The following is a 69,450-nucleotide window of genomic DNA, read 5'->3' as shown; positions in this document are numbered from 1 at the left end:
GGGATTGGGGGAAAAATGGGGGGAAATGGGGAAAAAAAATGGGGGAAAATGGAGGAAAAATAGGGGAAAAATTGGGGAAAATTGAAAAAAAAAATTGGGGAAAAATTGGGGAAAAATTGGGAAAAAATGGGGAAAAATTGAGAAAAAATGGGGAAAAAAACGGGGGAAAATTGGAGAAAAATTGGGAAAAAATGGGGAAAAATTGGAGGAAAATTGGGGGAAATTGAGAAAAAATTGGGAAAAAATGGAAAAAAATTGGGGGAAAATTGGGGAAAAAAAGGGGAAAAATGGAGGAAAAATAGGGGAAAAATTTGGGGAAAATTGAAAAAAAATTGGGGAAAAATTTGGGGAAAAATTGGGGAAAAATTGGGGGAAAATTGGGGGAAATTTTGGGGAAAAAACTGGGGGAAAATTGGGGGAAAAATGAGGAAAAAATTGGGGAAAAATTTGGGAAAAAATGGGGAAAAAATTGGGGAAAAATTGGGGAAAAATGGGGAAAAAATGGGTGAAAAATTGGGGTAAAATTGGGGAAAAATTGGAGAAAAAATTGGGGGAAAATTGGGAAAAAATGGGTGAAAATTGGGGAAAAAATGGGTGAAAAATTGGGGTAAAATTGGGGAAAAATTGGGTGAAAATCGGGGAAAATTGGAGAAAAAATTGGGGGAAAATTGGGAAAAAAATGGGTGAAAATTGAGGAAAAAATTGGGAAAAAATTGGGAAAAAATTGGGTGAAAAAATGGGAAAAAATGGGGGAAAAAATGGGGAAAAATTGAGAAAAAATGGGGAAAAAATGGGAAAAAATTTGGGGAAAAATGGGGGAAAAATGGGGGAAAAATGGGGAAAAAATGGGGAAAATTTGGGGAAAAATTTGGGGAAAATTGAAAAAAAATTGGGGAAAAATTGGGGAAAAATTGGGGGAAAATAGGGAAAATTTTGAAAAAAAATTGGGTGAAAATTGGGGAAATTTGAGGGGAAATTTGGGGGAAATGGGGAAAAATGAGGAAAAAATTGGGAAAAAATTGGGAAAAAATTGGGTGAAAATTGGAAAAAAATTAGGGAAAAATTGGGGGAAAAATGGGAAAAAATTGACAAAAAATGGGTAAAAAATGAGAAAAAATTTGGGGAAAAATGGGGAAAAATGGGATAAAAATATAATTTATTAAAAATGTTTAAAAAAACCCTTTTTTTCCCCAAATTTTTCGTCCCCAGTTGCCCTTTGAGCACGACTGTGGCCCCGACAACATTTGCCACGACCAGCTCAACGTCAGAATGAACTTTTCAGGGTAAGAAATGAAAATTTTTTTGGGATTTTTTGGGGATTTTTTTGGGATTTTTTTGGGGATTTTTTGAGGAATTTTTTGAGGATTTTTTGGGGATTTTTTGGGGATTTTTTGGGGGATTTTTTGGGATTTTTTTGGGGATTTTTTAGGGATTTTTTGGGATTTTTGGGGGGATTTTTTGAGGATTATTTGGGGGATTTTTTGGGGGATTTTTAAAGGGATTTTTAAAGGGATTTTGGGGGGATTTTTTAAGGATTTTTTTGGGATTTTTTTGAGGATTTTTTGGGGGGATTTTTTGGGGGGATTTTTTAAGGATTTTTTTGGGATTTTTTTGAGGATTTTTTGCAGAATTTTTGGGGAATTTGGACTTTTTATTTTGGAGGATTTTGGTGGGAATTTTTGGTGATTTTTGCTGGATTTTTTTTTTTTTTTGTTTTTATTTTTACAGTAAAATTTTGATGGATTTTTTAAAAAAAATTTTCCATTTTTGACTTTTTTTTTTTTTTAATTTTGGGGGGATTTTTTTTTTTAAAGTTTAGGGGATTTTTTTGGTCCATTTTTTAAAATTTTTTCCCCATTTTTTCAGGATTTTTTTTTTCAATTTTGGGCATTTTTTGGGTAATTTTTTTTTTTAATTTTTCCCCATTAATTTCTCATTTTCCCCCAGGCTGGGGGTGCTGCTGGTGGGCGCCGGGGACTCGCTCTCGGTGACTCTGGAGGTGACAAACGAGGGGGAAAGTTCCTTCGGGGCCGCCCTGAGCCTGCGGCACCCGGCCCCGCTCAGCTACAGGAAGGTCGAGCTTTTACAGGTAAAAATATCACTAAAAAATACCTAAAAAATAAAAAAAAAGTGGTCAAAATTAACCTTAAAATGGAAAAAAAAATTCATAAAAAAATTGCAAAAAAATTCCCCAAAATTCCCCCTGAAATTAAAAAAAAAAATCAACAAAAAATCCCCCAAAATTAAAAAAAAAATCGCAAGAAAATCCCAAAAAAATTCCCCAAAAAATCCCCCTAAAATTAAAAAAAAAAAATCATTAAAAAATCCACAAAAAATCCCCCCAAAAAATCCAAAAAAAAAATCTTCAAAAATGCCAAAAAAAAAATCCCAAAAACTTCCCCCAAAAATCCCCCAAAATTAAAAAAAAATCATCAAAAAATCCCCCCAAAAATCCACAAAAAAAAAATCCACAAAAAAATAAGAAAAAATCCCCAAAAAATCCCTAAAAATCCCCAAAAAATCCCCATAAAATCCCCCAAAAAATCCCCAAAAAATCCCTCAAAAAATCCTCAAAAAATCCCCAAAAAATCCCCAAAAAATCCTCAAAAAATCCCCAAAAAATCCCCAAAAAATCCTCAAAAAATCCCCATAAAATCCCCATAAAATCCCCCAAAAATCCCATTTTTTTCCCCCTCGAGGCCTCTCGTCGCTCGGGGTCCTTTCGGTGCCACTCGGAGCCTCCCGAGGACGGGACTCGTCGGACCCTTTGCCTGGTGCAGCCCCCGGTGCTCCGGGCGGGGTCAAAGGTCAGTGAGGTCATCGGTGACGTCATCTGTGACATCATCAGCGGCTGTGTGACGTCATCGCGGAAAAAAACGGTTCCAAAATGGCCCAAAATGGGCCGAAAATGACCCAAAATCTCTCAAAATTTATGCAAAAAGTGGCCCCAAAATGAACCAAGATGGACCCAAAATTCATCCAAAAATGGCCCCAAAAATGGGTCAAAATTGGTAAAAAAAGTCCCAAAATTTGACCCAAATTTGACAAAAAAAAAAGCCCAAAAATGGCCCAAAAAATGGCCCAAAATGGACCCAAAAATGGACAAAAAATTGGTCCAAAATGACCTAAAAAAGAGCCCAAAAATAGATGGAAAATGGCCCAAAAATGGCCCAAAAATGGACTCAAAAATGGACCAAAAATGGGCCAAAAATGGCCAAAAAATGGCCCCAAAAATGGACGAAAATTGACCCAAAAATGGCCCCAAAATTGAACCAAAAATGGACCAAAAATGGGCAAAAAATGGAGCCAAAAATGGACGAAAAATGGCCCAAAATGGCCCAAAATTGGCCCAAAAATGGCCAAAAAATTGGTCCAAAATGACCCAAAAATGGACCTAAAAATTGTCCCAAAAATGTCTTAAAAGTGGCTCAAAATGGGCTGAAAATGAGCCAAAATTGACCCAAAAAATTGACCCCAAAATGGCTCAAAAATGATTTAAAAATGGCCCCAAAATGGACCCAAAAACGGACAAAAAATTGGTCCAAAATGGCCCAAAAAATGGTCAAAAATTGGCCCAAAAATGGCCCAAAAATGGCCCCAAAATTGAGCCAAAAATGGACCAAAAATGGGCAAAAAATGGAGCCAAAAATGGACGAAAAATGGCCCAAAAAATGACCCAAAAATGGAACAAAAATAGATGAAAAATGGACCAAAAATGGCCCAAAATTGACCTAAAAATTGACCCCAAAATGTCTTAAAAGTAGCTCAAAATGGGCTGAAAATGAGCCAAAAATGGACCCAAAAATGGACCAAAAATGGCCCCAAAATGGACCCAAAAATGGACCAAAAATGGGCCAAAAAAAGACGAAAAATGGACTAAAAAAAGGACCCAAAAATGACTAAAAAAATGGCCCAAAATGGTCAAAAAATGGACCCAAAATTGACTCAAAAATTGACCCAAAAATGACCCAAAATTGGCCCCAAATTGTCCCAAATTTGACCAAAAAATGTCTCAATATTGTTCCCAAATTGACCCAAAAATGTCCCAAATTTGACCCAAAAAATGTCCCCTGTGTGACGTCATCAGTGTCACCTGTGTGACGTCATCGCTCTCACCTGTGTGACGTCACGCCCCCACCTGTCCCCAGGTGATTTTCCAGGTGACTCTGGACGTTCCCCCGGACGCCGAACTCGGGGACAAACTGGAGGTGACGGCGACGATGAGCAGGTGAGTCATGGACAGGTGAGATGGGACAGGTGAGACCTGGACAGGTGAGGGCACACAGGTGAGATACCTGGGGACACACCTGGGGACACACCTGGGACACACCTGGGACACACCTGGGCTGGGAGGGGAGTCTCACCTGTCCATGTCTCACCTGTCCATGTCTCACCTGTCGATCTCACCTGTGTCTCACATGTCCCATCTCACCTGTGATCTCACCTGTCCATAACTCACCTGTCTCACCTGTGTCTCACCTGTCTGATCTCACCTGTGTCTCACCTGTCGCAGTGACAACGGTGGTTCAGGTGGGCAGAGCCAGAGCCTCTCCATCCCCGTCAGGTACCAGGTGTTCCTCGTGCTGGCCAGGTGAGTGTCACACCCCGGTGACGTCATCGGTGTTACCTGTGTCATACGTGTTACCTGGGTGATGTCATTGGTGTTACCTGTGCCTCACCTGTGTGACCTCACCTGTCCCTCACCTGTCCATGTCTCACCTGTCCCACCTGTGTGACCTCACCTGTGTCTCCCCTATGTGACCTCACCTGTCTCACCTGTCCCACCTCACCTGTTGGTCTCACCTGTCTCACCTTTCCCATCTCATGTGTCTCATCTCACCTTTCTGACCTCACCTGTCCCTGTCTCACCTGGGCTCACCTGTGTCACCTCACCTGTCCATGTCTCACCTGTCTGGTCTCACCTGCGTCTCACCTGTTCTCACCTGTCCCCCTGTCTGATCTCACCCGTCCATGTCTCACCTGTCCATAACTCACCTGTGTGACCTCACCTGCCCCATCTCACCTGTCCATGTCTCCCCTGTCTGATCTCACCTGTGTCTCACCTGTGTCTCACCTGTGTGACCTCACCTGTCCATTTCTCACCTGTCCATGTCTCACCTGTCCATGTCTCACCTGTCTGATCTCACCTGTCTGTATCTCACCTGTCCATAACTCACCTGTGTCTCACCTGTCTGTCCTCACCTGTCCCCATCTCACCTGTCCCTCACCTGTGTCTCACCTGTCTCACCTGTGTGACGTTACCTGTGTCTCACCTGTCCATAACTCACCTGTCCATGTCTCACCTGTGTCTCACCTGTCCCACCTCACCTGTCCATAACTCACCTGTCTGTTCTCACCTGTCCCTCACCTGTCCAGAACTCACCTGTCCATGTCTCACCTGTCCGTTCTCACCTGTCCCATCTCACCTGTCCATAACTCACCTGTCTGTTCTCACCTGTCCCTCACCTGTCCAGAACTCACCTGTCCATGTCTCACCTGTGTCTCACCTGTCCATAACTCACCTGTCCGTTCTCACCTGTCCATCCTCACCTGTCCATAACTCACCTGTCCATCCTCACCTGTCCCAGCGGTCCGGACTCCACCCGTTACCTGAACGTCTCCACCCGGGGGGCCCTTCCCCCCCCCGCCCCCGTCACCCACCACTACCAGGTGAGTCACCTGGGGGGAGGGGCGGGGCCGCACCTGTGTGACGTCATCGCTGTGACCTCACCTGTGTCTCACCTGTCCCAGGTGAAGGTGCTGGGCCAGAGGGGCCTCCCGGCCAACGTCACCTTTTGGGTCCCGACTCACCTGGGCCGGGAGCGGCTCTGGGAGCACCTGGAGGTCACACCTGGGCAGGTGAGGGACGCGCCCCCCAAAAATACCCCAAAAATGGGCCAAAAATGGACCCAAAAATTGGATGAAAAATGGTCCAAAATTGACCCAAAATGGTCCAAAAAATGGCCCCAAAATGGCCCCAAAATCCCCAAAATTAATCCCAAAAAATGGTCCAAAAATGGGAAAAAATGGACTTAAAAAATGGACCAAAAATGGCCCCAAAAATGGCCCAAATATGGCAAAAAATGAACCCGAAAAATGGATGAAAAATGGTCAAAAATGGACCCAAAAAATGGACGAAAAGTGGACCAAAAATGGACCAAAATTGTCAGAATTGACCCCAAAAAATGGCACAAAAATGGGAAAAAATGGACCAAAAATGGTCAAAAAATGGACCCAAAATGGTCCCAAAAATGGCCCCAAAATGCCCCAAATTTTCCCCAAAATGCCCCAAATCCCCCCAAACCCCAAAATTGCCCAAAATTGACCCAAAAATGTCCCAAAATCCCAAAATCTCCCCCAAAATCTCCCAAAATCCTCCAAATTTTCCCCAAAAATGCCCCAAAATTGACCCAAAAAAGTCCCAAAATGCCCCAAATTTTTACCCAAAATGTCCCAAAATTGACCCCAAAAAAGTCCCAAAATGTCCCAAAAATGTCCCAAAATTGACCCAAAAATGTCCCCAAAATCAACCCAAAATGGCCTCAAAATGTCCCAAATTTTCCCCAAAATTGGCTAAAAAAAGTCACAAAAATGCCCCAAAAATGCCCCAAAATTGACCCAAAAAATCCCCAAAATGCCCCAAATTCCCCCAAAAGCCCCAAAATCCCCAAATTTTCCCCAAAAAGCCCCAAAATTCTGATTTTTCTCCCCCAAATCCCCCCAGGGCGGGTCCCGGTGCCGGGAGGGCCCCGAAGGCCTCGAGGGGAACCCGGAAGTGCCCCCGGAGCGCCCCCGCCTGGTGAGTGACGGAATTGCAAGAAATTCACCCAAATTTGGGGAAATTCAGCCCCAAAATTGGCGAAATTGGGCCCCAAAAAATGGGGAAATTCAGTGAAAAAATCGGGAAAAAATCCCCAAAAAATTCCGCCCAAAAATGGGAAATTTGGTCCCAAAAATTGGGAAAAATTCCTCCCAAAATTTGGGAAAATTCTGCCCCAAAATTGAGAAAATTCAGTGAAAAAAATTGGAAAAAATTCCCAAAAAATTCCAACCCAAAATTGGGAAAAATTCGCCCCCAAAATTGGGGAAATTCAGCCCCAAAATTGGCGAAATTGGGCCCAAAAATTGGGAAAATTTACCTCAAAGTTTGGAAAAAATTTGGGAAAAATTCCCCAAAAAATTCCGCCCAAAAATGGAAAAATTCTCCCCCAAAATTTGGGATAATTCAGCCCAAGAATTGGGAAAAATTCGGTCCAAAAACTGGGGAAATTCAACCAAAAAATTGGGAAAAATTCAGTGAAAAAAAAAGGGGAAAAATCCCCCGAAAATTCCACCCCAAATGGGAAAATTTGGCCCAAAAATTGAGGAAATTCGGCCTAAAATTTGGGAAAAATTCATTCAAAAATTTGGGAATTTTTTCCTGAAATTGGGGAAAAAAATTGCGCAAAAACTGGGGAAAAATTCGCCCCAAAATTGGGGAAATTTTCCCCAAAATTTGGGAAATAATTCCCAGAAAATTCCACCTAAAATTGGGAAAATTCTGCCCCAAAAATTGGGGAAAATTCGCCCCAAAATTTGGGAAAATTGCCGAAAAAATTCCATCCAAAAATAGGGAAATTCTACCACAAAATTGGGGAAATTCAGCCCAAAAATGGGAAAAATTGGTCCCAAAATTGGGGGATTAAAAATTGCGAAAAATTGGGGAAAGTTCCCCAAAAATTCTGCCCAAAAATGGGAATTTTTTGCCCCCAAAATTGGGAAAAATTCTCCAAAAAAATCCACCCAAAAATGGGAAAATTTCGCCTCAAAATTTCGGAAAATTTTGCCCCAAAATTTCCCCAAAATTTGGGAAAAATTCCCCAAAATTCCCCAAAGTCCCCAAAACCCCAAAAAACCCCAAAAATTCCTAAAAATTCCCCAAAAAATTTTAACTTTTCCCCCCCAAATCCCCCCCAGGTGTGTCCCGGCCTCACCTGTCGGGAGTTCACCTGTCCCCTCCCCCACCTGGAGCCGCCCCAGGTTTGGGACTTCCGGGTTGGGGGGAAACTCAAACTTGATTGGCTGAGACAGGTAAAGGGGCGGGGCCAGGCTGGGATTGGCCAATCAGGGGGCGTGGCCAAGGGAAATGGGGTTTAATGGGGAGGGGGCGTGGCCTGGGTTGGGGGGGAGGCTCAAAGGTGATTGGCTGAGACAGGTAAAGGGGCGTGGCCAAGGGAAATGGGGTTTAATGGGGAGTGGGCGGGGTCAAAGGGAGGCTGGGATTTGATTGGCTGAGACAGGTAAAGGGGCGTGGCTAAAGGGAAATGGGGTTTAATGGGGAGGGGGCGTGGCCAAAGGGGGATGTGGGTTAATGAGGGGGCGTGGCCAATGAGGGGGAAACAAATAAGGGGCGTGGTCATTAAACAGGGGGTGTGGCCATTAAAAACGGGCGTGGCCACTTTAAATTTGTCAGATGAATGGGCGTGGCCATTAAAAGGGGGCGTGGCCACATTCAACGGGTGTGGTCATAAAAGGGGGGCGTGGCCACATTAAATTTAACATATGAAGAGGTGTGGCCATTGAAAAGGGCGTGGTCACATTAAATTGGTTTTATTAAAGGGGCGTGGCCATTAAAAAGGGGCGTGGCCACATTAAATGAGTCTCATTAAAAGAGGTGTGGCCATTAAAGGGGGCGTGGCCACATTAAATGAGTCCAATGAAAGGGGAGTGGCCATTTTAAAGGGGTGTGGCCATTAAAAGGGGCGTGGCCACATTAAATGGGTCATTAAGAGAGGCGTGGTCATTAAAAGGGGCGTGGCCAAACAAATCTTAACTTATAATGGGCGTAGCCAAATAAAAGAAGAGTAGATCCCACCCCCAAAGGGGCGTGGCCAAAGCGAGATGGGCGTGTCCTGACCCGGTCCCGCCCCCTTTTTGCAGCAGCCAATCCCGAAGCTCCACCTGGTGACGTCGGCCCGGGTGACCTTTGACCTCCGGCGCTTCCTCAACACCTGGGGGGGCACCGAGCTGCAGGTGGGGGCGGGGCCAGAGTCTGGGGGGTTTAATAAAAATTTGGGGGTTTTTAAATAAAAATTTGGGGATTTTTTTCCTCAAATTTGGGTTTTTTAATAAAAATTTGGGAGTTTATAAAAAAATTTGGGGTTTTTAAATAAAAATTTTGGGGTTTTTAGTCAAATTTTGGGGTTTTTTTACTAAAATTTGGGATTTTTCACACAAATTTTGGGGTTGTTGAGTCAAATTTTGGGGGTTTTTCACCCAAATTTTGGGGTTTTAAGTCAAATTTGGGAGTTTATAACAAAATTTTGAGGTTTTTTATAAAAATTGGGGGGTTTTTAATAAAAATTTGGGGTTTTTTAATAAAAATTTGGGGTTTTTTAAAAAATTGGGGTTTTTTTTAATAAAAATTTGGGATTTTTTACTCAAGTTTGGGGGAATTTTACTCAAATTTTGGGTTTTTAATCTGAATTTTGGGGGTTTTTAGTAAAATTTTTGGGGTTTTTACTCAAATTTTGGATTTTTTCTGACAAGTTTGGGGTTTTTAATAAAAATTTGGGGATTTTTACACAAATTTTGGGGTTTTTTAAACAGAATTTTGGATTTTTTCAGCCAATTTTTGGGATTTTTGTCACATTTTTGTGGGTTTTTACTCAAATTTTGGAATTTTTCACCCAAATTTTGGGGTTGTTGAGTCAAATTTTGGGGTTTTACTGAAATTTTGGGGTTTTTTACACAAATTTGGGGGTTTTAATCTGAATTTTAGGATTTTTTTAATAAAATTTTTGGGGTTTTGACACAAATTTTTGTATTTTTTCAGACAAATTTTGGTTTTTTTACCCAAATTTTGGGGTTTTAACTGAAATTTGGGATTTTTCATTCAAATTTTGGGGTTTTTGTTACATTTTTGTGGGTTTTTTTTAGTCAAATTTTGGGTTTTTAATCTGAATTTTGGGGGGTTTTTTTTAGCCAAAATTTGGATTTTTTCAGACAAATTTTGGGGTTTTTTTACTAAAATTTCAGGGGGTTTATTTAAATTCGGGGTTTTTACTCAAATTTTGGGATTTTCACCCAAATTTGGGCGTTTTCACAAAAAAATTTTGGGTTTTTTACTCAAATTTTGGGGTTTTTCACCCGAATTTTTTGGGTTTTCACCCAAATTTTTTGATTTTTCACCCAATTTTTTTTGTTTTTCGCCCAAATTTTTAGATTTTTCACCCAAAATTTAAATTTTTTTCTCCCTTTTCCAGGTGCAGACGGAGCTGGAGCGGGTGGAGACCCCCAACCCCCTCCCCTGGATTTTGGGGGCGTCGCTGGGGGGGCTCGTCCTGCTGGCCCTGCTGGCCCTGGGGCTCTACAAGGTCACCCAAAATTGCCCAAAAATCACCCAAAAATGGCCCAAAAAATCACAAAAAAATCCCGAAAAAATACCGAAAAATATTCACAAAAAAATCACAAAAAAATCATTAAAAATACCCCCAAAAATCTCAAAAAAATCCACAAAAAAATCCCGAAAAAATCCTGAAAAAATCACCGAAAAATACAGAAAAAAATTAGGAAAAAAAAAAAAAATCTACCAAAAAATCCCCCCAAAATTACAAAAAAAAAATCATCAAAAAAATCACCAAAAAATCCCCCCAAAAGTCTGAAAAAATCACAATTAAATTACAAAAAAATCACAATAAAACCACAAAAAAAAAAATCACCAAAAATCACAAATAAATCACAAAAAAATCAGAAAAAAAATCACGAAAAAATCACAAAAAAAAATTCCCCAAAAAAGCACTAAAAAATCCACAAAAAATGCCCCCAAATCCTAAAAAAAAAACCTCAAAAATTCTCCAAAAAATCCCCCCCAAAAAATCTCAAAAAATCCCACAAAAATCCCCCAAAAAATCCCCCAAAAAATCCCCCAGAAAATCCCCAAAAAAATCCTTAAAAATTCCAAAAAATCCCCCAAAAAATCCTCAAAAAAATCCCCAAAAAATCCTCAAAAAATCCCAAAAAATCCCCAAAAAATCCCCAAAAATCCTCCAAAAAATCCCCCCAAAAATCCCCAAAAATTTCCCAAAAATTATTTTTAAAATTTATTTTATTTTTTTAATTTTATTTTTCATTTCCAGGTGGGATTTTTCAAACGTCGCTACAAGGAAATGATGGAGGAGCCTCAGGAGGAGCCGCAGGGGGAGGAAAAACCCCCCAAAACAACCCAAAATTAATTCAATTTTAATTCAAATTAATTAAAATTCAATTAAAATTCAATTAAAAATAATTCCGAAATAATTCACAATTAATTCAAAATTAATTCCAAACCAACTCAACAATCCAAATGTGTCAATAAATAAAAATCTTATTTTATAAAAATAAATTCAGCATCAAAAAATCAGCAGAGTCAGAGTCGATTTTGGGGGATTTTTTGGGGATTTTGTGGGGATTTTTTGGGATTTTTTGGGATTTTTGGGGATTTTTTTGGGGATTTTTGGGAGATTTTTTGGGGATTTTTGGGGATTTTTTTAGGGATTTTTGGGAGATTTTTTGGGGATTTTTTGGGGATTTTTAGGGATATTTTGGGGAATTTTTTTGGGATTTTTTGAGGATTTTTTGGGGATTTTTTGGAGGATTTTTGAGGATTTTTGGGGGATTTTTTTGGAATTTTTTGGGGATTTTTTTGGGATTTTTTGGAGATTTTTTTGGGGATTTTTTGGGGGGATTTTTTGGGGATTTTTTTGGGGATTTTTTTGGGGATTTTTTGGGGGGATTTTTTGGGGATTTTTTTGGGATTTTTTGAGGGATTTTTTGGGGATTTTTAAAGGGAATTTTGGGGGGATTTTTTGGGGATTTTTTGGAGGATTTTTGGGGATTTTTTGGAGGATTTTTGGGGGGAAATTTTGAGGATTTTTTGGGGATTTTTTTGCTTTTTTTTGTAATTTTTTTTTGACTTTTTGGAAAATTTTGGAGGATTTCGGGTGGATTTTTTTCGGGATTTTTTTTTTTAATTTTTTGAGAATTCTTTGATAATATTTTTCGGATTTTTTTGCTATTTTTTCTCTCAATTTCACCCCAAAAAACCCAATTTTTCCCCCAAAAATCCCCCAAATTCCCCCCAACCCCCTTGATGGGCGTGGCCACCCCAAACCCCTCCCATATATGGTCAAAGAGGCGTGGCCTGGGCTCTGTGGGCGTGGCCTAAGGGGGTGGGCGTGGCCTCGGTCAAAATAAACCCCAAAAATTGTTTCCGGAACTTTCGGGGATCCCCAAAAAAACCCAAAAAAATCCCCAAAAATCCAAAAAAAATCCCAAAATCCGCGGCCCGGGCGAGGCCACGCCCCTTTCATGTCGCGACAGGTCCCGACAGGGCTCGGGCTCCTCCTGCTGCTGCTGCTCCGTGAGTTGGGGGGTTTGGGGGGGTTTTTTGGGGATTTTGGGGAGATTTTTTGGGGGATTTTTTGGGGAATTTGGGGGGATTTTTTTGGGATTTTTTGGGCGATTTTTTTGGGATTTCTGGGGGATTTTTTGAGGATTTTTTGGGTTTTTTGGGGGGATTTTTTTGGGGTTCTTTTGGGATTTTGGGGGGATTTTAAAGGGATTTTTTGAGGATTTTTCGGGGAGTTTTAATAGGATTTTTAGGGGTTTTTTGGGGATTTTTTTGGGGATTTTTTGGGGATGTTTTTGGGGGATTTTTTGAGGATTTTTTGGGGGATTTTTAGGGGATTTTTTGGGGATATTTTAGGATTTTTAAGGGGATTTTTATGGGATTTTTTGGGGTTTTTTGAGGATTTTTTGGGGGATTTTTTGGGGGATTTTTTGGGGGGATTTTTTGGGGATTTTTTGGGATTTTTTGGGGATTTTTAGGGGATTTTTGGGGGGATTTTTTGAGGATTTTTTGGGGGTTTTTAAAGGGAATTTGGGGAGGGTTTTGGGGAGGATTTTTTGAGGAGTTTTGGTGGATTTTTGGGGGATTTTTAGGGGATTTTTGGGGGGTTTTGGGGGGGATTTTTAGGAGGTTTTAAAGGGAAATTTTGGGGATTTTTTAGCGATTTTTTTTTTTATTTTTTGGGGATTTTTTGGGGAATTTTTTCGGGATTTTTTGCGGATTTTTGGGGGGGTTTTGGGGGGATTTTGAGGATTTTTTGGGGATTTTTCTCTCCCGGCGTTGGGGGCGGGGCGGGACCGGTCGAACCGGCCCCAAAAAAACCCCAAAAATGAGCCCCAGGCCGTGGGGGAGGGGCGGGGCCGGGCCCCAAAAACAGCCCAAAATTTATCCCTAAAAATCCCAAAAAAATCCCCAAAAAAATCCCAAAAAATCCCCAAAAAATCCCCAAAAAATTCTCAAAAAAATCCCCCCAAAATCCCAAAAAATCCCCAAAAATTCCCCCAAAAATCCCCAAAAAATCCTCAAAAAAATCCCAAAAATTCTCCAAAAATTCCTCCAAAAATTCTCAAAAAATTCTCAAAAAATCCCCCAAAAAATCCCCAAAAAAATCCCCAAAAATTCCCCCAAAAATCCCCAAAAAATCCTCAAAAATCCCCAAAAAATCCTCAAAAAATCCCTCAAAAAATCCCCAAAAAAATCCCCCAAAAATTCCCCCAAAAATCCCCAAAAAATCCTCAAAAATCCCCAAAAAATCCTCAAAAAATCCCTCAAAAAATCCCCAAAAAATCCCCAAATTTATCCCAAAATTTATCCCAAAAATCCTGATTTTTTTTTATCCCCCAAAATCCCCAATTTTTACCCCAAAACTCCCAAAATTTATTCCCCAAAAAATCCCCCCAAAAAACCAAAAAAAATCCCCAAATTTATCTCAAAAATCCTTATTTTTTTATCCTCAAAAATTCCGATTTTCACCCCCAGAAATCCCCAATTTTTACTCCAAAAATCCAAAATTTATCCTCAAAAAATCCCCCATTTTTACCCCCAAAAAATCCCCAAAATTACCCCCCAAAAATCCCTTTTTTAACCCCCCAAAATCCCCAAAATTTATCCAAAAAATCCCCATTTTTTACCCCAAAATTCTGATTTTTTTCCCCACCAGGAGCCGGGATCGGGACCTCGGACCAGGCCGAATGTGAGTGGAGAAAAAACACCAAAAAATGGGTAAAAAACACCAAAAAAAATGGGAAAAAACCCACCCAAAAATTGGAAAAAAAATTTGGTAAAAATGACCCAAAAATTGGATTAAAAATGGGAAAAATTGGATTAAAAAAGGGGGCCGAAAATGCAACAAAAAAGAAAAACAAACCCAAAAAGGGAAGAAAAAAACCCAAAATTTGGGTGGGAACCCAAAATTGGGAACAAAAAACCTCAAAATTGGGTAAAAAAAGCCAAAAATTGGGCAAAAAACCCAAAAAAAGGGAACTTGACCCCCAAAATTGGGCAAAAAAAAGCCAAAATTGAGCAAAAAATCAAAAAACAGGAACTTGGGGGCCCAAAATTGAGCAAAAAGGCCCAAAAATGGGAACTGGGGGCCCCAAAACCCCAAAAAATCCCCAAAATTCACCCAAAAAATCCCCATAAAAATCAGAAAAAAAATCAGAAAAAATCTGAAAAAAATCCTCAAAAAATTCCCCAAAAAATCTCAAAAAAACCCCCAAAAAACCAGAAAAAAAAAAATCTGAAAAAAGTCCTCAAAGAATCTCTAAAAAATCCCCCAAAAATCCTGAAAAAAAATCTAAAAAAATTGTGAAAAAAATCCCAAAAAAATCCCAAAAAATCCCAAAAAATCTGGGAAAAAAATCTCAAAAAAATTCCCCCTAAAAATTCTAAAAAAAATCACAAAAAAATCCCCCAAAAAATCCGAAAAAACTCCCCAAAAATCCCCCCAAAAATCTCAAAAAAATCCCAAAAAAATCCTCAAAAAATCCCCTCAAAATTTCCCCAAAAAATCCCCAAAAAATGCAAAAAAAAATCTGAAAGAAATCTGAAAAAATCCTCAAAAAATCCCCAAAAAATCCTAAAAAAATCCCCAAAAAAATCCCACAAAAAATCCTTAAAAAACCCCCCAAAAATCCTCAAAGAATCCTGAAAAAAATCTGAAAAAAATCCCCAAAAAATCTGAAAAAAAAATCTGAAAAAATCCTCAAAAAATCCCCAAAAATCCCCAAAAAGTCCTCAAAAAATCCCAAAAAATCCCTCAAAAAATCCCCCCCCCAAAAAAAAAAAAAATCCCCAAAAATCTAAAAAAAATCCCCCCAAAAATCCCCCAAAATGGCCTAAAAAATCCCCAAAAAATCTACCAAAATCCCAAAAAAATTCGCAAAAAAACCCTAAAAATATCTGATAAAAATCTGAAAAAATTCCCAAAAAATCCTTTAAAAATCCCCCCAAAATCCCCAAAAAGCCGAAAAAAATCAGAAAAAAAAATCAGAAAAAAAATCAGAAAAAAAATTTTTAAAAACCCCCAAAAAAATCCGAAAAAAAAAACGGAAAAAATCACAAGAAAAAAGGAGAAAAAAAAATCACAAAAAAATGCCAAAAAAATCAGAAAAAAAAATCTGAAAAAAATCAGAAAAAAAAAAAAAAAAAGAAAAAAATATGAAAAAAATATGAAAAAAATATGAAAAAAATATGAAAAAATTTGAAAAAAATATGAAAAAATTTGAAAAAAAAATGAAAAAAATTTGAAAAAAAAAAATCAGAAAAAAATCTGGAAAAAATGAGAAAAAAATATTTTAAAAGTCTGAAAAATCCCAAACTGCCCATTGTCTCTTTAAAAAAAAATCCCCCCAAAAATCCCCCCAAAAATCCCCAAAAAATCCCCAAAAAATCCCGAAAAAATCTGAAAAAAAATCCCCAAAAAATCTCAAAAAAATCCCAAAAAAATCCCCATAAAATCCCCAAAAATCCCCAAAAAATCCCCAAAAAAATTCCCAAAAAAATCCCCAAAATATCCCCAAAAAATCCCAAAAAATCCCCAAAAAAATCCCCAAAATATCCCCAAAAAGTCCTCAAAAAAATCCCCAAAAAAATCAGAAAAAATTCCGAAAAAAATCAGAAAAAAAAATCCGAAAAAAAATCAGAAAAAAAAATCAGAAAAAAAATATGAAAAAATATGAAAAAAAAATTGAAAAAAATATGAAAAAATATGAAAAAAATCCCGAACTGACCATTGTCTCTTGCAGGGTCGCAGTGCGGTCACTCGCGTGTCCGGTCCCGCGTGGTCGGGGGCTCGGACGCTCGGCCGGGCCGGTGGCCGTGGGCGGTCAGTCTGCAGCTCCGGGGTCACCACCGCTGTGGGGGGGCGCTGGTCACTCCGGCCTGGGTGCTGACCGCTGCCCACTGCTTCAAAGGGTCAGTGTAGGGGTCATCGGGGTCACTGGGGTCACTCTGGGGTCACTGGTCACTCCGGCCTGGGTGCTGACCGCTGCACACTGCTTCAAAGGGTCAGTGATGGTCACTCTGGGGTCAGTCATTGGTCACTCTGGGGTCACTCTGGGGTCACTGGTCACTCTGGGGTCACTGGTCACTCTGGGGTCACTGGTCACTCTGGCCTGGGTGCTGACCGCTGCACACTGCTTCAGGGGGTCAGTGATGGTCACTCTGGGGTCAGTCATTGGTCACTCTGGGGTCAGTGGGGTCACTGGGGTCACTGACCGCTGCCCACTGCTTCAAAGGGTCAGTGTAGGGGTCATTGGTCACTCTGGGGTCACTCTGGGGTCACTCTGGGGTCACTGGTCACTGTGGCCTGGGTGCTGACCGCTGCACACTGCTTCAAAGGGTCAGTGATGGTCAGTCATTGGTCACTCAGGGGTCACTCTGGGGTCACTGGGGTCACTGACCGCTGCCCACTGCTTCAGAGGGTCAGTATTGGTCACTCTGGGGTCACTCTGGGGTCACTGGGGTCACTGGTCACTCCGGCCTGGGTGCTGACCGCTGCCCACTGCTTCAGGGGGTCAGTGATGGTCACTCTGGGGTCACTCTGGGGTCACTCTGGGGTCACTGGGGTCACTCTGGGGTCACTGGTCACTCCGGCCTGGGTGCTGACCGCTGCCCACTGCTTCAAAGGGTCAGTGATGGTCACTCTGGGGTCACTGGGGTCACTCTGGGGTCACTCTGGGGTCACTGGGGTCACTCTGGGGTCACTGGGGTCACTCTGGGGTCACTGGGGTCACTGGGGTCATTCTGGGGTCACTGGTCACTCTGGCCTGGGTGCTGACCGCTGCCCACTGCTTCAAAGGGTCAGTGATGGTCACTCTGGGGTCACTCTGGGGTCACTCTGGGGTCACTCTGGGGTCACTGGGGTCACTCTGGGGTCACTCTGGGGTCACTGGGGTCACTGGGGTCACTGGTCACTGCGGCCTGGGTGCTGACCGCTGCCCATTGCTTCAAAGGGTCAGTAATGGTCACTCAGGGGTCACTCTGGGGTCATTGGGGTCACTCTGGGGTCACTGGGGTCACTGGGGTCACTCTGGGGTCACTGGGGTCACTCTGGGGTCACTGGGGTCACTGGGGTCACTCTGGGGTCACTGGGGTCACTCTGGGGTCACTCTGGGGTCACTCTGGGGTCACTGGGGTCACTGGGGTCACTGTGGCCTGGGTGCTGACCACTGCACACTGCTTCAGGGGGTCAGTGGCCGGAGTCCTGGGGTCACTTTGGGGTCATTTTTTTGGATTTTGGGTCATTGGGGGATTTGGGGATTTTTTGGGGGTTTTTTTTGGATTTTTTGGGGGATTTTTTGGGATTTTTTTGGGATTTTTGGGGGGATTTGGGATTTTTTGGGGATTTTTGGGGGGATTTGGGATTTTTTGGGGATTTTTGGGGGGATTTTGGGATTTTGGGTTAAATTCGGGATAATTTGGGGTAAATTTTTGATATTTTGGGTAAATTTGGGATAATTTTTTTTATATTTTGGGGTAATTTTTTAATTAAAAATTTAAATTTTGTGTATTTCGTGTCCCCCCAGCCCCGGCGCCCCCCAGGCCCCGCTGTCGGCCTGGACGGCCGTGATCGGCCGGACCCGGCTGGACACTGACCACGGGAGTGACCGCGGCCCGAGTGACCACCCGGAGAGTGACCGCGGCCACAGTGACCCCCTGAGTGACCACCCGAGTGACCACTCACCCACTGACCACACTGAGAGTGACCGCGGCCCGAGTGACCACCCGGAGAGTGACCACGGCCACAGTGACCACCTGAGTGACCACCCGAGTGACCACGGCCCGAGTGACCACCCGGAGAGTGACCGCGGCCACAGTGACCCCTTGAGTGACCACAGGGATGGACACAGGAGTGACCACAGGAGTGACCACCTGAGTGACCACACGAGTGACCACCAGGATGGACACAGGACTGGACACAAGGATGACCACAGGGATGACCAGCAGAGTGGACACAGGGACGGATATTGGAGTGGACACAGGGATGGACACAGGAGTGACCACCCGAGTGACCACTCGAGTGACCACAGGGATGGACACCAGAGTGGACACGGGAGGGGGTGTGTGATCAGAGAGCCCGATGACCCCCCGGATGACCCCCAGAGTGACCACCAGGCCACTGACCACAACAATGACCGTGGCCGGGAGAGTGACCACAGGACTGGACATGAGAGTGACCACCTGGATGACCCCTCGGATGACCCCCACCCCACTGACCACCCCGCTGACCGTGGCCAGACTCTGTCTCTGGCCGAGCTGATCGTCCACGAGCGTTTCCGGGGTGTCCGGGGGGGTCACGACCTGGCCTTGGTTCGGCTCCGGCCTCCGGCCGCTCTCGGGCCGCGCGTGGGCCCCGTGTGCCTGCCCCTCCCCCCCCTGGCCCCGCCCTTCGGCCGCAGGTGTTGGGTCAGCGGCTGGGGGGACGTGGCCGAGAACGGTGAGTGACCACTGCGAAAATCTCAGAATTTGAACCAAAACGTCAAAAATTCGACCCAAAATTTGCCCCCAAAATCTCAGGGGGTCAAAATTCCCAAAATCCCGGAAATTCGCCCCAAAAAATCACAAAATTCGACACAAAAATCTCAAATTTTGACCCAAAAATTGGAAAATTTCACCCAAAAAATTGGAAAATTTCACCCAAAATTTGGAAATTTTGCATCCAAAAAATGTGAAAATTCGACGTAAAAATAGGAAAATTTAATCCAAAATCTCAGGGAGCTCAAAGACCCCAAAAATCGGAAAATTTGAACCAAAAATGTGAAATTTTGACCCAAAAATCGGAAAATTCGCACCAAAAAGATGAAAATTTGACCCAAAAATCAGGAAATTGGAACCAAAAATGTGAAATTTTGACCCAAAAATTGGAAATTTTGCACCAAAAATACCAAAATTCAACCCAAAATGTGAAGGACCCAAAAAACCACGGAAATCGGAACATTTGAACAAAAAATGTGAATTTTCGACCCAAAATTCAGAAATTTTGCATCAAAAATGTGAAATTTTGACCCAAAATACCAAAATTTACCCCAAAATGTGAAGGACCCAAGAAAACCCGAAATTGGCCCAAAAATCGGAAAATTCGCACCAAAAAAAATGAAAATTTGACCCAAAAAATGTGAAAATTTGACCTAAAAAAATCAAAATTTGACCCAAAAATATCAAAATTTACCCCAAAATTTAACCCAAAATGTGAAGGACCCAAAAAACCCCCGAAATTCGCCCCAAAACCCTGAAAATTTCACCCAAAAAATCTGAAAATTTGACACAAAAATCGGAAAATTCGCGTCAAAAAATGCGAAAGTTTGACCCAAAAAATGTCAAAATTTGACCCAAAAAAAAAATTCCAAAATTTAATCCAAAATGTGGATGACCCAAAAAAACGACAAAAATTGGAAAATTTGACCCTAAAATTTGAAAATTTGAACTAAAAAAATGAAAATTTGACCCAAAAATCAGAAATTTTGACCCAAAAAATTCAAAATTTAATCCAAAATGTGGATGACCCTAAAAACCCCAAAATTCGCCCAAAAAATCCCAAATTTTGACCCAAAAATCAGGAAATTGGAACCAAAAATTTGAAATTTTGCACCAAAAATACCAAAATTCGACCCAAAATGTGAAGGACCCAAAAACCCAGAAAAATCGGAAAATTTGACCCCAAAAATTACCAAAATTTTACCCAAAAAAATCCAGAATTTGACCCAAAATCTCAAGGAGCCCAAAAATCTGAAAATTCGACCCAAAAATCAGAATTTTTGACCCAAAAATCAGGAAATTTGAACCAAAAATTTGAAATTTTGCCCAAAAAATTCAAAATTTAATCCTAAATGTGGATGACCCAAAAAATCCCTAAATTTGCCCCAAAAATCCGAAATTTTGACCCAAAAATGGGAAATTTTGCACCAAAAATACCAAAATTCGACCCAAAATGTGAAGAACCCCAAAAAAAAAACCGGAAATTTGCCCCAAAAATCTGAAAATTTCACCCAAAAATTGGAAATTTATCCATTTTTGGGTGGTTTTTACCCATTTCTTGATGGATTTTACCCATTTTTGGGGTCCCTGATCCCAATTTTGGGATTTTTTCTCCCATTTTTGGGGTCCTTGATCCAAATTTCGGGTCTTTCATCCCAAATTTTCGGGATTTTTATCCCGGTTTTGGGTCCTCAATCCAAATTTTGGGGTCCCTGATCCAAAATTTGGGGGGTTTTTACCCATTTTTGAACCTTTTTTACCCAAACTTGGGTCATTTTTACCCATTTTTTTGCTCCTTCACCCCATTTTTGGGGTCCCCGATGTGGTTTTTGGGTCTCTCAATTGGGTTTTTTGGGGGATTTTCTCCCATTTTTGGGTCTCTCAATCCATTTTTGGTCTCCCTGACCCCATTTTTGGGCTGATTTTACCCATTTTTAGGTGAATTTTACCCAAATTTCGACCGTTTTTCCCCATTTTTTTTGCTGATTTTCCCATTTTTTAAATTTTAAATTATTTTTTTGTGTCTCTCCCATCAGGTTTTCCCCTCCAGGAGGTTTCCCTGACCCTCCACACCCCAATTTGGGTTTTTTTTTACCCATTTTTGGGATTTTTCTCCCAATTTTGGGATTTTTTTCTCCCATTTTTTGGGATTTTTTTTCCCAATTTGGGGCTTTTTCTCCCATTTTTGGATTTTCTGGTCCCAATTTTTGGGTTTTTTTTCACTATTTTTGGGGTTTCTCAGTCCAATTTTTGTGTCCCTGATCCGAATTTTGGGGGTTTTTCTCCTATTTTTGGGGTTTTTCCACCAATTTTGGGGTTTCTCAGTCCCATTTTTGGCTCCTTGGCCCCGTTTTTGGGGTCCCTGATCCCAATTTTTGGGTCTTTCACCCATTTTTTGAGTCCCTGACCCCATTTGGGGTCAAATTTCACCCATTTTTTGGCCGATTTTCCCCAAATTTTGACCGTTTTTCCCCATTTTTTTTGCTGATTTTCCCAATTTTTAATTTTAATTTATTTTTTTTGTGTCTCCAGTGTCTCTCCCATCAGGTTTCCCCCTCCAGGAGGTTTCCCTGACCCTTCTCTCGCCCCCCACCTGTAACTGTCTCTATTCTCACCTGGGACGGCGCGACCTGGCGCGGCCGGCGCGGCCCGGGATGGTCTGTGCGGGGGGAGAGCAGGGGAAGGGGCCCTGCCAGGTGAGAAAAATGGGGAAAAAATAAAATTTTGGGAGTTTTGGGGGGTTTGGGAATTTTTTGGGATTTTTTGGGATTTTTTTTGGATTTTTTAGGGGGTAAAATGTGATTTTTAAGGCGATTTTTGGGCAAAAAATGTGAATTTTAAGGCGTTTTTTTGGAAAAAATGGGATTTAAAGGGTTAAAAATGTGGGGATTTTTTGGGGGATTTTTGGGGATTTTTGGGGATTTTTTTTGGGGATTTTATGGGGTGAAATGGGATTTAAAGGGTTAAATATGTGGAATTTTTGGAGGGATTTTTTTTGGAATTTTTGGGGATTTTTTGAGGATTTTTTGGGGATTTTTGTGGATTTTTAAAGGATTTTTTGGAGGATTTTTTGAGGATTTTTGGTGGATTTTTTTTGAGATTTTTTTGGGGGATTTTTGTGAGGATTTCTTTGGGATTTTTTGGGGATTTTTTTGGATTTTTTGGGGTAAATGGGGATTTTAGGGGTCCCGGCCCGGGATGGTCTGTGCGGGGGGAGAGCAGGGGAAGGGGCCCTGCCAGGTGAGAAAAATGGAAAAAAATTAGTATTTTGGGCAAATCGAGAATTTTGGGAATTTTTTGGGATTTTTTGGGGGGTTTTTAGGGGGTAAAATGTGAATTTTAGGGCGATTTTTGGGCAAAAAAATGTGAATTTTAAAGGGATTTAAAGGGTTAAAATGTGAATTTTGGGGGATTTTTTGGGGAAGATCTTTGAGGATTTTTTGGGGATTTTTGGGGTTTATTTTGGGGGATTTTTTGGGGGATTTTTTTTTGGATTTTTTTAAGAATTTGGGAGGGATTTTTTGTGGGATTTTTTGGGGGATTTTTTGAGGATTTTTGGGGATTTTTTGGGGGGATTTTTTGGGGATTTTTTGGGATTTTTTGGGGGGGATTTTTGGGGATTTTTTATGGGATTTTTTTGGGATTTTTGGGGGATTTTGGGGGTCCCGGCCCGGGATGGTCTGTGCGGGGGGAGAACAGGGGAAAGGGCCCTGCCAGGTGAGAAAAATCAACATTTTGGGATATTTGGGGGGTTTGGGGATTTTTTGGGATTTTTTGGGGGGTTTTTAGGGGGTAAAATGTGAATTTTAGGGCGATTTTTGGGCAAAAAAAGTGAATTTTAAAGGGATTTAAAGGGTTAAAATGTGAATTTTGGGGGATTTTTTGAGCGTTTTTGGGGGGATTTTAAAGGGTTAAAAATGTGGATTTTGGGGGAGATTTTTTGAGGATTTTTTTAGGATTTTTGGGGGATTTTTTTGGGGATTTTTTTTTAGGATTTTTTTTGGGGATTTTTTTGGAGTTGTTTTGTTGATTTTTTTGTTGATTTTTGGGGGATTTTTTAGGGATTTTTTGGGGATTTTTTTGGGATTTTTTTGGGATTTTTTGTGGATTTTTTGGGGGATTTTTGGTGGATTTTTTGAGGATTTTTTGGGGATTTTTTGGGGATTTTTTTGGGATTTTTTGGGGATTTTTTGGGGAGATTTTTTGAGAATTTTTTTGGCGATTTTTTTCGTGGATTTTTGGGTGGATTTTTTTGGGATTTTTGGGGGCTTTTTTGAAGATTCTTTTTAATTTTATTTTTGGGATTTTTTGAGGATTTTTTTGGGGATTTTTTTTGATTTTTGGGGGGGATTTTTTTTTTTTTTGTTTATTTTTTCTATTTTGGAGGATTTGGGGAGGGGATTTTTTGGGTATTTTGGGTGAATTTTTTTTCCTGGATTTTTTTCTGTTTATTTGAATTTTTTTCAATTTTTGGTTTTTTTTTTTTTTTTTTTCTTTTTGATACAAAAATTAATTAATTTCTATTTTTCCCCCCAGGCGGATTCAGGAGGAGCCGTGACGTGCCTGGTGGGCCCCGGGGGGGGTCGCTGGGTGCACTTTGGGGTTCTCAGTTTCTCCCTGGGCTGTGGCCGCCCCCAAGGCCCCGCCCTGGCCGGGGGCACCGGGGGGTCCCACTCCCGGTGGCTGCAGAGGAAACTCCCCCCGGAGGCCTTTTGGGGACCCCCCGGGGACCCCCCGAGACCCGAGGAGGAATATGGCATTTGTTATGGTAAGAAAAAAAAAAAAAAATATTCCTGGAATTCTGCAAAAAAATCCGATTTTTTTCCAAAAAATTTTGAATTTTTTCCAAAAAAAAAAAAAAAAAAATCTGATTTTTTTTTTCCAAAATAAAAGGTCCCCAAAAAAAAAAAAATCGCCAAAAAAAAAAAAAAAAAAAAAAAATCCGCCCGAAAAGTCGTTTTAAAAAATCGCACAAAAAAAAAAAAAAAAAAAAAAAAAAAGGATTTTTTTTTTTTTTTCTCCGAAAAAAAAAAAAATGGCCCGAAAAATCACCAAAAAAAGGTCCAAAAATAATAAAAAATATTCTGAAAAAAATTCTGAAAAAATTTTGGGGGGAATTTTTGGGAAAACTCTGAGGAGATTTTTAGGGAATGTTGGGGGAATTTGGGGGGATTTTGGGAGAAATTTTGGGGATTTGTTTGGGGGAATTTGGGGAAAATTCAGGGAGAAATTTGGGGAATTTTGGGGAAATTCGGGAAGATTTTAGGTGGAATTTTGGGTGAAATTTGGTGGAATTTGGGTGGAAATTTTGCGGGGAATTTTAGGGAATTTTGGGGAAAATTTGGGAGAATTTTGGGGGAAATTTAAGGGAAAATTGGGGTTTTTGGGGGGAAATTTTGTGGAAAGTTTGGGAGGAATTTGGAGAAATTTTGAGGAAATTTTTGGGAATTTTTGCGGGAAGTTTTGGGGAATTTTTGGGGAAAATTTTGGTGGAAATTTGAGGGGATTTTTAGGGAATTTTGGGGAATTTTTTTCTCCAAATCCCCCCCAATGTTTCTAACCCCGCCCCTCCCCCCCCAGGCTGCGGCACCGCGGGGGGGCCGCCCCTCCCCCCGCCCCTCCCCCCCCCCCAGTGGCCCTGGGCCCTCCGGATCTCCCGGGGGGGGAGGGGCTGCGGGGGGGCCCTGCTGGGGGGGGGCTGGGCCCTCACGGCCGCCTCCTGCTTCATCGGGTGAGTCTCTAATTACCCATTATTAGCCTTATTAATGAATTATTAGCGTTATTAATGAATTGTTAGCAAGTTATTAGCGTTATTAGAAAGCTATTAGCGAATTATTAGCGTTATTGGTGAGTTGTTAGTGAATTATTAGCGTTAATAATGAATTATTAATAAATTATTAGTGAATTATTCATATTATTAGTGGATTATTAGTGAATTATTAGTGCTATTAATGAATTATTAGCGAATTATTAGCGTTATTAGTCAATTATTAGCAAATTATTTGTGTTATTAGTGAATTATTAGCGAATTATTAGCGTTATTAGTGAGTTATTAGCGAATTATTAGCGTTATTAGTCAATTATTAGGGAATTATTAGCAAATTATTAGCGTTATTAGTGACTTCTTAGAAAATTATTAGCATTAATAATGAATTATTAGCGAATTATTAGCGTTATTAATGAATTATTAGTGAATTATTCCTGAATTATTAGCCTTATTAGTGAATTATTAGCAAATTATTCACATTATTAGTGAGTTATTCGTGAGTTATTAGTGAATTATTAGCAATTAATAATGAAATGAATCCCCCAAATTAACCTGAAATTAACCCAGAATTAACCCCAAATTAACCCCAAATAAACTCTGTAATTAGTGGGAATTAATTATATTAGTGGTAATTAATGGGTATTAGCGGTAATTAATAGTGATTATTAGCGATTAATATGGAAATTAATCCAAAATGAACCCCAAATTCCCACAAAATTAACACAAACTAACCCACAATTAACCCTGAGCTCTGTAATTAATGGTAATTAATGATTATTAGCGTTAATTAGTGATTATTAGCGGCTATTAATGGCAATTATTAGTGATTAATTCTGAAATTTTCCCACAATTCACCCCGAATTCTCTCCCAGGGCTCAGGACCCCGAGGAGTGGGAGGTGGAGCTTTGGGGAGGCCACGCCCCTTTCCCTGGCCACGCCCCCTCCTATAACCGCTCCGATCCCATTGGCCACGCCCCTTTCCCTGGCCACGCCCCCTCCCATAATACCTCAAATTCCATTGGCCGCTCCCCTTCCTATAACAGCTCCCATTCCCTTGGCCACGCCCCCTCCTCTAATGAATCCAATTCCCTTGGCCACGCCCCTTCCTCTAATGAGTCTCATTCCATTGGCCACGCCCCTTCCCCTGGCCACGCCCCCTCCTATAACAGCTCCCATTCCTTTGGCCACGCCCCCTCCATTAACCCCAGCTCCTCCCCTGGCCCCGCCCCCTCCGCTGGCCACGCCCCTTCCCTTGGCCCCGCCCCCTCTATTGACCCCACACTCTCCCCTGGCCCCGCCCCTTCCCTTGGCCCCGCCCCCTCCATTGACCACACAGTCTCCCCTGGCCCCGCCCCCTTTGTCGGGTCCCGCCTCCACCTGCACGGCGCCTTCGCGGGGGGGGAGGGGCCGGACCTGGCGCTGCTGAAGCTCCGCCCCTCCCCCACCTGGGGGCCTCACCTGAGGCCGCTGTGCCTCCCCCACCTGGGGACACACCTGGGCACACCTGGGAGCTCCTGCTGGACCCTGGTGACAGGTGAGGGACACCTGGGGACAGGTGAGATACACCTGGGGGGGCGGGGACACACCTGGGGACACCTGAGGACACACCTGGGGACACACCTGGGACACACCTGGGACACACCTGGGACACACCTGGGACACACCTGGGGACACACCTGGGGACAGGTGAGATACACCTGGGGGGGTGGGGACACACCTGGGGACACCTGGGGACACACCTGGGACACACCTGGGACACACCTGGGGACACACCTGGGACACACCTGGGGACACCTGGGGACACACCTGGGACACACCTGGGACACACCTGGGGACACACCTGGGGACACACCTGGGGACACCTGGGGACACACCTGGGACACACCTGGGACACACCTGGGACACACCTGGGGACACACCTGGGGACACACCTGGGGACACACCTGGGGACACCTGGGGACACACCTGGGACACACCTGGGGACACACCTGGGGACACACCTGGGACACACCTGGAGACACACCTGGGACACACCTGGGACACACCTGGGGACACACCTGGGACACACCTGGGGACACCTGGGACACACCTGGGGACACACCTGGGTCACACCTGGGGACACCTGGGACACACCTGGGGACACACCTGGGACACACCTGGGGACACACCTGGGGACACCTGGGACACACCTGGGACACACCTGGGGACACACCTGGGACACACCTGGGGACACCTGGGACACACCTGGGGACACACCTGGGACACACCTGGGGACACCTGGGACACACCTGGGGACACACCTGGGACACACCTGGGGACACACCTGGGGACACACCTGGGACACACCTGGGGACACACCTGGGACACACCTGGGGACACCTGGGACACACCTGGGGACACACCTGGGACACACCTGGGACACACCTGGGTCACACCTGGGGACACACCTGAGCTCACCTTGACCCCTCCCTGACCCCTCCCTGCCCTCACCTGGTGACCTTTGACCCCCCAGGCCCCGGCCAGGTGAGCTCGGTCCAGGTGAGGCTCCGGCCCTGCCCCGAAAACCCCGAAAACGGCCCCAAAAATTTGTGTGTCCAGAGTGAAAATGAGAGTGAAAGGGAACACCTGCGACAGGTGAGACAGCGGGGATTTCGGGGGATTTTTTGGGGATTTTTTGGGGGATTTTTTGGGATTTTTTGGGGATTTTTTGGGGAATTTTTAGTGGATTTTTTGGGGGATTTTTTAGGGATTTTGGGGGAATTTTTTTAGGGATTTTTTGGGGGATTTTTTGGAGATTTTTTTGGGATTTTTGGGGGGAATTTTGGGGGAATTTTTGGGAAATTTGTGGTAATTTTTGGGGCAATTTGGGACCATTTTTTTGGCATTTTTGGGGCCATTTTTTTGTTATTTTGGCGCCATTTTGGGGGTTATTTTGGGTCAGTTTTGGGGTATTTTTGGGCCATTTTGGGGTTGATTTTGGGACCATTTTGGGGCAATTTTTGGACCATTTTTGGGATAATTTTGGGGCCATTTTTGTGGCATTTTTGGGCCATTTTTGGACCATTTTTGGGTTGATTTTGGGACCACTATTTTGGCTTTTTTGGGGCCTTATTTTTGTTATTTTGGGGCCATTTCTGTGGCAATTTTGGGGCCATTTTTTTTGTTATTTTGGGCCATTTTTGGGGTATTTTGGGACCATTTTTGGGTTAATTTTGGGACCATTTTTGGGTTGATTTTGGGGGCCATTTTTGGGATAATTTTTGGGTATTTTGTGTCCATTTCTGGGGTTATTTTGGCGCCATTTTTTTGGTTATTTTGGGTCATTTTTTGGGTTATTTTGGGACCATTTTTGGGACATTTCAATGCAGTTTTTTGCCCAAAATTAACATTTCTTTCCTCTTTTTCCCTTCCAGGTCCCCCTGGGCTCCCCCCTGTTCTGCCGGGAACGAGGCCTCTGGTTCCTCTTGGGGGTCTCGACCCCCGGGGACCCCAAAGCCCCCCAAAATCCCCCCCAATTCACCCCCGTGGCCCCCCAGGAGCGCTGGGTGGGGGGCGCGGCCCGGGAGGTGCTTTTTGCCGAGACCCCCCCGGACCCCCGGGAGGAGCAGCGGGAGGAGCTCCAGGGGGACCCCCAGGGGATCCAGGATTTGGGGGAGGGGGTGGAGAATTTGGGGGAGGAGACGGAGAATGTGGGGCCTTGAGGATGCCAAAAATCCCCCCCAAAAAAACCCCAAAAAATCCCCCCCAAAAAAAACCCCAAAAAAATCCAAAAAAATACCCCCAAAAAATCAAAAAAAAAAACCAAAAAAACCCCCAAAAAATCCCCCCAAAAAACCCCAAAAAACAAAAAAAAAAGTCCCAAAAAATCCCCCCCAAAAAACCCCAAAAATCCCCCCCAAAAAAATCCAAAAAATCCCCCCCCAAAACCAAAAAAAAAGCCCCAAAAAATCCTCAAAAAATCCCAAAAATCCCCCCAAAAAATCCCGCCAAAAAAACCCCCAAAAAACCCCAAAAAATCCCAAAAAAATCCCCCCAAAAAACCCCAAAATCCCCCCAAAAAGCCCCCCAAAAACCCAAAAAATCCCCCCCAAAAAACCCAAAAAAATCCCCCCGAAAAAAGACCCAAAAATATCCAAAAAATCCCCCCCAAAACCCCCAAAAAATCCCCCCCCAAAAAATCCAAAAAAATCCAAAAAATCCCCCCAAAAAACAAAAAAAACCCCAAAAATCCCCCCAAAAAACTCCCAAAAATCCCCCCCAAAAAACCCCAAAAAAGCCCCAAAAAATCCCCCCAAAATATCCTCAAAAAATCCCAAAAAAATCCTCAAAAAAAAATCCCCAAAAAAACCCCAAAAAAACAAACAAACAAAAAAAACCCCCAAAATTTGAGGAAAATATGATATTTCAGGACCTTGAAAAAACAAAAAAATCTCAAAATTTTTGGGAATTCCAGAACTCAAAAAACCCCAAAAATCTGGATAAATCCCCAAAATTTTGGGAACTCCAGAACCCCAAAAACCCCCAAATTTTGGGGCCCCAGAACTCAAAAAAACCCAAAATTTGGGGCATCTGGGACCCCAAAAACCCCCCAAAAATTTGGGGAAAATATGAAATTTTAGGACCTTGAAAAACCCAAAAAACCCCAAAATTTTGGGGATCCCAAAACCCAAAAAATCCCAAAAATTTGGGGTCTTTGAGGGATCCCAAAAATTTGGGACCCCCAGAACCCCAAAAAATCCCCAAATTTGGGAATTCTGATGATATAATAAGACCCCAAACTAAGAGCCCCAAAATTTGGTTTTTTAGGGGATTTTGGGGGATTTTTCTGGGGATTTTTTGGGGATTTTTTGGGGATTTTTTTGTGGATTTTATGGGGATTTTGGGGGAATTTTTTGGGATTTTTGGGGATTTTTGGGGGGATTTTGGGGGGGATTTTTTGGGATTTTTTGGGGATTTTTGGGGGATTTTATTGGGGATTTTTTGGGTAATAAAATGGTGTTGGAACTGCAGAGCCGCGTTTGAGTTTTTTTTGGATTTTTGTTTTTTTTTTTTTGGCGTCGTTTCTGTGGTAAAAATAAAAAATAAAAAATAAAAATAAAAATGTTTAAAAATTGGCCCAAATTTAATCCAACCACCCCCCTCCCAAAAATTACAAAATTTTCTCTGGGAATCCTCCAAAAGTGATTAAAAAAACCCCCAAATAATAATTTAAAAAATCCCCAAAAAAAAAAAAAAAAAAAAAAAAAATTAAAAGAACAAAAAAATCCAGAAAAAATCCCCCCAAAAATCCCTTTAAAAATCCCAAAAAAAATCCCTTAAAAATCCCTTTAAAAATCCCCCCAAAATAAAAAAAATCCCAAAAAAATCCCTCCAAAAAATCCCAAAAAATCCCTAAAAAATACAGAAAAATCCTCCCAAAAAAAACCCCCAAAAATCCCAAAAAAATCCCCCAAAAAACCCCCCCCAAAAAACCCCAGAAAATCCCCAAAAAATCTGAAAAAAATCCCCCAAAAAAACCCTCAAAATATCCCCCCAAAAAATCCCAAATAATCCTCAAAAAATCCCAAAAAAATCCCCAAAAAATCCTCAAAAAATCCCAAAAAAATCCTCAAAAAATCCCCAAAAATCCCCAAAAATCCCCCCCAAAAATCCTCAAAAAATCCACCAAAAAATCTCCAAAAAATTAAAAAAAAAAAACCCAAAAAATAATTAAATTAATTCCCCCTCCCCCCATTAACCCTTTTTAAGCCCCGCCCCTTTTCCCCCAACCAATCAGCGCCTCACTTTGCTCCAACCCCTCTGAGCCAATCAGCGCTGGCCACGTCAGCGGAAGCCCCGCCCCCCTCGGGGAAGCCCCGCCCCCTTCCCGGTCCTAGCGCCGCCAAGGTAAGGAACGCTCGGGGTCCCCTCCCCCCCTTTTGGGGGGTTTTTACCCCTCCCCCACCCCCCGAAATGGGGCTGGGGGCGTCCCCGCCCCTCCCCCAACCCCTAAAGGGAAAAAAGAAAAAAAAAAATTGGGGGAAAAAAAGCAAAAAAAAATTAAATTTAAATAATAAATAAAGGGAGGGGGGGAGGGGTTTGCCCTTCCCCCCACTCCGGAATTTCAGGGGAAAAAAGGCCCAAAAAAGGATTTAAAAAAAATCAAAAAATGGGGATTTTTCGCTCCTTTATCAAAGGCGGAAATTAAAAAAAAAAAATTAATTTAAAAAAGGAAAGGAAAAGGAAAAAAAAAAAACGACAAAAAGGCCGAAAATTTGAGGTTTTTTCCGCTTTTTTGAATGCAAAAATTAAGAAAAAAAAAAAAAAAACCAAACGGAAAAGGGCAAAAAACAAAAAAAAAACAAAAAGGAGAAAAAAAGCGGAAAAAAAAGCCAAAAAAATCCCCAAAAAATCCCGAAAAATTCGCCCCAAAATATTCCCAAAAAACCACGAGAAAATCCCGAAAAAAATCCCCAAAATCCGCAAAAGATCCCCAAAAAAATCCCCAAAAAATCCCAAAAAAATCCCCAGAAAATCCCGAAAAAAATCTCCAAAAAAATCCCCCCAAAAAACCCCAAAAAATCCCCGCAAAAAATCCCCAAAAAAATTCCAAAATCGGGGATTTTTTTCCCCTTTTTCGAAACGCAAAAATTTTAAAAAAAATAGGAAAAAAAAAAAAGATGGAAATGAACAAAAAAAAAGGAAAAAAAAGGGGAAAAAAGTGACAAAACAGCCCCAAATATCCCCCCGAAAATCCAAAAAAAAATCCCCAAAAAAATCCACCGAAAAATCCCCAAAAAACCCCCCCAAAAACCCCCCAAAAACCCCCAAAAACTCCCACAAAAAATCCTGAAAAAAACCCTGAAAAATCCCAAAAAATTCCCCCCAAAAAAACCCCAAAAATTCCCCCCAAAAAACCTCAAAAAACCCCCAAAAAATACCCAAAAAATCCCCCAAAAAACCCTCCAAAAAACGCAAAAAATCCCAAAATCAGGAATTTTTTTCCCCCTTTATGGCAACGCAAAAATTTTAAAAATAATTAAAAATAAAAACCCTGAAAATGAACAAAAAAAGGGGGAAAAAAGCGAATGAGAAACACCGAAAAATCCCCACAAAAATCCCAAAAAAATCCTCAAAAAATCCTCCCAAAATCCCCCCAAAAATCCCAAAAAAATCCTCAAAAAATCCCCCCAAAAATCCCCCAAAAATAATAAAAAAATCCCCCCAAAAAATAAAAAAAAAAAATCCCAAAAAATCTCAAAAAAATCTCTGAAATCCTCCCAAAAAAATCCCCCAAAAAATCCTTAAAAATCTTCAAAACCTGGGATCCAAATGGGGTGGACCAGTATAGACCAGTAAAGACCAGTAAGGACCAATAACTCTCCATTAACCCTCCCAGTCTGTCCCAGTTTGAACCATCAACCCTCCCAGTTCCACCCAGTCCCTCCCAGTTCCCCCCAGTTTGTCCCAGTCCTCCCCAGTCCCTCCCAGTCTCTCCCAGTTTATCCCAGTCTCACCCAGTTTACCCAGTAACTCCCCCATTAACCCCCCCAGTTTCTCCCAGTTTGCCCAGTAACTCCTCCCAGTCTCTCCCAGTCCCCTCCCAGTCCATCCCACTCCCCCCCAGTCCCCCATTAACCCTCCCAGTCCCTCCCAGTTTGTCCCAGTTTGAACCATTAACCCTCCCAGTCCCTCCCAGTTCCCCCAGTAACCACTCCCAGTTTGTCCCAGTGCCCACCCAGTCCCTCCCAGTTCCTCCCAGTCCATCCCAGTTCCCCCATTAACCCTCCCAGTCCCTCCCAGTTTAGCCCAGGATCCCCCAGTTTGAACGATTAAGCCCTCCCAGTATCCCCATTACCCATCCCAGTCCCTCCCAGTTCCTCCCAGTCCCTCCCAGTTTATCCCAGTTCCCTCCCAGTTGTCCCAGTTCCCCCAGTAACCACTCCCAGTTTCTCCCAGTGCCCCCCCAGTTGTCCCAGTTCCCCCAGTAACCACTCCCAGTTTCTCCCAGTGCCCCCCCAGTTGTCCCAGTTCCCCCAGTAACCACTCCCAGTTTCTCCCAGTGCCCCCCCAGTCCCTCCCAGTTCCTCCCAGTCCCCTCCCAGTTTGTCCCAGTCCATCCCAGTCCATCCCAATTCCCCCATTAACCCTCCCAGTCCCTCCCAGTTCCACCCAGTTTACCCAGTAACTCTCCCAGAATCCCCCGTTACCTGTCCCAGTCGCTCCCAGTATGAACCTTTAACCCTCCCAGTTTGCCCAGTAACCCCTCCCAGTTCCCCCCAGTCCCTCCCAGTCCCTCCCAGTTCCCCCATTAACCCCTCCCAGTTCCCCCCAGTCCCTCCCAGTCCCTCCCAGTTCCCCCATTAACCCTCCCAGTCGCTCCCAGTTTGAACCATTAAACCCTCCCAGTATCCCCCATTAACCCCTCCCAGTTCACCCCAGTCCCTCCCAGTCCCTCCCAGTCCTTCCCAGTTTGCCCATTAACCCCTCCATGATGTCATCCCGGTTGTGGCCCCGCCCCCCTCACTCACCTGTCGGCCTCACCTGTGTGTCCCCACAGCAGCTCCCACAATGCACCTGGAGCTCCCCTGGTGACGTCACCATGGCCTCGGGCCCCGCCCACAACGCACCTGGTGACGTCATCGCCCACCTGGCCACGCCCAGTGATGTCATCGCCTCCTCAAACCCTTCCCATGATGCACCTGGAGGGGCCGGACCCGCCTTGAACTCACCTGGTGACGTCATCGCCTTCTCAAAAATCTCCCATGATGCACCAGGAGGATCCCCAAACAGAGTTGATGACGTCATCACCCTTTCCGACACACCTGGTGACGTCACCGCCTTCTCAAACCCTTCTCAAGACACACCTGATGATGTCACCACCTCCTCTGACTCACCTGATGACGTCACCACCCCGTCCAATGACGTCACCACCCCCTCTAATGATGTCTCCACCCCCGGCCCCTCCCCCAAGCCCCGCCCTGCCCAGGCCCCGCCCTTCCCCTGCCCCACCTGCCCCAAATCCTTCCCTTCTCCGGCCAAACTGACGATCCACCAACGTTCCCACACCGGGGAACGTCCCTTCGCCTGCCCCGAGTGCCCCAAGAGCTTCGCCGACCCCTCGGTGTTCCGCAAACACCTGCGGGGCCACTCGGGGCTCCGCCCCCACCGCTGCTCCGCCTGCCCCAAGGCCTACGCCGAGCGCAAGGACCTGCGCAACCACCTGCGGGTGCACACGGGCGAGCGGCCGTACCTGTGCGCCGAGTGCGGCAAGAGCTTCGGTCGTTCTTCCTCCTTGGCGTGTCACCAGCGCATCCACGCCCCGGCCAAGCCCTTCCCGTGCCGCGTCTGCGGGAAAGGCTTCACGCAGCTCTCGTCCTATCAGAGCCACCAGAGGGTTCACACGGGCGAGAGGCCGTACCTGTGCCCCGAGTGCGGCCGGACTTTCGGGGACCCGTCGAGTTTCCGGCGGCACCAGCGCGCCCACCGAGGGGTTAAACCCTACGGGTGCGGGGATTGCGGGAAATTGTTCCGCCAGCCGGCCGATCTGGCGGTTCACCGCAGGACTCACACCGGGGAGAGGCCCTGGAGGTGCGGGGATTGTGGGAAGGCGTTCGTGGCCTCGTGGGATCTGAAGAGGCACCGGTTGACGCACTCCGGGGAGAGGCCGTGGCGCTGCGGGGATTGTGGGAAGGGATTCGGGGAGAGGGCGGCGCTGGGGAAGCACCGCAGGACGCACAGCGGGGAGAGGCCCTTCTGGTGCGGGAGGTGCGGGAAGGGATTCGGGGGTGCCTCGGGGCTCAGGAAACACGAGAGGATTCATGGGAAGGAGGAGGAGGAGGAGGAGGGGGGGAGCAATATGGCCGCCGATGACAATATGGCTGCCAATAATATGGCTGACAGTATGGGTGGCAATATGGCTGCCGGTGACAATATGGCCGCCGATAACAATATGGCCGCTGATGATAATATGGCTGCCAGTGGCAATATGGCCGCCGGTGACAATATGGCCGATGATGATAATATGGCTGCCAGCAACAATATGGCTGCCGATAATATGGCTCCCAATATGGGCACCAATATGGCCACTGGTGACAATATGGCCGCCAATACGGGCACCAATATGGGCAGAAATATGGCCACCAACAATATGGCCACTGACAACAATATGGCCGCCAATATGGGCTCCAATATGGCCACCAATATAGGTGACAATATGGGCACCAATATGGCCACCACAATGGCCACTGACAACAATATGGCCGCCAATATGGGCACCAAAATAGGCATCAATATGGCCGCCAGCAGCAACATGGCCGCCACCATGGCTGACAATATGGCCGACACCAATATGGACACCAATATGGCCAACGACAATATGGCGGCCACTGGGAACAATATGGCCGCCACCGTTACTGGAGACAACATGGCTGCCATTGGGGAAAACAACATGGCTGACACCAAGATGGCGGCCACCATTGGAGAAACCAATATGGCTGACACCAAGATAGCTGACAACAAGATGGCGGCCACCATTGAAGAAACCAAGATGGCCGACACCAACATGGCTGCAGGATCCAAGATGGCGGAAAGGCCACGCCCCTTTCCTTGCCCCCAATGTGGGCGGGGGTTCGCCACGGGGGCGGGGCTAAGGCGGCACCAGCGACGTCACAGCCCCGCCCCCTCCGGGGTTGAATAAGCCACGCCCCCTTTGTGTGTGGGCGGGGTTTGGGTGAAGTGGGCGGGGCTTTGGGGAGTGGGCGGGGTTTGTGTCTGGCCACGCCCCCTCATGGGGGGTCAATAAATGCTGAGTCAGCAATGGAGGCTCCGGTGTTGTGTTTGGGGGCGGGGCCGGGAAATGTCCCAGAATTCCCCAAAATAATTCCCAAAAATCCCAAAAATATCCACCAAAAAATCCCAAAACTTCTCCCAAAAAATCCTCCAAAATTCCACCCAAAAAGTCCCAAAATTCCCAAAAGTTTCCCAAAAAATTCTCCCAAAAATCTTCAAAAATCCCCTCAAAAAATCCCCCAAAATTCCCCCCCCAAATCCCAAAAATTCTCCCAAAAATCCCCCCAAAGTCCCCAAAAAATCCCTAAAAAATCCCCCCAAAAATCCTAAAAAATCCTCTAAAAATCCCCAATAAAACCCCCAAAAATTCCTCAAAAAATCCCTCTAAAAATCCCCAAAAATCCCACCAAAATCCCCCAAAACTCCCCAAAAAATCCCCAAAAAAAAAGCCCCCAAAAATCGCTCAAAAAATCCCCCCAAAACTTCTCAAAAGCCCACCAAAAAATCCCTCAAAAAAAATCCCAAAAATTCCCCAAAAAATCCCCAAAAAATCCTAAAGAAATTCCCCCAAAAACCATCAAAAAAACCTCAAAAAATCCCCTCAAAAAATCCTCTAAAATCCCTCAAAAAATAATAATAAAAAAAATCCCCCCAAAAATCCCTTTAAAAATCCCCCCAAAAATCCCCCAAAATCCACAAAAAAATCCACCAAAAAATCCCTTAAAAAAAAAAAACAAACTGGGCGTGGCTTTTATGGGAGGGGGCGCGTCCTGATTCAAGCCACGCCCTCTGCAACAGACTTTAAATCCACAAAGGGGCGTGGCTTATTTAAGCCACGCCCCCTACAACCGCACTTAAACAGCGTTTGTCTTAAAGGAGGCGTGGTTTACATAAGCCACGCCCCTCCAGCCGCATGTTAAACGGGGTAAAACACAAAGGGGGCGTGGCTTAAATAAGTCACGCCCCTCCAGTCACGTTTTAAACAGTCATAACTTAAAGGGGGCGTGGTTTATTTTAAGCCACGCCCCATCCACCCACATTTAGATGGGTCTAGTGTAAAGAGGGCGTGGTCTAATTAAGCCACGCCCCTCCTGAGGCATGTAAACGGTGTTTGGCTCCATCGGCATTATAAATGATGGTTTTTTAAGTGGGCGGGGCTTCCACAAGCCACGCCCCCTCCCTAATTTTCGCAGATTTTCCCACGCTCCTTTAAAAAAAAAAAAAAAAAAAAAAAAATTGAAAAAATTAAAAAATAAATAAATAGAAAAATGGGAGGGGATTAAAAAAGGGGGGAGGGGGGGCGTGGTTTAACCAAGCCCCGCCCCCTCCCGCCGCATTTCGCCCGCCCCTCCCCCCGCTCTCCGCAGCCGCCGCAGCCGCAGCCCCCGGGAGCCCCTCCCCCCACTTCTCCCCTCCCCCCCCTCCTCATTTCCCCCTCTTTTTAAATTCATTTAATTCAATTTAATTTAATTTTATTATTTTATTTTAGAGGGGGGGGGTTTAACGCCCCCCCATCCCCCCCCCTTAAAAAAAAAACAAAAAAAAACCCAAAAAATTTTTTTGGGGTTTTTTTAAAAAATTTATTTATTTATTTTTTTGGCGGCCCCTCCCCCCGCCCCCCCCCCCAGAGCGGGATGAAGGACCGAACGCAGGAGCTGCGCGGGGTGAGGGGGAGGGGCGATTTTGGAGGGGATTTCGGGGGAATTTTGGGGGGTTTTGGGTCTGGGGGAGGTTCGGGAAATTTTGGGGATTTTTTGGGATTTTTTGGGGATTTTTTGGGGGGGTTTTGGGGGGGTTTTGGGGGGAAAATTGGGATTTTGGGGGCATTTTGGGGGGATTTTTTGGGGATTTTTGGGGGATTTTGGGGGGATTTGGGTCTGGGGGGGTGGGGGGGTTTTGGGGATTTTTAGGGATTTTTTGGGATTTTTTGGGGGATTTTTGGGGGGGTTTTGGGGGGAAATTGGGATTTTTTTGGGGATTTTGGGGGGATTTTTGGGGATTTTTGGGGATTTTTTGGGAGATTTTTTTGGGGATTTTTTGGGGGATTTTTTTGGGATTTTTTGGGGGATTTTTTTGGGATTTTTTTGGGGATTTTTGGGGATTTTTTGAGGATTTTTTGGGGGATTTTTCTGGGATTTTTTTGAGGGGATTTTGGGTAAAAATTGGGGGATTTTGGGGGATTTTTTGGGGCTTTCAGGAAAATTGGGGGGATTTTGGGGTCTGGGGGGGGTTTGAGGATTTTGGAGGATTTGGGTGATTTGGAGGATTTTTGGGGGGATTTTGGGGTCTGGGGGGGCTCGAGGATTTTGGGGAATTTGGGGGAAAAATTGGGGGATTTTGGGGTTTTTTTGGGGGGGTCTGAGGATGCTCGAGGGTTCCCTGGGGGAGTTTGGGGGAAATTTTGATATTTTTTGGGCAGTTTTTGGTGCTTTTTGAGGGGGATTTTGGGGGTTTGGGGGGAATTTTGGGGATTTTGGGGTTTTTTGGGAATTTTTGGAGGTTTTTTTGGGGGATTTTTTGGGGATTTTTTGGATTTTTGGGGTATTTTTGGGGGGAGTTTGGGCTGTGGGATCTGAATGGGGGGAACTGGGAGTTACTGGGAGTTACTGGGAACCGTTATCGGGGTTACTGGGATGGACTGGGAGGCAACTGGGAGCTACTGGGATCATTGTCAGGGTCACTGGGAGTTACTGGGAGTGACTGGGAACCATTTTGGGACTTACTGGGGGATACTGGGAGTTACTGGTGGTCACTGGGAGTCACTGGGGGTCACTGGGATCATTTTTGGGGTCACTGGGACTTACTGGGAGTTACTGGGATCAGTTTGGTACTGACTGGGAGTTACTGGGAGTGACTGGGAGCCATTTTGGGGGTTACTGGGAGTTACTGGGAGACACTGGGATCAGTTTGGGACTGACTGGGAGTTACTGGGAGTGACTGGGAGTTACTGGGAGCCGTTTTCAGGGTTACTGGGATGGATTGGGACTTACTGGGGGTCACTGGGATCATTTTCAGGGTAACTGGAGGTTACTGGGAGATACTGGGATCAGTTTGGGACTTACTGGGAGCTACTGGGAGTTACTGGGAGCCACTGGGAGCCACGGTTGGGGTCACTGGGAGACACTGGGAGTTACTGGGAGACACTGGGAACCATTTTCGGGGTTACTGGGGTGGACTGGGAGTTACTGGGAGCCACTGGGAACCATTTTGGGACTTACTGGGAGTCACTGGGAGTTACTGGGATCCACTTTGAGGGCACTGGGACTTACTGGGGGATACTGGGAGATACTGGGATCAGTTTGGGACTTACTGGGAGCTACTGGGAGATACTGGGAGTTACTGGGGGGTCACTGGGACCATCTTGGGAGTTACTGGGAGTTACTGGGAACCATTTTTGGGGTTACTGGGAGTGACTGGGAGTTACTGGAAGCCACTGGTGGTCACTGGGAGACACTGGGAGTTACTGGGAGACACTGGGAACCATTTTGGGGGTTACTGGGAGTTACTGGTGGTGACTGGGAGTTACTGGGAACCATTTTCGGGGTTACTGGGATGGACTGGGAGTCACTAGGGATCACTGGGATCATTGTTGGGGTCACTGGGAGTTACTGGGAGTTACTGGGATCAGTTTGGGACTGACTGGGAGTTACTGGGAACCATTTTCGGGGTTACTGGGATGGACTGGGAGTTACTGGGAGCCACTGGGAGCCACGGTTGGGGTTACTGGGAGACACTGGGAGTTACTGGGAGTTACTGGGAGCCATTTTGGGGGTTACTGGGATGGACTGGGAGTCACTGGGAGTCACTGGGATCAGTTTGGGACTTACTGGGAGATACTGGTGGTGACTGGGAGATACTGGGAACCATTTTTGGGGTTACTGGGAGTCACTGGGAGTTACTGGGAGACACTGGGAGCCATTTTTGGGGTCACTGGGAGTTACAGGGGGTCGCTGGGGGCGGGGTTATGCAAATGAGGCAGGGTCAGGGCTTTGGAAACTCTCAGCCAATGGGAGAGCTCAGGGGCAGGGAATATGCAAATGAGGCACGGACTGGGAACTCTCAGCCAATGGGAGACTATGGAGGTGGGGTTATGCAAATGAGGCATGGATTGAGAACTCTCAGCCAATGGGAGTCTGTGTGGGCGGGGTTATGCAAATAAGGAGAGGGGCGTGGCTATGCAAATGAACCATCACCAATCAATTCGACCCTCTAGACCAATAAGAGCCTGTGGGGGCGTGGTTTAGATTTGATCACGCCCTAATTTTGGCCACACCCCCTTTTTTTCTGACCACGCCCCTTGTTGGCCACACCTTTTTTCTTTCTTTTTTTTTTTTAATTTTTTTAATATTTAATTTTTAAATTTTTTTAAATTTTTTTGGCCACGCCCCCATTTTGGCCACGCCCATATTATTTACCACGCCCATTGTTGGCCACACCTTTTTTTTTTTTTTAATTTTTTTTTTTTAATTTTTTTTTAATTTTTTTAAAATTTTTTTTTAATTATTATTTTTATTTTTTTATATTTAAATTTTTTCATTTTATTTATTTATTTGTTTCGGTCACGTCCCTCTTTGGCCACGCCCCCATTTTGGCCACGCCCATATTATTTACCACGCCCATTGTTGGCCACACCTTTTTTTTTTTTTTTAATTTTTTTTTTAAATTTTTTAAATTTTTTTTTAAATTTTTTTTATTATTATTATTTTTATTTTTATATTTAAATTTTTTCATTTTATTTATTTATTTATTTATTTCGGTCACGTCCCTCTTTGGCCACGCCCCCATTTTTTGGCCACGCCCAATTTAACCACGCCCATTTTTCTGGCCCCGCCCCCATTTTTTTGCCCCGCCCCCAGGCCAAGGACAGCGACGATGAGGACGAGGTGGTGACGGTGGACAGAGACCATTTCATGGACGAGTTCTTCGAGCAGGTGGGGACCCAAAAATGGATCCAGGACCCCCAAAAATGGATCCAGGACCCCCCAAAAATCCCCAAAAAATCCTCCAAAAAATCAATAAAAAATCCACAAAAAATCCCCCAAAAAATAAAAAAAAAATCCACAAAAAATCCACAAAAAATCCCAAAAAAATCCTCAAAAATCCCAAAAAAATCAGGAAAAAATCAGGAAAAAATCCCAAAAAAATCCCCAAAAAATCCTCAAAAAACCCCCAAAAATCCCCCCAAAAATCCCAAAAAAATCCCCAAAAAAATCCCAAAAAATCCCAAAAAAATCCCCCCAAAAAATCCCCCCCCCAAAAATCCCAAAAAAATCCCCAAAAAATTTGAAAAAAATCCCCAAAAAATCCTCCCAAAATCCCCAAAAAAATCCTCAAAAAAATCCTCCAAAAATCTGAAAATAATCTGAAAAAAATCCCCTAAAAAAACCCAAAAAAATCCCCAGAAAATCCCCCAAAAATTCCTCAAAAAATCCCCCCAAAAATCCCAAAAAATCCCCCCCAAAAAATCCCTTTAAAAATCTCCCAAAAAATCTCCAAAAATTAAAAAAAAACCCCAAAATTTGAAAAAAATCTGTAAAAAAATCTGAAAAAAATCTGAAAAAAACCTGAAAAAAATCCCCCAAATTTCCCCAAAAAAATCCTCAAAAAAATCCCCCCAAAATTTGAAAAAAAAATCCCCAAAAAAATCAGAAAAAAATCTGAAAAAAATCAGGAAAAAAATTCTGAAAAAAATCCAAAACCCCCCCCCAAAAAATCCCCAAAAAATGCAAAATAAATCCCCCCCCCAAAAAAAAATCTGAAAAAAAATCTGAAAAAAAATCTGAAAAAAACCTGAAAAAAAATCTTTTAAAAATTCCAAAAAATTTGAAAAAAACCCGAAAAAAAATCCCAAAAAATTCTGGAAAAAATGTGAAAAAAATCCGAAAAAAATCTGAAAAAAATCCAAAAAAATCCGCAATAAAAGCTGAAAAAATCCTCCCAAAAAATGCAAAAAAATCTGAAAAAAATCTGAAAAAAATCAGAAAAAAATCTTCAAAAAATCCCAAAAAAATCTGAAAAAAATCCGAAAAAAATTCCCAAAAAATTCTGAAAAAAATGTGAAAAAAAAAGTGAAAAAAATCTGAAAAAATTCTGAAAAAAAATCTGAAAAAAATCCGAAAAAAAAATCTGAAAAAAATCTGAAAAAAATCCTCAAAAAATCCTCAAAAAATCCTAAAAAAATCTGAAAAAAAATTCCGAAAAAATCCCCAAATTTCCCCAAAATTGAGGTGGAGGAGATCCGGGGCTGCATCGAGAAACTCTCCGAGGACGTGGAGCAGGTGAAGAAACAGCACAGCGCCATCCTGGCCGCCCCCAACCCCGATGAGAGTGAGTTCATGGGCTAATTAATCCATTAATAATTAATTAATTAAAATATCGAGTCATTTGGGGGGTTATTTGGGTCATTATTAGGGTTATTAGTGGGTTATTAATGGAGTTATTGGGGTCATTAATGGGATTATTTAATATCCTGGATGCCCCCAAGCCCGATGAGAGTGAGTTCATTAATTAATTAATTAATTATTAATTAATTAATTGAAATATCGAGTCATTTGTAGGGTTATTAATGGAGTTATTAGGGTTATTAATGGGTTATTAATGGAGTTATTGGGGTCATTAATGGGATTATTAGGCAGCGCAGCCACCCCCAACCCCAATGAGAGTGAGTTAATTAACTAATTAACGCCGTCATTAATTAAATAACGTGGTCATCGGGTCGTTAATGGGGTTATTGAGTCATTAATGGGCCATTAATTGGGGTATTGGGTCATTAATGGGTCATTAATTGGGGTATTGGGTCATTAATGGGTCATTAATTGGGGTATTGGGTCATTAATGGGTCATTAATGGGGTTATTAAGGGGTAATTATTTCATTTGTGGGATCATTAATGGGTCATTAATGAGGCATTAACTCATTAATGGGTCATTAACGACGTAATTAAGGAATTAGTGGGGCATTAATTGGTAATTAACTCATTAATGGGTCATTAATGGGGTCATTAATTGGCCTGGTGGACGGGGCAGTAACTGGTCACTCAGTGGTCACTCAGTGGTCACTCAGTGGTCACTCATTGGTCACTCAGTGGTCATTCAGTGGTCACTATGGCCACTCAGTGGTCACTCATTGATCTCTCAGTGGTCACGCAGTGGTCACTCACTGGTCACTCTGGTCACCACAGAGACCAAGCAGGAGCTCGAGGACCATTCACTGACCACTGACCAATCACTGACCATTTAGAATGGTCATTCCGTGGTCATTCATTGGTCACTCAGTGGTCACTCAGTGGTCAGTGGTCACTCAGTGGTCACTCTGGTCACTCAGTGGTCACTCAGTGGTCACCCATTGGTCACTCAGTGGTCACTCAGTGGTCACTCAGTGGTCACTCTGGTCACTCAGTGGTCACCCAGTGGTCACTCACCCATCACTGACCAGTTACTGACCAATCACTGACTGGTCACTCATTGATCTCTCAGTGGTCACTGTGGTCACTCAGTGGTCAGTGGTCACTCAGTGGTCACTCTGGTCACTCTCCGGCCCCCGCAGAGACCAAGCAGGAGCTGGAGGACCTGACGGCCGACATCAAGAAGACGGCGAACAAAGTCCGCTCCAAATTGAAAGGTGACCCCTGACCCCTCCCCAAGTGACCACTGAGTGACCACTGAGCGAGTGACCGCTGAGTGACCGCTGAGTGACCGCTCCGGCCGCAGCCATCGAGCAGAGCATCGAGCAGGAGGAGGGGCTGAACCGCTCCTCGGCCGACCTGAGGATCCGCAAGACGCAGGTGGGGCCTCGCGCACCTTCGGCGTCGTCATCATCGTCATCATCGTCATCGCCATTGTACGGTATCACCTGTGCCCACCTCACCTGCCCCACCTGTCTGATCTCACCTGTCCGACCTCACCTGTCTCACCTGTCTGACCTCACCTGTGTCTCACCTGTCCCATCTCACCTGTGTCTCACCTGTCTCACCTGTCCACTCTCACCTGTCCATGTCTCACCTGTCTGATCTCACCTGTCCGACCTCACCTGTCTCACCTGTCTGACCTCACCTGTGTCTCACCTGTCCCATCTCACCTGTGTCTCACCTGTCTCACCTGTCCACTCTCACCTGTCCGTGTCTCACCTGTCCCATCTCACCTGTCTCATCTCTTATCTGTCCCTCACCAGTCCATGTCTCACCTGTGTGACCTCACCTGTCTGGCCTCACCTGTCCCTCACTTGTCTATCTCTCACCTGTCCAATCTCACCTGTCCCTCACCTGTGTGAGCTCACCTGTCTCACCTGTGTGACCTCACCTGTCCATGTCTCACCTGTGTGACCTCACTTATCAGACCTCACCTGTCCAATCTCACCTGTCTCACTTGTCCAACCTCACCTGCCTCTCACCTGTCCATGTTTCACCTGTCTGATCTCACCTGTCCATGTCTCACCTGTCCAGTCTCACCTGTCTGATCTCACCTGTCCATGTCTCACCTGTCTGACCTGTCTGACCTCACCTGTGTCTCACCTGTCCCATCTCACCTGGCTGACCTCACCTGTCCATGTCTCACCTGTGTGACCTCACCTGTCTCACTTGTCTCACATATCAAATCTCACCTGTGTGACCGCACCTGTCCCATCTCACCTGTCCCATCTCACCTGTCCAATCTCACCTGTCCAACCTCACCTGTCCATGTTTCACCTGTGTGACCTCACCTGTCTGGCCTCACCTGTCCCTCACTTGTCTATCTCTCACCTGTCCAATCTCACCTGTCCCTCACCTGTGTGAGCTCACCTGTCTCACCTGTGTGACCTCACCTGTCCATGTCTCACCTATGTGACCTCACCTGTCCATGTCTCACCTGTATCTCACCTGTGTGACCTCACCTGTCCAATCTCACCTGTCTCACCTGTGTGATCTCACCTGTATCTCACCTGTGTGGCCTCACCTGTCCATGTCTCACCTGTTTGACCTCACTTATCAGACCTCACCTGTCCAATCTCACCTGTCTCACTTGTCCAACCTCACCTGTCTCTCACCTGTCCATGTTTCACCTGTGTGACCTCACCTGTCCATGTCTCACCTGTCCAGTCTCACCTGTCTGATCTCACCTGTCCATGTCTCACCTGTCTCACCTGTCTGACCTCACCTGTGTCTCACCTGTCCCATCTCACCTGGCTGACCTCACCTGTCCATGTCTCACCTGTGTGACCTCACCTGTCCATGTCTCACCTGTTTGACCTCACTTGTCTGACCTCACCTGTCTCACCTGTTAATCTCACCTGTGTGACCTCACCTGTATCTCACCTGTATCTCACCTGTGTGACCTCAGCTGTCCATATCTCACCTGTCCACTCTCACCTGTCTCACCTGTCTGATCTCACCTGTCTCACCTGTATCTCACCTGCCCAGCACTCGACGCTGTCGCGGAAGTTCGTGGAGGTGATGACCGAGTACAACGCGACCCAATCCAAGTACCGGGATCGCTGCAAGGACCGGATCCAGAGACAGCTGGAGATCAGTGCGGCTCACCTGGGCACACCTGGGCACACCTGGGGGTCACCTGGGGTCACCTGGGATCATCTGGGGTCACCTGGGCACACCTGGGCACACCTGGGGGTCACCTGGGCTCACCTGGGCTCACCTGGGGGTCATCTGGGGTCACCTGGGGCTCACCTGGGCTCACCTGGGCTCACCTGGGCACACCTGGGGACACCTGGGGTCACCTGGGGTTAAGGGTTGTCCCCCAAAAATTCCCCAAAAAATCTGAAAAAAAAAAAAAAAAAAATCTGAAAAAAATCACAAAAAAAATCACATAAAAATCACCAAAAAAAATCTCACAAAAATTACAGAAAAATCTCCCACAAAATGCGCAAAAAATTGACCAAAAAATCCCCAAAAAATCCCCCAAAAATTACAGAAAAATCCCCCAAAAAATCCCCAAAAAATCGTCCCCAAAAATCTGAAAAAAATCCCAAAAAAATTCCAAAAAAAACCCCCTCAAAAATCCCCAAAAAATCCGCAAAAAAATCTGCAAAAAATTGAAAAAAAATCACCAAAAAATCCCCAAAAATCCCACTAAAAATCTCGAAAAAAAATCCCATTAAAAATCCTCAAAAAATCCCCAAAAATCTGCAAAAAATCCCAAAAAAATCCCAAAAAATCCCCAAAAATCCCCCCAAAAAATCCCCAAAAAATCCCTCCAAAAATACCTAAAAAATCCCCCCAAAATTACAGAAAAATCCCCCCAAAAATCCCCCCAAAAATCCAAAAAAAATCACCAAAAAAATCCCCAAAAAATCCCCAAAAAATCCAAAAAAAATCCCCCAAAAAATCCCAAAAAATCCCCAAAAAATCCCAAAAAAAATCCCCCAAAAAATCCCCAGGGGTCACTCCAGGGTCAAGGGTCATCCAGTGGTCATCAGGTGTCAAGGGTCACTGGGGGGGTCAGTGGTCATTTGGGGGGTCAAGGGGTCATTGGGAGGTCACAGGGTCACTCTGGGGGGTCAAGGGGTCACTCTGGGGGGTCAAGGGGTCACTGTGTGGGTCAGCGGTCACTCGGTGAGGTCAAAGGTCACGGCGGTCAGCCCCTGTCCACCCCTCCCCCCCCCCAGCCGGCCGCACCACGACCAACGAGGAGCTGGAGGACATGCTGGAGAGCGGGAAACTGGCCATCTTCACCGACGACGTGAGTGACCGCTGGTCATCGGGGTCACCCAGGGGTCATCGGGGTCACCACTGGTCATTTGGGGTCATTGGGGTCATTGGGGTTACCAGGGGTCATTGGGGTCAATGGTGAACTGGCCATCTTCACTGACGACGTGAGTGACCACTGGTCATCGGGGTCATCTGGGGGTCATCGGGGTCACTCAGGGGTCATTCTGGTCATTGAGGTCATTTGGGTTAATGGTGGTCACTCTGGTCATTGGGGTCAATGGTCATCTTCACTGATGGTGTGAGTGACCACTGGTCATCGGGGTCATCTGGGGTCATCAGGGTCACCACTGGTCATTTGGGGTCATTGGGAGCAATGGGGGTCATTGGGTCACTCAGGGTCACCAGGGGTCACTCTGGTCATTGGGGTCAATGGCCATCTTCACTGACGACGTGAGTGACCACTGGTCATCGGGGTCACCCAGGGGTCATCAGGGTCACCACTGGTCATTTGGGGTCATTTGGGGTCATTGGGAGCAATGGGGGTCATTGGGGTCACCCAGTGGTCATTCTGGTCATTGTGGTCATTGGGGTCAATGGGAAACTGGTCATCTTCACCGACGACGTGAGTGACCACTGGTCATCGGGGTCATCTGGGGTCACTCAGGGGTCATCAGGGTCATCTAGGGTCATTTGGGGTCATTGGGGTCATCCAGAGGTCATTGGGATTAATGGTGGTCACTCTGGTCATTGGGGTCAATGGTCATCTTCACTGATGGTGTGAGTGACCACTGGTCATCGGGGTCACCCAGGGGTCATCGGGGTCACCACTGGTCATTTGGGGTCATTGGGAGCAATGGGGGTCATTGGGGTCACCCAGTGGTCATTCTGGTCATTGGGGTCATTGGGGTCAATGGGAAACTGGTCATCTTCACCGACGACGTGAGTGACCACTGGTCATCGGGGTCATCTGGGGTCACTCAGGGGTCATCAGGGTCATCTAGGGTCATTTGGGGTCATTGGGGTCATCCAGAGGTCATTGGGATTAATGGTGGTCACTCTGGTCATTGGGGTCAATGGTCATCTTCACTGATGGTGTGAGTGACCACTGGTCATCGGGGTCATCTGGGGTCACTCAGGGGTCATCAGGGTCATCTAGGGTCATTTGGGGTCATTGGGGTCATCCAGAGGTCATTGGGATTAATGGTGGTCACTCTGGTCATTGGGGTCAATGGTCATCTTCACTGATGGTGTGAGTGACCACTGGTCATCGGGGTCATCCAAGGGTCATCGGGGTCACCACTGGTCATTTGGGGTCATTTGGGGTCATTGGGAGCAATGGGGGTCATTGTGGTCACTCAGGGTCATTCTGGTCATTCTGGTCATTGGGGTCAATGGGAGACATTGGAGGTCACCAGGGGTCATCGGGGTCACCCAGTGGTCACTGGGGTCATTGGGGTCAATGGGAGACATTGGAGGTCACCAGGGGTCATCGGGGTCACCCAGGGGTCATCTGGAGTCATTGGGTCACTCAGGGTCACTCAGTGGTCATCAGGGTCATTGGAGGTCATTTGGGGTCATTGAGGTTAATGGGGGTCACTGGGGTCACTGGTGACCACCAGGAGCTCCCTGCTGACCCCTGACCCCTGAGTGACCCCTGAGTGACCCCTGGGATGACCTTTGACCCCTCCTTGCGTCCAGATCAAGATGGACTCCCAGATGACCAAGCAGGCGCTGAACGAGATCGAGACGCGGCACAACGAGATCATCAAGCTGGAGACGAGCATCCGGGAGCTGCACGACATGTTCGTGGACATGGCCATGCTGGTCGAGAGCCAGGTCAGAGGTCACGGGGTCACTCAGGGGTCATCCGAGAGGGTCAGTGGTCATTTTTGGAGTGACCAGAGGTCATTTGAGCCCATTGAAGGTCATTTGGACCCATTAAAGGTCATCAAGACACACCAAAGGTCATCAAGGACATCCCAAGGGTCATCTAGGAGTGGTCAAAGGTCATCTGGGAGTGGTCAGGGGTCATCTGGAGTGACCACGGGGTAACCCAGGGGGTCAGGGGTCAGCTGGGAGTGACCACGGGTCATCTGGGAGTGGTCAGAGGTCACTTGGACCCATTAAAGGTCACCAAGACACACCAAAGGTCATCAAGGACATCCCAAGGGTCATCTGGGAGTGGTCAGGGGTCATCTGGACCCATTCAGGGTCACCTAGGAGGGGTCAGAGGTCACTTGGAGTGACCAGAGCTCACCTGAGAGGGGTCAGAGGTCACCTGGGAGTGACCAGAGGTAATTTGGAAGGGTCAGAGGTCACTTGGAAGGGTCAGAGGTCACCCATGAGGGGTCAGAGGTCACCTGGCAGTGACCAGGGGTCACCTGGAGTGACCACAGGTAATTTGAAAGGGTCAGAGGTCACCCATGAGGGGTCAGAGGTCACCTGGCAGTGACCCCGCCCCCTCCTCCCACCCCCCAGGGCGAGATGATCGACCGCATCGAGTACAACGTGGAGCACTCGGTGGATTACGTGGAACGCGCCGTGTCCGACACCAAAAAAGCCGTCAAGTACCAGAGCAAGGCCCGGAGGGTGAGGGAGGGGCCGAGGGGGCGGGGCCGGGGGTGGACACGCCCATCTGGGGGTGAGGGGGGTAAAGGGAAGGGGGTGTGGTTAGTACAGATTCAATATGGCCGCTATGAATTCAATATGGCCGCCAAGAATGGGGTGGGAGTGTTGTGAGTCCAAGATGGCCGCCACAAAATCAATATGGTTGCCATGAAGCCAATATGGCCACCAAAAGCCAATATGGCTGCCACAAAACCAATATGGCTGCCAGAAAATCAATATGGCCACCAAAACCCCAATATGGCCACCATGGACCCAATATGGCCGCCATGAATTTGGGGGGTAAGGGGGGTGATGGGAAGGGGGTGTGGTTGATACGGATTCAATATGGCCGCCGAGAATGGGGTGGGAGCAGGGTGAGTTCAAGATGGCTGCCAGAAATTCAATATGGCTGCCACAAATCCAATATGGCCGCCATGAACATAGTGGGGTCACCAACAAACCAATATGGCTGCCATGAAACTAATATGGCAGCCACAAAACCAATATAGCCACCGTGAATCCAATATGGCCACCACAAACCCAATATGGCCGCCACAAAGTGAATATGGCCACCAAAAAAACAATATGGCTGCCGTGAATCCAATATGGCTGCCATGAGCCCAATATGGACACCATGGACACAATATGGCCGCCAAAACCCATTTATGGCCACCAGGAATCCAATATGGCCGCCAGAAACTCAATATGGCTGCTGTAAATCCAATATGGCCACCAAAATCCAATATGGCCACCAAAAAACCCAATATGGCCACCAGAAAACCAATATGGCTGCCACAATTCTAAAATGGCCACCATGAATCCAATATGGCCGCCATGAATCCAATATGCTCGTCATGGACACAAAATGGCTGCTGTGAATCCAATATGGCTGCCATGAACACAAAATGGCCACCATGAGTCCAGTATGACTTCCAGGAATCCAAAATGGCCGCCAAGACTTCAAAATGTTGGATTCATGGCGGCCATATTGGTTTTGTGGCGGCCATATTGGCTTCATGGCAGCCATATTGGATCCATATCAGCCTTATTGGATTCATGGCAGCCATTTTGGGTTCAGGGCACCCATTTTGGGTTCAGGGCAGCCATTTTGTATCTATGGTGGCCATATTGGATTCATGGCAGCCATATTCAGTTCATGGCAGCCATATTGGATTTGTGGCAGCCATTTTGGATTTGTAGCACCCATATTGGAGTCATGGCGGCCATATTGGATTACGGCAGCCATATTGGATTCCTGGTGGCCATATTGGATTTATGGCAGCCATATTGGATTGCTGGTGGCCATATTGGATTTATGGCAGCCATATTGGAGTCATGGTGGCCATATTGGATTAATGGCAGCCATTTTAGATTCACAGCAGCCATATTGGGGTTTTGGAGGATATATTGGATCCATGGCAGCCATATTGGATTTATGGCGGCCATATTGGATCCATATCAGCTTTACTGGATTCACGACAGCCATGCTGAATTCGTGGCAGCCATATTGGGTTCATGGCAGCCATATTGGATCCATGGTGGCCATATTGAATTCATGGCATCCAAGACCCCAAAATGGCCGCCAAGAATCCAAAATGGCCGCCAAAACCTCAATGTGGCCACCAAATACAAAATATGGCCGCCATGTTGGGGGTGTGGCCACTGACGTGTTTTCTCTCGTTTCTCTGTTTTCTCTCTCTGCTCCCGGATTCGCTGAAAATCCTGAAAATTTCATCTTGGATTCGCCGAAAATGCTGAAATTTTTTTCTGGATTTGCTGAAAATCCTGAATTTCGACCTGAATTTTTTCCCGGATTTACCAAAAAATCTCAAATTTTTCTCCGGATTCACCAAAAATCCTGAATTTTGTCCTTTATTTGCCAAAAATACCAAATTTTTTCCTTGGATTTGGCAAAAATCCTGATTTTTTTTTCCCGAATTAACTGAAAACCCCAAATTTTTCCCCAATTCACCAAAAATCCCAAAATTTCATCCCGAATTCACCAAAAATCCTGAATTTTGTCCTGGACTCGCTGAAAATCCAAAATTTTTTCTTGGATTTACCAAAAACCTGATTTTTTTTTCCCGGATTTGCTAAAAATCCCGAATTTTGACCCAAATTTTTTTCCTGGATGTGCCAAAAATCTCAATTTTTTTCTCACATTTGCCAAAAAATCCTGAATTTTGTCCCGAATCCACCAAAAATATTGAATTTTCATCCCGAATTTTCCCAAAACCCCCAAATTTGCCCCCAAAAATTCCGATTTCGCAGAAGAAGATCATGATCATCATCTGCTGCGTCGTGCTGGGCGTGGTCCTGGCCTCGTCCATCGGGGGCACCTTGGGCTTGTAACGGCCCCTCCCCCACCCCCACCCCCCAAAAAAATAACCCCTCCCCCACCCCATCATGGCGCCCCCCTTTCCTCATTAGGCCACGCCCCCACCTCATTAATTATGCGCATCCCGAATGAGACGGCAAATAAATTAAATTAATTAATTTAATTTTTGGGGGGTAGGGCGGGGTTTGGGCGGGGCCGGGAGGGGAAATCGAGGCGGGTTTTTTTGGGTTCGGCCTTTTTTTTTGTCCATTTCATCGTTGTCATCGTCATCGTCATCGCTTGGCCACGCCCCACCACGGCATGGTGACATTGGCCACGCCCCTCCACGGCATGGTGACATTGGGCACGCCCACACGGTGGGGGTTGGGTTGGTTGAGTTGGGTTGAGTTGGTTGGGTTGGGTTGTGTTGACTTGAGTTGGGTTGAGTTGAGTTGGGTTGGGTTGAGTTGGGTTTGGTTGAGTTGGGTTCAAATGGGTTGGGTCAAGTTGAGTTGAGTTGGGTTGGGTTGGGTTGAGTTGAGTTGAGTTGGATTTGATTGGTTGGGTTGGCTTGAGGTGAGTTGGGTTGCGTTGAGTTGGATTTGATTGGTTGGGTTGGGTTTGCTTGAGTTGGGTTGAGTTTGTTGAGTCCAATTGGGTTGAGTTGGGTTGGGTTGAGTTGAGTTTGATTGAGTTGGGTTTGTTGAGTTGGGTTGAGTTTGTTGAGTTGGGTTGGGTTGAGTTGGGTTGAGTTGAGTTGGGTTGAGTTGGTTCATTCCAGTTGAATTGGGTTGGGTTGGGTTGAGTTGGATTTGATTGGTTGAGTTGGGTTGGGTTGAGTTGGGTTGAGTTTGTTCAGTTGAATTGAGTTGGATTGAGTTGAGTTGGGTTTAATTGAGTTGGGTTGGGTTGGTTGAGTTTGGTTGACTTGGGTAAATTGGGTTGGATTTGATTGGTTGGGTCGGGTTTGGTTGAGTTGAGTTGGGTTGAGTTGAGTTTGTTGAGTTGGGTTGGGTTGAGTTGGATTTGATTGGTCGGGTTGGGTTGGGTTGAGTTGAGTTGGGTTGATTGACTTGGGTTGAGTTGACTTGGGTTGAGTTGGGTTGAGTTGGGTTGGGTTGAGTTGGCTTGGATTTGATTGGTTGAGTTGAATTGGGTTGGGTTGAGTTGGGGTTGGCTGAGTTTGTTGAGTTTGGTTGAGTTGGGTTGGGTTCAGTTGGGTTGAGTTGGGTTTGATTGGTTGAGTTGGGTCAACTTGGGTTGAGTTTGTTGAGTTGGGTTGAGTTGGGTTGAGTCAATTTAGGTTGGGTTTGTTGAGTTGGATTGGGTTGACTTTGAATGAGTTGGGTTTGGTTGAGTTGGGTTGAGTTTGTTGAGTTGGGTTCAGTTGGGTTTGACCGGTCAGGTCGGGTTTGGTTGCGTCACTCTTCATCTCACGCCGCCCCCCCCCCCCACTGGTCACTCACTGGTCACTCAGCCCCTCCCCCACCCAACTGACCACTCTGGTCACTCCGAGTGACCGGTAATGACCCATCCCACCCAATGACGTCATTGATGACCCAATGATGTCATCAATGTCCCAATGGCCTCATCACCCACTCAGTGACCTCATCGATGACCCCAATGACGTCATTGATGACCCATTGACCCCATTGATGATCCCAATGACATCATTGATGACCCAATGACATCATCAATGTCCAAACCACCCCCCCCCCCCACCCCTTTCATCTCCCCCTCTCCCCATTGGCCGAACACTCGAATTCCCCCCCCCGCCCCCGTCAAAGCCACGCCCCCCACACTCCCCTGGCCCCTCCCCCAAGGGCGCCCCCTGGGGGATCCCAAACTCAACTGCTGCCCCTCCCCCCCTCCCTCCAGGCCCCGCCCCCCTCCCCTTTAGCCCCTCCCCCTCCCTTTAGCCCCGCCCCCCGCGCTCTGTAACCGCCCCCCTCGTGGTCTGTGATGTCTTTGCTACGAAAAGCCATTGCCACAAACGCAGCCGGCTCCGCCTCTTCTTCCTCCTCCTCAGGCTCCGCCTCTTCTTCCTCTTCCTCAGGCTCCGCCCCCTACTCCTCCTCTGGGGATCCAAGATGGCCGAAAAAACCGGGGAGTTTTAATTATTAATATAAAATTTTATTTGGGGGGGGGGGTGGTGTTTGGTTGTTGTCGTTGTTGTCCGGAATTCAAGATGGCGGCCAGAAAGGGCGGGGAAATGGGAGTTTTAATTAATATTAATTTTAGTGGGCGTGGTCACAATCATCGTCATCCAAAATCCAAGATGGTGTCCAAATAATGGTGGGTGGGAAAATCTAAATTTTAATTAAAATAAATTTTAATGGGCGTGGTCAATTCTCATCATCCAAAATCCAAGATGGTGCCCAAAAAAAGGCGGGAAAATTTTAATTAATATAAATTTTATTTAATATAAATTTTAATGGGCGTGGTCTTCATAATCAAAAATCCAAGATGGCGCCCAAAAAAAGGCGGGAAAATGGATGTTTTTTAAATATAAATTTTAATATAATTTTTAATATTAATTTTAATGTATCTTTTAATATAAATTTTAATGGGCGTGGTCAATTCTCATCATCCAAAATCCAAGATGGCGCCCAAAAAGGGGCGGGAAAATTTTAATCCGTATGAATTTTAAATAATATAAATTTTAATTAATATAAATTTTAATTAATATAAATGTTAATATAAATTTTAATATAAATTTTAATGGGCGTGGTCAATTCTCAACCCCCCCAAATCCAAGATGGCGCCCGAGAAAAAACCACCAACAAACGTGGAGAGTTTTTTTTAATACGAATTTTAATACAAAGGGGGCGTGGCCAAAGGGGAAAAGGGGCGTGGCCAAAGGGAAAAGGGGCGTGGTCAGGGCTCGGGGAGGTCGTCCATCGGAGAACCCAACTGGAGGTCGCGCTGGAGGCTCTCGAGGGCCGCGGGGCTGAGCCGGTGAACCTCCAACCAATCGGCCAAGAGCGACGCCGAGAGCGGCGCCGAGTCGGCCTGGCTGCGATGGAAGGGGTGGCCAAGGTCAGGGGAGGTCGAGGAAACTCAACTCAACCCAACCCAACTCAACTCAAACAACCCAACTCAACTCAACCAATCAAAACCAACTCAACCCAACTCAACCAACCCAACCCAACAAAACTCAACTCAACCCAACTCAACCCAACTTTGATCAACCCAACTTTGACCAACCCAAGTCAACCCAAGTCAACCCAACTTGGCCCAACCCAATAAACCCAACTCAACCCAACCCAACCCAACCCAACTCAACCCAACCCAACCCAACTCAACCCAACCCAACCCACCTGTCCTTGGGCTCCCCCACCATGTCCAACGATTGGCTCAGAAACTCCTCCAGGTCGAAGCCGACGCCGTAACCGGCCCCGCTGCCCTTGGGCGTCACCGGGAACACGGGGGGCAGCGGGTCCTCCACCTGGGGGCGTGGCCATGAAAATGAGGGTGTGGCCACCACCACAACACCCACCCACCTGACCACGCCCACTTCGATAGGCCACGCCCATTTTTTTTCCAACTCACCTGTGATTTTTGTAGTTGTTGCGTCACCGTGGCCACGTCGGCGTCGCCGGGAGGCGCCGGAGGCTCCGCCCACACCTCAGGACCGGGCCATGATTGGCTGGTGGGCGGGGCTGGGGGCGGAGCAGCCGGGCAAGGGGGCGGGGCTTGAGCTGAAGGGCGTGGCCGGCGCTGTCCGTCGGCCATCTTGGTCCAGCGCTCCAGGAGGTGCCGGTCGTCGTCGGTGAGGACGAGGCCGTGGAGCCCCTCCCCCCGCGGGCGCGGCTCGCGGCGTTCGCGCTCCCGCTGCTTCTTCTCGCGCTCCTTGGCGCGTTCCTGGCGGCGCCGGCGCTTCTCCTCCCGCTCCCGTTGGCGCTCGGCCGCCGTCACCGGTTTGCGGCCTTCGGGGGCCTCGGGGGCGGCGCAGGGCGGGTCTGGGGGGTGGGGGAACCAATCAGGGGTCAAGGTGAGTCAAGTCGACCAATCACGGGTCGACTCGACCAAAGTCAAGTCAAGTCAACCAATGATGGGTCAACCCAACCCAACTAAACCAACTCAACCCAACTCAATCATGACCAACCCAATTCAACTCAACCAAACTCAACCCAATCCAACCCAACTCAACTCAACCCAACTCAACTCAACCCAACCATGACCAACCCAACTCAACCCAACTCAACCAACCCAACTCAACTCAACCCAACTCAAGTCAACTCAACCCAACCCAACCCCGACCTTTGACCCCTCCCCTTTAAACCTTTACTCTTGTTCCTCATGGCCGACTTGAGCAGCGCCGCCTTCAGCGCCGCCTTGGTGTCGTCGGAGATGGCGCCGTCCCTCCTGGGCGCCGCCCCCGGCTCCGCCTTCACCGCGCCCCGCGGCGACTCCATCGGGCAGTCGGCGATGGGGGCGGGGCCAGGGCTGGGCATGTCCACGTCGGGGCAGGGCGGCCATGACGGGCCGTTGACGGCGTCGGCCATCTTGGTTTGGTTGACCTTGTTGGCCGCGTTGACGCCGCCGTTGGCCGCGTTGACCTTGTTGAGGTTGGCCATGTTGAGGTTGGCCAAGTTGACTTTGTTGACCTCGTTGACCACGTTGACTTTGTTGACCAAGTTGACATTGTTGGCCAAGTTGACGTCGGCCATATTGACGTCGGCCATATTGACCTTATTGAGGTTATTGACCCCGATGACGTCACCACCCTTGACCTCACCCACGTTGACCTGATTGGCCCCGCCCACCACCACCGAGACCACGCCCCCGGCGGCCGCCGCCGGCGCCGGCGCGATCTGCCGCCGGATCCCGTCGCGCCGCGCGTGGAAATCGGCAATTTCCGCCACGATGGCCGCCTTGATCTCCTCTTTGGTCAACGCTTGGCGGTCGAAGGAGAAATCGAAGGCCGGGACGCACTCGGGCTCGTCTTCCGGGTCGTGATATTTCGCCAGAAACGGGTGTCGCAAGGCCTCGGCCACGCCCACCCTCTCCCGGGGATCGAATCTCAACATCCTCCCCAACAGCGCCAACGCCGCCGGTTCGGCGTCGCCAAAAAGACTCTCCCACGGCACCGGCGGCCGCGGCGGCAAACTCTGGACGTACGCCCTGACGCGTTCGGCGCCGATGGCCGCCATGACGCCGGCGGGGGGCGTGCCCAGCACCGCCATGATGAGCTGGAGCTGGTGGACGTAATTCCGACCGGGAAAAAGTTGACGCCGACCCAACATTTCGGCGAAGATGCAACCGACCGACCACATGTCGATGGCGCGGGTGTAACGGTGGAGCGACAAGAGAAGCTCTGGCGCGCGGTACCAACGGGTGGCGACGTACTCGGTGAGGAACGCCTTGGTCTGGCGCGGGTCGGCGCCCAGGCCGCGGGCCATGCCGAAATCGCCGATCTTGAGCTCGCAGTTCTCGTTGACCAGGAGGTTGCTGGGCTTGAGGTCGCGGTGGAGGACGTTGGCCGAGTGGATGTACTTGAGGCCGCGCAGGAGTTGGTAGAGGAAGTAGCGGACGTGCTCCAGGGTCAGCGGTTGGGAGGAGTGGATGATCTGGTGGAGGTCGCTCTCCATCAGGTCCAGCACGACGTAGCTGGGGGTGGGTGGGGTCAAGGGTGGGGTTGTGGGGTGGGTGGGGTCGAGGGGGTGGGGTCATGGAGAGGTGGGTGGGGTCATGGGGAGGTGGGCGGGGTTGAGGGAAGTCAAGTCAATTCAAGTCGATTTTGAGGAACCCAAGTCAACCCAGTGGAACCCAACCCAACTCAGCCAACTCAACCCAACTTAACCCAACTCAACCCAATTGGACTCAACAAACTCAACCCAACTCAACCCAACTCAACTCAACCCAATCCAACCCAATAAACTCAACTCAACAAACTCAACTCAACTCAACAAACTCAACCAAACCCAACTCATCAAACCCAACCCAACCCAACCCAACCCAACCCCGCCGTGTCCCCGCGTCGCCGACGCACACGGAGCGGAACTCGCCGTAGGGCCCGGCGGGCCGCAGGATGTCCTTGATGCCGATGATGTTGTCGTGCTTGAAGTGCTTGAGGATCTTCAGCTCCCGCAGCGTCCGCTTGGCGTTGGTGACCACGTCGAAGGCGTTGGGGATCTTCTTGATGGCCACCTGTTGGCCTGGGGGGCGGGGTCACAGGTCAGGGGGCGGGGTTACAGGTGAGGGGGGCGGGGTCACAGGTCAGGGGGTGGGGTGGGAGGTGGGGTGAAAATAAGGTCACAGGTGTGGCCAAAAATGGGTCTCAGGTGTGCCCAGGTGAGCCCCAAAAATGGGGTTTAAGTTGTTCAGGTGAGGCCCAAAAAATGGGTCCCAGGTGTGTCCCAAAAATGGGGTCCCAGGTGTGTCCAGGTGTGTCCCCAGGTGTGTCCCCAGGTGTGTCCCAGGTGTCCCCAGGTGTGTCCAGGTGTGTCCCCAGGTGTGTCCCAGGTGTGTCCCCAGTTGTGTCCAGGTGTCCCCAGGTGTCTCACCATTCCCCAGGTGTCTCCAGGTGTGTCCCCAGTTGTGTCCAGGTGTCCCCAGGTGTGTCCCAGGTGTGTCCCAGGTGTCCCCAGGTGTCCCTCACCTGTCCCAGGTGTCCCTCACCTGTATCTCTCCTCCTGGCCGAGCTGACCACGCCGTAGGCGCCGGTGCCGATGGTCTCGATGATCTCGTACTCGTCGCCCACCTCGAAGGTGACGTCGAGGGCTCGAGCCCCGAGCAGGGCCAGGGACCCACCTGGGGGGGCACCCGGGGGGTCCTCGGGGGCGGGGCCGGGCTCCGACATCGCACCTGGACAGGTGAGAGGACGAGATTGTGTTGAAAGGGTTAAAAAAAATCCCTAAAATGGCCCCAAAAAATCCCAAAAAATCTCCCCAGAAATGGTAAAAAAATACTCAAAAAAAGGTCCAAAATTTGTTCAGGTGAGACCCCTAAAGTCCCCCAAAATGGCGTCAAAAATCCCCCCAAAATGGCCCCAAAATCCCCCCAAAATCCCCCAAAAAGCCACAAAATTGACCCAAAAAAATCCCCAAAATTGGCCCCAATAATTCTCCTGAAATGGCCCCAAAAATCCCCCAAAATTTGCTCAGGTGAGGCCCTCAAAAATGGCCCCAAAAATCCTCCTGAAAGGACCCAAAAAGGACCCAAAAATGCCCCAGAAATGACAAAAAATATTCGCAAAAAATGGCCCAAATGTGCTCAGGTGAGACCCCAAAAATCCCCCCAAATAGTCCCAAAAATCCCCCAAAAATGGCCCCAAAAAATCCCCTCAGGGGCTCCCAGTCCCTCCCAGTCCATCCCAGTTCCCTCCCAGTTACCCCAGGACCCCCCAAACCCCTCCCAGTGCCCTCCCATTATCTCCCAGTTTGTCCCAGTCTGTCCCAGTTCCCTCCCAGTTACTCCAGTCCCCCCCCAATTCCCTCTCAGTCCCTCCCAGCAGCTCCCAGTTCTCTCCCAGTTCATCCCAGTTTCCCCAATCCCCTCCCAGTCCCTCCCAGTAATTCCCAGTGGCTCCCAGTCCATCCCAGTCCCTCCCAGTTACACCAGTTCCCTCCTTGGGGCTCCCAGTAACTCCCAGTTCCCCCCCAGTCCATCCCAGTTAGTCCAAGACCCCCCTAAATCCCTCCCAGTCCATCCCAGTTCATCCCAGTCCCCCCAGTTACCCCTCAAACCCCTCCCAGTTCCCTCCCAGTCCCTCCCAGTGTCCCCAGTTTCTCCCCCTGGGCCGTTACCGCCCCCTGGCGCCCCCGCGCCGCTCCCGCCACCACCCGGAAGTGCCGCCGCCCAGGCCACGCCCCCTCCCTCCATTCCCAACCAATCAGCGCCCGCCTCATCTCAAGGCTTTTTTCTGCAGCTTCCGGTTCGTCTCGATGGTTTTTTGGAGCGTTCTTGGAGGACTTCCGGTTTTTCTCTGTATTTTTAGTGAACTTCCGGATTTACTAGCTTAAAATGGCGGACTTCCGGTACTCCGCTGTAGTTTTTAGCAAACTTCCGGTTGGACTACAAAAATGGCGAACTTCCGGTTTAACGCTGTAGTTTTTATCAAACTTCCGGTTGGACTACAAAAATGGCGGACTTCCGGTACTCCGCTGTAGTTTTTAGCAAATTTCCGGTTGGACTACAAAAATGGCGGACTTCCGGTACTCCGCTGTAGTTTTTAGTGAATTTCCGGTTAAACTCTCAAAATGGCGGACTTCCGGTACTCTGCTGTAGTTTTTAGCAAATTTCCGGTTGGACTACAAAAATGGCGGACTTCCGGTACTCTGCTGTAGTTTTAGTGAACTTCCTGCTTCTCTATGGTGTTGGAGGACTTCCGGTTCGTCTCTGTGGTTCCGGCATCACTTCCGGTGGCCGCCATGAGGGACCGGACCCGGGAACTGCGCCAGGCGAGCCCCAAAAATGGGGAAAAAAACCCAAAATCGGGAAAAAAACCCCCAAAATCGGGACCGGGGACACAAAAAATGGGGGAAAGGGGCGGAAATTGGGGGCGGGGATGGCGAAAAACGGGGGAAAAAGGGGGAAAATTGGGGGAAAAAAGGCGGAAATGGGGATTGAGGAGACTCAAAAATTAGGGAAAAAACACGAAAATTGGGGGGAAAAAAGGCAAAAATCGGGATCGGGGAGACAAAAATGGAGGGGAAAGGCCGAAAATGAGGGGAAAAGAGGCAAAAAATGGGGAAAAGAAAAAAAAAAATCGGGATTGAGGAGCCCAAAAAATGAGAAAAAAAATAAATCCCAAAAATTGGGATCTGGGAGCCCAAAAGAAGCAAAAAATGGGAGAAAAAAACCCCCAAAAGCTTCAAAATTTCACCAAAAATTGAGATTTTGACCCAAATTCCCCCCAGGGCTCGGACTCGGAGTCGGACTCGGAGGGGGGGGAGGGGCGGCTCCGGCCCCGCCCCCCCGGGGGCCCCGCCCTGAAACAGGTGGGTGTGGCCTCGCTGCAGCTCATTTGAATCTCATTTGCATCTCATTATCCAGTTTGGGTGGGTCATATCACGAGATGAAGGGTCTGTCCAGAAAATCCCCAAAAAAATCCCCAAAAGTCCCCCAAAAAATCCCCCAAAAATCTTTAAAAAATCCGAAAAAAATACTCAAAAAATCCTTTAAAAATCCCCCAAAAATCCTCCCAAAAATCCCCAAAAAAATCTCAAAAAATCCCCAAAAAAATCTCAAAAAAATTCTCAAAAAATCCCCCCAAAAATCACAAAAAAATTTCCCAAAAATCCCAAAAAAATCCTCAAAAAATCCCCAAAAAATCGGAAAAAATCCCCCCAAAAATCCCCCCAAAAATCTCCCAAAAATCCCAAAAAAGTCCTTTAAAAATCCCCAAAAAATCCCAAAAAAATCCTCAAAAAATCTCCAAAAAATCCCAAAAAAATCCTCAAAAAATCCTCAAAAAATCCCCAAAAATCCCCCCCAAAAATCCCCAAAAAATCTCAAAATATCCCCCAAAAAATCCAAAAAAAAATCCCCAAAAATCCCCAAAAAATCCCCAAAAAATCCCCAAAATCCCCCAAAAATCCCTCAAAAAATCCTCAAAAAAATCTCCCAAAAATCCTAAAAAAAATCCCCAAAAAATCCCCCAAAAAATCCTTTAAAAATCCCCCAAAAATCCTCAAAAAATCCCCAAAAAATCCTCAAAAAATCCCCAAAAAATCCCCTCAAAAATCCCCCAAAAATCCTTTAAAAATCCCCGAAAAATCCTCCTATCGTGATATAAACTGTCTCTATCACAACATCCCATTTATATCCCGATATAACCCGTTTATATCACGACATGTCGCGACAGGCGGGCGCTGTCAGGGCGGATCTCCGGGCGCTGGGGCTGAAGGTGGCGGAGCTGGAGCAGCTGCAGGAGCTCGTGCTGGGGACTCCCATCCCCTCACACGGTGAGACTGCGGGGAAATTGGGGAAAATTGGGGATTTTTGGGGATTTTTTTGGGGATTTTTTGGGGATTTTTTGGGATTTTTTTTCAGGTTTTTTACAGATTTTTTTAGGGATTTTTTGTGGATTTTTTGGGGATTTTTGAGGATTTTTTGGGGTTTTTTTGGAGATTTTTTTCGGATTTTTTGGGGATTTTTTTGAAGATTTTTTTGGGATTTTTTCAGATTTTTTGTGGATTTTTTGGGGGGATTTTTGGGGGGACTTTTTTTGCATTTTTTTGTGATTTTTTTTCAGATTTTTTTGGATGTCTTGAAGATTTTTAAAGGATTTTTTGAGATTTTTTGGGGGGATTTTTTGGGGATTTTTTAGGGATTTTTTGGAATTTTTAAAAAAAATTTTTGAGGATTTTTGGGGGATTTTTTGAAGATTTTTTTGGTGAATTTGGGCGAATTTTTGGGTGAATTTTGGGCCAATTTCAGGCAGATTTTGGGTGAATTTTGGGTGAATTTTGCTCTGATTTTGTTGTTTTTGCCCCCAGAGCTCCAGCAGGACCTTCAGCGACTCCGGGACGAGACTCAGGAACTGACCCGGAACATCCAGAGGGGCCTCAAAGGTGACCAAAAACACCCCAAAAACACCCCAAAAATACCCCAAAAATATCCCAAAAAACACCCCAAAAAACACCCCAAAAACGCCCCAAAAATGCCCCAAAAATACCCCAAAAATAACCCAAAACCACCCCAAAAATCCCAAATTTTTTGTCCCAAATTTGAGGTTTTTTGACCCAATTTTGGGGGGTTTTGATCCATTTTTTTTACCCCAATTTTCTCTTTTTTTTTGGCTTTTTTTTCCAATTTTGGGTGGGGTTTTTTTTCCAATTTTTTTTTTTTTTTTTCCAATTTTTTTTTTTTCTCCCAATTTTTTTTTTCCCAATTTTTTTTTTCTCAATTTTTTGGGTTTTTTTAATCAATTTTTTGGGGTTTTTTTCCCAATTTTTTTGCGGTTTTTTTCCCCCAAATTTTGGGGGGGTTTTTTCCCAATTTTTTGGGTTTTTTTCCCAATTTTTGGATTTTTTTCCCCTTTTTTTTTTTTTCCCAAATTTTGGGCATTTTTTTCCCAATTTTTTCCCAATTTTCCCAAATTTGTTTGTTTGTTTGTTTGTTGTTTTTTGTTGTTTTTTTTTTTTTTTCCAATTTTTGGAATTTTTTTCCCCCATTTTTATTGTTCTTTTTCCCCTTTTTTTGATTTTTTTTTTCCCAATTTTTGGGGGTTTTTTTTCCCAATTTTTTGGTTTTTTTTCTCCAATTTTTTTGGATTTTTTTCCCATTTTTTGGCTTTTTTCCCTTTTATTTTTGGTTTGTTTTTTTTTTTCCCAAATTTTGGGGGTTTGTTTCCCCAATTTTTTGTGATTGTCCCAATTTTTTTTTTGCTTTTTTCCCCAATTTTTTGGTTTTTTCCCCAATTTTGGGATTTTTTCCCCATTTTTTATTTTTTTCCCAATTTTTTTGTGTTTTTTTCCCAAATTTTGCTCTTTTTTTCCCCAATTTTTTCCCAATTTCTCCAATTTTTCCCCAAATTTTGTATTTTTAACCAAATTTAATATTTTTTAACCCAAATTTTTATTTCCCGCAGCTCTGGAGGCTCCAGAGACCGAAAACAGAAATTCCATCCAGGCCCGAGTGAGACGGACCCAGGTGGGGAAATTTGGGGGAATTTGGGCAAATTTGGGCATTTTTGGGGGTTTTGGGGGTTTGGGGAAAATTGGGGATTTTTGGGGATTTTTTGGGATTTTTTGGGGATTTTTTGGGGATTTTTTGAGGATTTTTTGGGGATTTTTTGGGGATTTTTGGGGGAATTTTTGGGGATTTTTGGGGGATTTTTTTGAGATTTTTTTGGGGACTTTTGGGGGAAATTTTTTTGGAATTTTTGGGGGGATATTTTTGGGGATTTTTTTTTTTTTTTGAGGAATTTTTTTTTTATTTTTTTGAGGATTTTTGGGGGATTTTTTGAGATTTTTTGGGCGAATTTTTGATGGATTTTTTGGGTCCATTTTTATTTTTGGGTCAATTTTCATAATTTTTGTGGGAGATTTTGTTGGGTGAATTTTGGCCAAAAAATCCCCAAAAAATCCTCAAAAAATCCAAAAAAAAAATCTGAAAAAAATCCCCAAAAAATCGCAAAAAAATCCTCAAAAAATCCTCAAAAAATCCCCAAAAAATCCCTAAAAAATCCGAAAAAAATCCCCAAAAAATCCCCAAAAAATCCCCAAAAAAATCTTGAAAAAATCTGAAAAAAAAATCCCCAAAAAATCCCCAAAAAATCCCAAAAAATAAAAAAAAACCCAAAAAAATCTGAAAAAAAATCTGAAAAAAAATCTGAAAAAAATCCCAAAAAAATCCTAAAAAAATCCCCAAAAAATCCTCAAAAAATCCCCAAAAAATCCTCAAAAAATCCCCAAAAAATCTGAAAAAAATTTCAAAAAAAAATCTGAAAAAAATGCCAAAAAATCCCCAAAAAATCCCCAAAAATCCCCAAAAAATCAAAAAAAAATTCAAAAAAAAAAAAATCTGAAAAAAATGCCAAAAAATCCCCAAAAAATCCCAAAAAATCTGCTAAGGAACTTCACTCAAAAATGGTTAAAAAATGCCCTAAAAATGCCAATTTTCCCCCTTTCCCAGCACGGGCTCCTGGCGCAGCAGCTCTGGGCGGTCACTTGGGCACCAAAAAATCCCTAAAAAATCCCAAAAAAATAAACAAAAAAATCTGAAAAAAAATTGAAAAAAATCTGAAAAAAAATCCTAAAAAAAATTCAAAAAAAAATCTGAAAAAAATCTGAAAAAAATAAAAAAAATTCCTAAAAAAATCTTAAAAAATCCTAAAAAAAATCCGAAAAAATCCCCAAAAAATCCTTAAAAAATCCCGAAAAAATCCCGAAAAAATCCTCAAAAAATCTGAAAAAAATCTGAAAAAAATCTGAAAAAAATCCGAAAAAATCCCCAAAAAATCCTCAAAAAATCCCCAAAAAATCCCAAAAAAATCCCCAAAAAATCCCCCAAAATCCCCAATTTTCCCCCGTCCCCAGCACGGGCTCCTGGTGCAGCAGCTCTGGGGGGTCACCGGTCCCAAAAAAATCCCCAAAAAAATCCCAAAAAAATCCCAAAAAAATCCCTAAAAAATCCCCAAAAAATCCTCAAAAATTCCCCAAAAAATACCCAAAAAATCCCAAAAAAATCAAAAAAAAATCCCAAAAAAATCCCAAAAAAATCCTCAAAAAATCCCCAAAAAATAAACAAAAAAATCTGAAAAAAATTGAAAAAAATCTGAAAAAAAATCCTAAAAAAATTAAAAAAAAAAAAAATCTGAAAAAAATCTGAAAAAAATCAAAAAAATTCCTAAAAAAACCTTAAAAAATCCTAAAAAAAATCCCCAAAAAATCCCCAAAAAATCCCCAAAAAATCCTTAAAAAATCCCGAAAAAATCCCGAAAAAATCCTCAAAAAATCTGAAAAAAATCTGAAAAAAATCTGAAAAAAATCCAAAAAAATCCCAAAAAAATCCCCAAAAAATCCCCAAAAAATGCCCTAAAAATGCCCTAAAAATGCCAATGTTTCCCCTTCCCCAGCACGGGCTCCTGGCGCAGCAGCTCTGGGGGGTCACCGGTCCCAAAAAAATCCCCAAAAAATCCCCAAAAAATCCCCAAAAAATCCCCCAAAAATAAACAAAAAAATCTGAAAAAAAATTGAAAAAAAATCTGAAAAAAAATCCTAAAAAAATTCAAAAAAAAAATCTGAAAAAAATCTGAAAAAAAATCAAAAAAATTCCTAAAAAAACCTTAAAAAATCCTAAAAAAATCTTTAAAAATCCCCAAAAAATCCTCAAAAAATCTGAAAAAAATCTGAAAAAAATCTGAAAAAAATCTGAAAAAAATCCCAAAAAATCCCAAAAAAATCTCCAATAAATCTGCTTAGGAATTTCTCCCAAAAATGATCTAAAAATGCCTCAAATTTTGTTTCCTGGTCGCAGCACGGGCTCCTGGCGCAGCAGCTCTGGGCGGTCACCGGGCGCCTCCAGGACTCGCAGGGTCGGTACCGACAGCGGAGCCTCGACAGGATCCGCCGGCAGCTCCAGATCGGTGAGAAAAATTTAATTTTTTAAAGTTAAAAAATTAATTTTGGAGGGGTTTAAATGAGTTTGGGAGGTCCCAGAAAAAAATGGGGATTTTTGGGGGATTTTTAGAGATTTTTTGAGAATTTTTTGGGGATTTTTTTGGGGATTTTTTGGGGATTTTTTTGGGATTTTTTTTGGGATTTTTTTGGGATTTTTTGGGGATTTTTTTGGGGGGATTTTTTTGGGATTTTTTGGGGATTTTTTTGGGGATTTTTTTGGGATTTTTTGGAGGATTTTTTGGGGATTTTTTTGAGATTTTTTCGGGGGATTTTTTGGGGATTTTTTTTTATTTTTTGAGGATTTTTTTGGGATTTTTTGAGGATTTTTTTTAATTTTTTGAGAATTTTTTGAGGATTTTTGGGGGGATTTTTGGGGGATTTTTTAAGGATTTTTTGGGATTTTTTCTGGAGATTTTTTCTGGGGATTTTTGGGAATTTTTAAGGGATTTTTTGGGGATTTTTTGGGGGATTTTTTGGGGATTTTTTGACATATTTTGGGGATTTTTTGAGGAAATTTTGGGTTTTTTTGAGGGGCAAATTTGGGGAATTTTGGGAAGAAATTTGGAATTTTTATTGTTATTTTTTAGGAAATTTCAGCGATTTTTGGCCTTTTTTTTTTTCTTTTTCCCTATTTCACGTCCCTTTTCTCAAATTTAATTTAATTTTTCCCATTTTAATTAAATTTTTATATTTTTTCTCCCATTTTCCCAGCCGGGAGCCCCCCGGTGTCGGAGGAGGAGCTGGAGCAGATGCTGGAGACGGGACAGAGCGAGATCTTCGTCAGCAACGTCAGTTTGGGGCGAAAAATGGGGAGTTTGGGCAAATTTGGGGAGTTTGGGGGATTTGGGATTTTTCGGGGATTTTTTGGGATTTTTTTGGGATTTTTTGGTGGATTTTTAAGGATTTTTAAGGATTTTTTTAGTATTTTTTAGGGATTTTTTGAAGATTTTTAGGGGATTTTTTTGGTGATTTTTTGGGATTTTTTGGTGATTTTTTGGGGGATTTTTTTGGGATTTTTTGGGGATTTTTTTGGGATTTTTTGAGGATTTTTTTGAGATTTTTTAGGGATTTTTGAGGATTTTTTGGGGATTTTTTGAGGATTTTTTGGGGATTTTTTTTGGGATTTTTTGAGGGTTTTTTGGAGATTTTTTTGGCGTCTGGAAACGGGACAGAGCAAGATCTTCGTCAGCAACGTCAGTTTGGGGCAAAAAATGGGGAGTTTGGGGAAATTTGGGGAGTTTGGGGATTTGGGATTTTTCGGGGATTTTTTGGGATTTTTTTGGGATTTTTTGAGGGATTTTTAAGGATTTTTAAGGATTTTTTTAGTATTTTTTAGGGATTTTTTTTGAAGATTTTTAGGGGATTTTTTGGGGATTTTTTGAGGAATTTTTAAGGATTTTTTGGGGATTTTTTTGGGTTTTTTTCAGGGATTTTTTGAGGATTTTTTGGGGATTTTTTGAGAATTTTTTTGGGGGATTTTTTGGTGATTTTTTGGGAGATTTTGAGGATTCTTTTGGGGATTTTTTGGGATTTTTTGGGAGATTTTTTATTTTGATTTTTGAGGATTTTTGGGGATTTTTTGAGGATTTTTTAGGGATTTTTTGGGGGTTTTTTCAGGGATTTTTTGAGGATTTTTTGGGGATTTATGGGGGATTTTTTTGGGGATTTTTGGGGGATTTTTTGGGGATTTTTGGGGATTTTTGGGGATTTTTGGGGGATTTTTTGGGGATTTTTTGAGGATTTTTTTGGGATTTTTTGAGGATTTTTTTGGGATTTTTTGGGGATTTTTTGAGGACTTTTTGGGGATTTTTTAGAGATTTTTTGGGGATTTTTTAGGGATTTTGGGGGGGATTTTTTTGGGTTTTTGGGGGGATTTTTTTGCGGAATTTTGGGGGATTTTTTGGGGATTTTTTGGGGGATTTTTTGGGATTTTTTTGGGATTTTTTTGAGGATTTTTTTGAGGATTTTTTGGGATTTTTTGCGGATTTTCGGGGATTTTTTGGGGATTTTTTTGGGAAATTTTTTGAGAATTTTTTTTTTTTTGGGGGGGGGGGGATTTTTTTGGGTTAATTTTCTGTCAATTTTGGACCAATTTTGGGCCATTTTGGGTTCAATTTTCACCCAAATTTTTTGGGGATTTTTTCCCCAAATCCCCTTTTTATCAAACCCAACTTGATTTTTCCAACCCCGAACCCCAAATTTCCCCCAAATTTCCCCCAAATTTCCCCAAATTCCCCCATTTCTAGCATAATTATGGGCCATTTGGGGGAATTTTTTGGGGATTTTTTGGGGGATTTTTTTGAGAATTTTGGGGAGATTTTTAGGGGGATTTTTAAAGGATTTTTTTGGGATTTTTGGGGGGATTTTTTGAGGATTTTTGGAGGATTTTTGGAGGATTTTTTGGGGATTTTTTGGGGATTTTTTGGGGATTTTTTGGGGGATTTTTTGAGGATTTTTTGGGGGATTTTTGGGGATTTTTTTGGGATTATTTGGGAGATTTTTTATTTTGATTTTTGGGGAATTTTTGGAGGAATTTTTTGGGGATTTTGGGAGAATTTTTTGAGGATTTTTTTGGGGGAATTTTTTTGGGATTTTTGAGGGATTTTTTTGGGATTTTTTTTTTTTTTAAATTTTTTAAGGAATTTTTGGGGAATTTTTTGGAGATTTTTTTCAGGAATTTTTTGAGGATTTTTTTGAGGATATTTTTAATTTTTTCTTCATTATTTTTGATGAAATTTTTTTGGAGATTTTTTTGCGTTAATTTTATATTAATTTTGGACCATTTTGGGTCAATTTTTGACGTAATTTTCTCAATTTTCACCCAATTTTTTTTGTTTTTTTTCTCCCCAACCCCCTTTTTTTCCCCCTCCAACACCCCTGACCCAAATTTTCCCCAAAATTTCCCATTTTTTCCCCATTTTTCCCCATTTCAGCTCCTCCTCTCGGCCCGAGCCGCCCGCGGGGCCCTGGACGAGGTGGGGGAACGACAGCGGGACCTGCAGCGCCTGGAGAGGGGCCTGAGGGAGCTCCGGGAGCTCTTCCTGCTCCTGGGGGGCACCGTGGAGACGCAGGTTTGTACTGGGTTATACTGGTTTATACTGGGAGCAAAAAATTTGGAGTTTTTAAGTGAAAAAATGACGATTTTAGGTCAAAAAACGGCATTTTTAGGGTTAAAACCGGCATTTTTAGGGTTAAAAATGGCAATTAAAGGGTTAAAATGGTGCTGGGGTTGGACTGGTTTATACTGGGAGGGACTGGGAGCAAAAAATTTGGAGTTTTTAGCTGAAAAAAATGACGATTTTAAGTCAAAAAACGGCAAATTAAGGGTTAAAAATGGGAATTTTTCTGGTTCAAACCGGCGCTTTAAGGGTTAAAAGTGATATTGGGATAAACTGGGATGGGCTGGTTTATACTGGGAGGGACTGGGAGAAAAAAATTCAGAGTTTTTAGGTGAAAAAATGACGATTTTAGGTCAAAAAACGGCGATTTTAGAGCAAAATCCGGCAAATTAACGGTTAAAAATGGGAAATTAAGGGTTAAAATTGACATTGGTTTATACTGGGATGAACTGGGAGGGACTGGGAGAGACTGGGAGAAAAAAATTCAGAGTTTTTAGGTGAAAAAACGATGATTTTAGGTCAAAAAACGGCATTTTTAGGGTTAAAAATGGCAATTAAAGGGTTAAAATGGCAATTAAAGGGTTAAAAATGGGAAATTAAAGGGTTAAAATTGTACTGGTTTATACTGGGAGGGACTGGGAGCAAAAAATTGGGATTTTTTGGTGAAAAAATGACGATTTTAGGGTTAAAAACGGCAAATTAAGGGTTAAAACCGGCACATTAAGGGTTAAAAATGGGAAATTAAGGGTTAAAAATTGACACTGGTTTATACTGGGATGAACTGGGATGAACTGGGAGGGACTGGGAGAAAAAAAATTGGATTTTTTAGGACAAAAAATGGAGATTTTAGGGATATAAATGTTTATACTGGTCCATACTGGTCTATACTGGTCTATACTGGTCCATACTGGTCCATACTGGTCCATACTGGTCCATACTGGTTTAGGGGGAGCTCCTGGACCGGGTGGAGCGGCACCTGCAGGACTCGGGGGCGCGGCTGGAAAAGGGGCGGGGCCAACTCGGCCACGCCCAGAGACGGCGGAGGGCGGGGAGGAAGGTGAACTGGGGAGACTGGGATAGACTGGGATAGACTGGGAGGGACTGGGATAGACTGGGATATACTGGGATAGACTGGGATATACTGGGATAGACTGGGATAGACTGGGATATACTGGGATAGACTGGGATATACTGGGATAGACTGGGATAGACTGGGATATACTGGGAGGGGGCCGGGACAAACTGGGAGGGGACTGGGGATAAACTGGGATGAACTGGGAGGGGATTGGTGGGAACTGGGATAAACTGGGTGATAC

General features: G+C 45.0%; 4 protein-coding genes and 1 long non-coding RNA gene across 5 annotated transcripts in view; 4 read left to right on the top strand and 1 right to left on the bottom strand.

Annotated features, from left to right (window-relative positions):
• LOC310921995 (integrin alpha-X-like) overlaps positions 1-11,362 on the top strand; it is a gene marked incomplete at its 5' end in the record, with an annotated part of 30,965 nt that extends 19,603 nt beyond the window's left edge. Inside the window, 12 exons of the mRNA XM_083882262.1 lie at positions 1,210-1,283; positions 1,948-2,089; positions 2,700-2,807; positions 4,149-4,228; positions 4,514-4,591; positions 5,589-5,670; positions 5,752-5,859; positions 6,725-6,799; positions 7,957-8,070; positions 8,920-9,012; positions 10,245-10,355; positions 11,118-11,362. Of these exons, the coding sequence (XP_083738388.1) occupies positions 1,210-1,283; positions 1,948-2,089; positions 2,700-2,807; positions 4,149-4,228; positions 4,514-4,591; positions 5,589-5,670; positions 5,752-5,859; positions 6,725-6,799; positions 7,957-8,070; positions 8,920-9,012; positions 10,245-10,355; positions 11,118-11,213 (1,161 nt within the window). The 3' untranslated portion in view covers positions 11,214-11,362. The remainder of the gene's footprint in view (positions 1-1,209; positions 1,284-1,947; positions 2,090-2,699; positions 2,808-4,148; positions 4,229-4,513; positions 4,592-5,588; positions 5,671-5,751; positions 5,860-6,724; positions 6,800-7,956; positions 8,071-8,919; positions 9,013-10,244; positions 10,356-11,117) is intronic.
• Positions 11,363-26,045: 14,683 nt separating this feature from the next.
• LOC310922010 lies at positions 26,046-28,318 on the top strand. The gene is made up of 3 exons (XR_014592263.1): positions 26,046-26,145; positions 27,124-27,245; positions 28,025-28,318. It is a non-coding gene; the product is annotated as an uncharacterized lncRNA (long non-coding RNA).
• An 8,685-nt stretch (positions 28,319-37,003) lies between these two features.
• On the top strand, positions 37,004-50,978 carry LOC310922005 (syntaxin-1B; the record flags this gene model as incomplete). Its single annotated transcript, XM_083882276.1, has 10 exons — positions 37,004-37,045; positions 40,238-40,312; positions 41,609-41,708; positions 42,926-43,000; positions 43,090-43,163; positions 44,775-44,883; positions 45,977-46,050; positions 47,718-47,855; positions 48,498-48,608; positions 50,898-50,978. The coding sequence occupies exons 1-10, from the start codon at positions 37,016-37,018 to the stop codon at positions 50,976-50,978; spliced, it is 867 nt and encodes a 288-aa protein (XP_083738402.1). The 5' UTR covers positions 37,004-37,015.
• Positions 50,979-53,739: 2,761 nt separating this feature from the next.
• MAPK7 (mitogen-activated protein kinase 7) lies at positions 53,740-59,791 on the bottom strand. The gene is made up of 7 exons (XM_083882266.1): positions 58,695-59,791; positions 57,568-57,753; positions 56,939-57,104; positions 55,229-56,556; positions 54,496-54,905; positions 54,264-54,391; positions 53,740-53,959 (listed from the first exon to the last, which is right to left on the bottom strand). Exons 1-7 carry the CDS (start codon positions 58,768-58,770, stop codon positions 53,821-53,823), a joined length of 2,433 nt encoding a protein of 810 aa, XP_083738392.1. The 5' UTR covers positions 58,771-59,791; the 3' UTR covers positions 53,740-53,820.
• Positions 59,089-69,450, top strand: part of LOC310921994 (syntaxin-4-like) — a gene marked incomplete at its 5' end in the record, with an annotated part of 10,892 nt that continues 530 nt past the window's right edge. Inside the window, 9 exons of the mRNA XM_083882261.1 lie at positions 59,089-59,161; positions 59,785-59,888; positions 60,755-60,854; positions 61,389-61,463; positions 62,483-62,544; positions 64,873-64,981; positions 65,727-65,803; positions 67,949-68,086; positions 69,081-69,191. Coding sequence (XP_083738387.1) covers positions 59,089-59,161; positions 59,785-59,888; positions 60,755-60,854; positions 61,389-61,463; positions 62,483-62,544; positions 64,873-64,981; positions 65,727-65,803; positions 67,949-68,086; positions 69,081-69,191 — 849 coding nt within the window. The remainder of the gene's footprint in view (positions 59,162-59,784; positions 59,889-60,754; positions 60,855-61,388; positions 61,464-62,482; positions 62,545-64,872; positions 64,982-65,726; positions 65,804-67,948; positions 68,087-69,080; positions 69,192-69,450) is intronic.

Source organism: Zosterops lateralis (assembly GCF_965231275.1).
Source record: "Zosterops lateralis genome assembly, chromosome: 39".
Classification (NCBI taxonomy): Eukaryota; Metazoa; Chordata; class Aves; order Passeriformes; family Zosteropidae; genus Zosterops; species Zosterops lateralis.
This window is presented reverse-complemented; position numbering and strand designations above follow the sequence as displayed.

Excerpts from the sequence above, each read along its gene's own strand:
- MAPK7 (XM_083882266.1), bottom strand. The coding sequence starts at position 58,770 with ATGGAGGGAGGGGGCGTGGCCTGGGCGGCGGCACTTCCGGGTGGTGGC. Across the intron at positions 56,557-56,938 it reads TACGGCGAGTTCCGCTCCGT|CTACGTCGTGCTGGACCTGA; the intron begins GTGCGTCGGCGA and ends ACCCACCCCCAG. Across the intron at positions 53,960-54,263 it reads GTGGGGGAGCCCAAGGACAG|CCAGGCCGACTCGGCGCCGC; the intron begins GTGGGTTGGGTT and ends CTTCCATCGCAG.